This window comes from Drosophila suzukii, unplaced genomic scaffold (genome assembly GCF_043229965.1).
Source record: "Drosophila suzukii unplaced genomic scaffold, CBGP_Dsuzu_IsoJpt1.0 scf_20, whole genome shotgun sequence".
NCBI lineage: Eukaryota > Metazoa > Arthropoda > Insecta > Diptera > Drosophilidae > Drosophila > Drosophila suzukii.
This window is the reverse complement of record NW_027255907.1, coordinates 196601-268689: the sequence shown is the minus strand read 5'-3', so window position 1 is coordinate 268689 and position 72089 is coordinate 196601. Positions and strand designations below refer to the sequence as shown.

At 42.3% G+C, this 72089-nt stretch overlaps 5 long non-coding RNA genes across 7 annotated transcripts; 4 read left to right on the top strand and 1 right to left on the bottom strand.

Annotated features, from left to right (window-relative positions):
- Nucleotides 1-16590: 16590 nt before the first annotated feature.
- LOC118879733 (uncharacterized) lies at nucleotides 16591-18586 on the bottom strand. The gene is made up of 3 exons (XR_005016077.3): nucleotides 17357-18586; nucleotides 17179-17253; nucleotides 16591-17122 (listed from the first exon to the last, which is right to left on the bottom strand). It is a non-coding gene; the product is annotated as an uncharacterized lncRNA (long non-coding RNA).
- Nucleotides 18587-19576: 990 nt separating this feature from the next.
- Nucleotides 19577-21452, top strand: LOC118879731 (uncharacterized). 3 transcript variants are annotated; one of them, XR_011605612.1, is made up of 4 exons: nucleotides 19577-19805; nucleotides 19868-19936; nucleotides 20032-20736; nucleotides 20921-21452. It is a non-coding gene; the product is annotated as an uncharacterized lncRNA (long non-coding RNA). The 3 variants fall into 3 exon arrangements; XR_010655219.2 differs by having other exon boundaries at nucleotides 19582-19805; nucleotides 20032-20505; nucleotides 20572-21452; XR_005016076.3 differs by having other exon boundaries at nucleotides 19584-19805; nucleotides 20032-21452.
- Nucleotides 21453-24693: 3241 nt separating this feature from the next.
- LOC118879739 (uncharacterized) lies at nucleotides 24694-26228 on the top strand. Its single transcript, XR_005016085.3, has 3 exons — nucleotides 24694-24847; nucleotides 24913-25057; nucleotides 25123-26228. It is a non-coding gene; the product is annotated as an uncharacterized lncRNA (long non-coding RNA).
- Nucleotides 26229-42480: 16252 nt separating this feature from the next.
- Nucleotides 42481-50286, top strand: LOC118879738 (uncharacterized). The gene is made up of 3 exons (XR_005016084.3): nucleotides 42481-47995; nucleotides 48061-48205; nucleotides 48272-50286. It is a non-coding gene; the product is annotated as an uncharacterized lncRNA (long non-coding RNA).
- An 11696-nt stretch (nucleotides 50287-61982) lies between these two features.
- LOC139354751 (uncharacterized) lies at nucleotides 61983-64587 on the top strand. Its single transcript, XR_011605615.1, has 2 exons — nucleotides 61983-64355; nucleotides 64417-64587. It is a non-coding gene; the product is annotated as an uncharacterized lncRNA (long non-coding RNA).
- Nucleotides 64588-72089: the final 7502 nt, after the last annotated feature.

The following is a 72089-nucleotide window of genomic DNA, read 5'->3' as shown; positions in this document are numbered from 1 at the left end:
AAACACATAATCTCCATCCACAACGAGATCTGGGAAACGTTCTTTATGTGCCAATACCTCCTTCCTAAACTCAGCGTACTCTGGAGACTCGAATTCTGTCGTCTCGAACCCCAGCAAGGGTTCTAAGTCAATTGACTCTATCATCCTGTAAAGAGTGTCAGCCACTACATTTTCTGAGCCCTTCCTATGTTCTATAACAAAGTCATGGATCTGCAACTTTAACGACCAACGAGCGAGCCGCCCATTCTTTGGATGGGATGACCTTATCCATCAACCGACACAGGCTTTGACCCGCGTTACAGAGCCCAAAGGGCATTACGACGAATTGGTACAAGGGCCTTCCAGGGACAGTAAATGCAGTGATCGGTCGACTCTCTTCCTCCAGCTCGATTTGCCAATAAGCATGTTTCAGGTCGACACTGCTGATAAATATGGTTGAGGCAATTCTGCTTAGGATTCCATCTATCATCTGCTCACCCTGCGCGCGTCCAAACAAAGCCTATTTTTCCCAGGTTTCATGACCAACGTCACAGGATTGTTCCAAGCACTTTCACTTTCCTCGATGACGCCTAGTCGCAACATCTCATCCACTTCAGCATAGACCGCCGCCTGTTTTGCCGGAGACATCGGATAGTGCCTTGACTTCACTGGTACCGCTCCTTCTTCCAGTTCTATCCTGTGCTTTAGAAGCTTAGTTCGTCCCAATCCAACCTTTTCGTAAGAAAGAAACACTCCTCGGACTTCAGCGAGTCGGGATTCGTGGGACGCCGATAGTTGATGACGCTCGCGTTCGACAGTTGTAACTTCCTGCGACTCTACCAATTCCTCGACGCCACCTCCAAATAGTTCCGGAGCAATACTGAACTCCTTCCAAAAGTCTACCCCCAAATACAACTGTTGCTTTAAAGCAGGACATAGATACAAACACATGCTGGCCTCTCGTCCCCAGAAAACCACTCTCACGAGGACCTTGCCTAGTATCCGTTGATCTTCGCCGTTCGCTGTCTTCACGTTTCCCCTGTATGGTAACCAATCCAATCCAAGTCGATCCACCAACTCCTGGCAGCCGGTACCTAAGACGCTAATAGAGGCTCCGGAATCCAGCAGTCCTTGGATCTCCTGATCTGCTATAGTCACTGTCGCGTAGGGCCTTGGATCGCCGTTAGTATACTTAAGGGATTCTATTTGTGATATCGTGCGCTGGACCTCCTGCCTTTCCATTTTTCTCTTTTTGAAGCGCTGCCTGGCCTTGTGAATCCGTCTGGTTACAGCTGTCATTCCCTCCAGTTGGTTGTTATTAAAAATGCGTTCCCGAGCCTCCTTGTATCGACGCCATCTCTCCTCCAGTGGTATAGCCAGTCTTCCTTGCCATTCCACCCTTGATCCTGCGTTTACTTCGCACGACTTTGGGTCATTGGGGTTACACCGACCGGCTCCCGTCCTGAACGCAACTCCACTGGGTTTATTACGTTCCCCTTCGAATTTCCCGGATTGCAGTTTGGGCATTTATGCGTCAACGTGTCGGCTCGCCCGCATTTGAAACAGAAGTAGGACTTTTGCGGTGTTTCACATTGCTTGTAGACGTGCCCGGCTTGTTTGCAGTTCCAACATACCACGGCTTTCCGCTGGCTGACAGATTGGATGGCCTCTACTAGTCCTCCCTCGCTTTCATCTTCGACTACTGTCCGGAAATTCTGGTCTGGAATGCTACTGTATTGGACTTCGTCTACCCTCTGCTCTCGAAATTCTAGTCGTCTGGGGGGTACCGCTCGTGGTGTCTGTCTGGCTCGTCCCACTTCCTCCGCGAAAGCTCTTTCGGCTTCTCGACTTTCGTCTCTGAGATGCTCCAAGGTGTATGCCCGAATCGGAAACACGTACTGCTTCAAGGGCTCGCACAGATTACGCTTGACGGTCTTGATCATCCATTCTTCCGTAATTGGTAACCGCACCGCAGCCCTTAGTCTTCGCATCGCGTGGAAGAAAGAATACAGAGACTCTCCTGGCATTTTCCTCCGCTCACTCAGGTCCTGGATCCTCTCATAGTCGCATCTAGTGTCGCTATACCGACGCTCAATAGCCGTCCGCAATTCCATCCAGGTTGCTATGTTGTTAGTACGGACTAGCAGCCAATACCATTCCGCCGCACCGTCGACCACCAAGCGGTGAAAGTTTCGGATAAGATCCGCCCAAGGCGTGCCATAATGCTGCCTTAAGTGCTCGACTCGGAATATAAATTCTTCCGCACTCATCCCATCGGAGGTTCCAGAGAACTGTATCCCCCATTTGTGCACTGGGACACAGTGTCCTCGTTGAGAATACCCGTAGACTTCATGATTCCGCCGAAGAGTCCCTTGACGCCCTTCCGTGTCTCTTGGTTGATGGCTTCCACTGGAAGAGGAACCTGGTCGGAAGTGCATACCTTCCTGTTGAAGATTCTGCTGATAACTCGACGGACCGATTTGCTGACGTTGTCCAGTAGGGCCAGGATTTACTTCCGGGTCATTCCTGAATCGGTTTTGTATTGTGAGGAGTTGAATAACTCCCCACAAATAGAAACAGCAGCAGACGGCCGGCCGCTTGCCAGATACGCGGCGAATTCGCGTAGTAACGGCGCGGCGAGGAGAGCGAGAGAGTTTGGAGACCAACGAAGGAGAGCGAGAGAGTTTGGAGACCAATGAAGGAGAGCGAGAGAGTTTGGAGACCAAGGATGGAGATCGAGAGAGAGTGGAGACTTCGCGGGCAAGGCAAGAGTGCCGTGTGCAATAGCGGGTAACGGGACTCCACCGGACTTTGGACTCTCCCGTGAACTTTGGACCGGGAGAGGAAGTGCCACATCTCGGCGGTGGAGCGGCACACAGGCGTGCCACAAGCATCACGGGAATCAGCGGGATGGCAGCAGTGGGCGGAGCATCGATTGGAAGCGGTACGGGAACGACAAGTGGGTCATCCAGGAGGCACGGACTTTGGACCCAGAGTGGAGAGATCCAGCGGGCCGTGCGCAAAAGGGAAATAACGGTTCCCGGAGGCCCTATATAAGGCCGCAGAGCGCTGGCAGCTGGATCAGTCGATCACAAGGAGTCAAACCGTCAAGATCACTCAGATACCAAAGTGAACAATCAAACAACCAGATAATCTACAAGGGAGCAGCAGCAAGTCGAGTCGCCAGAGAAGCAGCGCCGTGGGAGCCTACAAGGAGCGAGATTGCTACGTCGAGACGTTCGGGATTGGGATACCAGGAATCTCCGAATTGAGACGCAGGTAGCTGAGATCCAGAGGGCATCACACGGCTAGGTCAAGGCGGTCGATTAACCCTGTCCACAAAGTCCTGGCGTTACGCCTGGAAAGAGTATAACAAGCCAGAAGGGAGAGCGGTCGATCGGTAAGGTCTCGAGTGGAATTGTCCAGGAGAGCCCTACGGATTCGACTTGCGAGGTCCCGGAGCAGCGTGCCCGAACCACGAGTATAACAAGCCAGAAGGGAGAGCGGTCGATCGGTACGGTCTCGAGTGGAATTATCCAGGAGAGCCCTACGGATTCGACTTGCGAGGTCCCGGAGCGGCGTGCCCGAACCTCGAGTACCAAAAGCCACACGGAAACGTCCCGGACAAAAAGCAAAAGGGTGAGGCTAGGGTGGAACGTTCGTTAACACTAGGCGTGGAAGCGAAGTAAGGCGCGAGGCAGCTTCCTGGCGTTCCGCCTTGACTGTCCGCGCGGGCTGAGCAGAAACCCCAGTGGGACCATCCGGGACAGAGCAAGGGACAGGTGGCGGTGTGTCGAAAGGAGCGATCCTGGAGAGCGCAGCTTCTGTTCACCCTAGTCTGAGAGCGGTGACGCTACCCCTCGCGATTCCGAGTCGTTACCAGCAGTCACCAAGTCACGCGTGAGAAGTGAACAGCGAGCGAGCGTCTTCAGGGAGCTGCGAGGATCTTCAGGGAGCGGCGAGGATCTTCAGGGAGCTGCGAGTATCTTCAGGGAGCTACAGGACTGGAGCACCGAGTCATCAAGGCGAGAGGTCGTCGAGTCATACAGGACCGTCGGAAGCACCGAAGGTCACAAGCAACGAGTCAAGGCCAACCAAGCGACTAAGACACTTGTAATAATATACCCGCAATAAAACCCAATACGAACCCGTGAATTCTGTGCTTTCTCACTGGGCTACTGGGCGGTCACGTTAATATAAATTTGGTGGGACGAACACACAATATACTGAGCTAGCCGCACGAATCTCGTAGCGAGCAGACCATAAAAAACAGTTCGTTACATCTGGCGCCCAACGTGATTGTCCCAGCAGTGAAAGCAATTTAAACAGAATGGGGAAGAAGTGGATCTACCGGCTTAAAAAGGAGGATTTCGCCAATGTCGCACAGAGGCTTAATGTCACCCTGGACGGCAGATTAGAGGACATGAGAAAAGCATTATCCGAGTATTACTCAGAAACGGATAATGACCCACAACTCGTTGACATCTGGGCCGATTTGGGAGTCACATACCACGACAAAGCCGGCCCCAGCATCACGTTAACAACCGCCGAAGGGGCCAACTTAGTGGCAAGCCTGAGCGTTGACAACCTACAAAAGGAGGCAAACAGGAGAGAATCAAGCCAAGACAGGAAAACAACAGCGCTGATCTCGAGACCCAATCAATCAGACTATGCAAGGATCGCTAAACAGGTCCGCGAATGGTCGTTCAGGTTCGACGGGGCGGAAAAACCGTTCGAGTTCCTGGAGCAGGTGGAATGGTCCGCCAACACATACGGCTTGGAGTTAGACATGATTCCCCGAGCAATGCCTGAATTGCTGAAGGGAAGGGCTTTGAAGTGGTTCATCGCCAACAACAAACAATGGAAAACCTGGGCGGAGTTTATAGATAGTTTCCACACATACTTTCTACCGAGAGACTTCTTCACCAGGCTGGCGGATCAGGTCAGGCAACGGAAGCAGGGCTTCAGCGAGTCGTTCAAAGACTACATGATCGACATGCAGACGATGGTGAGGCCACTTAATTACTCCGCTATAGAGACCCTAAGGATCATCAAGGAAAACTGCACCCCCAGTCTAAGGATCTTCCTAAGGGCATACAAAGTGTCGGACCTGGACACGCTGATGATATTAGCAGACGAGTATGAAGAACTCGAAAAGGAGAGGGAAGCGTTCGCGCAGGAAAACAAATTCTCTAAGAACAAGTCGGCATCGCCAGCGCAGGTAACATGCAGAAGATGCGAAGAGACAGGAATCCAGGAGACACGGGGAAACGAGCAATGGTCGCCACCTAACCGAGTACCACGGCAGCAGGCAACAGGAGCACCACGCGGAGGCCAATGGACACCACCACAACAGCAACAGATGCAACCAGCAAACAATGTTTGGAGGCCACCAAGTACAACACAGAGGCCTCGTGAAACGACACACATCACAGACCCCCAGGAGGCCTGCCGAAAGTGCGGCGGCCATGGACACTGGGCGCGGGGATACGACGGCAAGTTAGGTTGGCAGACGGAAGATGTGGCAGAATCGATGAGCAGCTGGAGGTGGAAATCGCGTTCGGGAACAAGCGACTGAGCATGAGCCTGCTGATACTACCAGGGGTAGTGGATTCATTGGTGTTGGGATGGAATTTTCTAACACAAGTCGGTACCGAAATTAAGTGCGCTGGACACGAAGTGATAATACCGGCCAGGAATTGTCACAAGGGATGACTCGAGGAAAAGTTGTCGGTGGCAGTCGTACAACGGGCAAGCGAAGATGACGACACGACGAAATTCCTGGAGGCAGAGCTATCGACTTTCAGCAGCATGAAGGGAGCATCAAACATGGCAGAGCATCAGATCACGATGAAAGACAACAAACCAATAAAGCGGCGATACTATCCCAAGAATCCGAAAGTTCAAGGGGAGATCAAAGCGAAGGTGGACGAGCTTCTCCAAATGGAATACATAGAACACTCAACAAGCCCATACTGTTCTCCCATCGTGATGGTTAGGAAAAAGACGGGCAAATGGAGACTGTGCGTCGACTTTAGGCAAATAAACGCCAAATCTGTAAAGGATGCCTACCCGATGCCCCGAATAAATTATATTCTCGACCAACTGAGGGAAGCACGGTACATCAGCAGCTTGGACCTAAAGGATGGGTACTGGCAAATCCCACTGAAAGCGGGCAGCAGGCAGTTTACGGCGTTTGGGGGAAAGGTTTGTTCCAATGGAAAGTAATGCTATTCGGACTTCATTCGGCGTCTGCGACCTTTCAACGGGTGCTGGACCGGGTGATCGGCCCCGAAATGTCGCCGCACGCATTTGCTTACCAGGACGACATCATAGTGATCGGGCGCTCGCTGGAAGAACACAAGGCCAACCTAAAGGAAGTGTTCCGACGACTAAAAGAGGCAAATCTGAGATTAAACCCGGAGAAGTGCCAATTTTTCAAGAAAGAGCTGTTATATCTCGGTCATCGAGTGACTAGCGAAGGAATAGGCACGGATCCGGAAAAGGTAGCAGCCATCGCCGAACTAGAACCACCATCGACAGTAAGAGAGCTCCGACAGTACCTGGGCGTAGCATCATGGTACCGCCGGTTTGTACCTGACTTCGCAAAAATAGTCAAACCTCTCAACGATCTGCTACGCAAGGGCAATAAATGGGTGTGGACACAGGAACATCAGACGGCGTTCGAAGAGGTGAAGGCAAGACTCGTCGCAGACCCCGTACTGGCATGCCCGGACTTCAACAAACCATTCATCTTGCTAACTGACGCAATCGACTACGGCATCGGGGCAATCTTGACCCAGGAAACTGAACGAGGCGAAAAGGTAATCTCTTACTCAAGCCGAACGCTCAACGGCGCTGAGAAGAATTACTCAACGACCGAGAAGGAGTGCTTGGCAATCGTCTGGGCAATCCGAAAGCTCAAGCCGTATCTGGAAGGCTACCACTTTAAAGTAGTAACCGACCACATGGCACTGAAGTGGTTCAACAGCATAGAGAGCCCTTCAGGGAGGATCGCCAGATGGGCCCTGGAGTTGCAGCAGTACGACTTCGAAATAGCGTACAGGAAAGGGCAACTCAACGTGGTGGCAGACGCTTTGTCGGCAGGCACTGCCGGAAACGCTTCGAGGGATCAAGGAGACGTCGGCGGCGGAAGCTTCTGCAGCATGCAGCTGGATTCTGGAAATGCGCGAAAAGATAAGGACCCAGCCGCAAAAGTATCCGGACTACGTGATGAAGGGTAACACCCTGTACAGGAATATACCTCATAGAGCGGGCAGCGAAGATGTTGCAACATGGAAGATGTGCGTCCCGAAAGCTCTACGGGAAACGGTGCTGAAGGAGAACCACGACTCACCGGCGGCTGGCCATGTAGGAAGCCGAAAGACAATAGCACGTCTGGCAGCCCGGTACTACTGGCCAGGAATGCACAGAGACGCCCGAGCCCACGTGCGAGTATGCGAGACATGCATGAGATTCAAGCCGAATCAGATGCAAATGGCTGGGAAAATGCTTACGCAGGTGCCAGAGGAACCATGGGCTACGGTATGTGCGGACTTCGTCGGACCCCTGCCGCGTTCGAAGCACGGCAACCAAATGCTGCTGGTATGGATAGACCGGCTTTTAAAGAACGCATAATCGCGAGGTATGGGATCCCCAAAATAGTCATAACGGACAACGGAGTCCAGTTTACCAGCAAAACTTTCAAGAGTTTCCTGGCCGAAATGGGAGCCAGGCAACAGTTCACAGCTCCATACACCCCACAGGAGAACCCGACTGAGAGAGCCAATAGGACGGTGAAAACAATGATTGCGCAGTTCGCAGGGCAGAACCAAAGAGACTGGGACGAAAAATGGCCAGAAATCATGCTGGCAGTAAACACGAGCGTTTCAGAATCCACAGGTTACACACCGTCGTTCATTACCCAAGGCAGAGAACCAAGACTACCGAGCGCCCTATACGACAGAGAAACCGTAGGGACCGGACGACCGACAGAGACCCCGGAAGAGAATGCAAACAAACTCAGGGAAATCTTCGAGATTGTAAGGCGGAACCTGGAGAAAGCATCCCAGGACCAGGCTAGGCATTATAACCTAAGGAGGAGGCAATGGACGCCAAAGGTGGGTGACGTCGTGTGCAAAATACGACACATAAACACAAAGAAAGAGCGGACCATCCACGTAAGCGAGCTGAAACAGCAACAAACGAAAAACACAAGCGAGCGGCTACAGCAAGCAGACACAACAGATGCAAAACAACATTAAAAGTCCAAGGACACCTCCAAGGATGCCCAAAGGATACTACGAAAGGAGTCCAAGGATACCTCCAAGGATGACCAAAGGATACTACGAAAGGATCCCAAGGATACCTCCAAGGATGCCCAAAGGATACTACGAAAGGAGTCCAAGGATACCTCCAAGGATGACCAAAGGATACTACGAAAGGATCCCAAGGATACCTCCAAGGATGCCCAAAGGATACTATGAAAGGAGTCAAAGGATACCCCAAAGGATGCCCAAAGGATACTACGAAAGGAGTCCAAGGATACCTCCAAGGATGCCCAAAGGATACTACGAAAGGAGTCAAAGGATACGTCCAAAAGGTACTACGGAAAGAGTCCAAGGATACCTGCAAGGATTCCCAAAGGATACTACGAACAAATTCCAAGGATACCTCCAAGGATTCGAAAGGGATACTCCAAGGATACTACAGGGCATCTACAAAGGCGCAATGAAACACATAAAGGACATCAGGAGAACGTTAAGAACACAAAGGGAGCGAACCAGAGCGTCTAAGGGTCGATTGGGACTGATCGGAGGAAAGGAAAAATCACGCATCAAAAGTGTGCCGAAGGAAGGGGGAAGACGGCACAGAGCAGAGAGCTGTACCGTAGATCTGGGTAGTAAGAAGGAGAGGCCGATGGAAATAGCGGGATTGAGCAAAGAGGAAGGCTCGGAACCGAGGTGTCGTTAAAGGGAGCCCAGGCTCCAGCTGAACAATCAAAATCGACGAGCATCATGAGCACACGTGTGACGAGGAGCGAAACGCGCAAGATGATGGCTGCCCACCAGCCGTCCGGAGGATCTAGCCCGGGGCAAGGATGGTCGGCAGCCCGGCCTACCCGAACCTCGCGGCGGATCTCCGGGCGGGGCGTCCCCGAGCCGGTTATCAGCTCCGACAGCGACGTCGAGTTGGTGGAGGACCCGCGGGTGGAGCAACGGCGATGGCGGCTTCGCAGAGCGGTCAACCGGGCCGACGGACGCATCCCGACTGGCGCGGCGGAGGTGGAGTGGGCCAGCGAAGAGCCGTCCCAGGACCAGCTAACTCCCAGTAGCCATGCCGAGGCTGTGGTAGCGGCTACGTGGGAGTTTCGACGAAAGGGCGAGGCGCGAAGGCGGAGCGAGGAGCAGCGGTTAAAGGAGATGGAGGAGTCGCCGAAGTGGCAGGCCCAACTGCGGATGGCCGAGGAGGAGGAGCAGCAGCTGTGGGAAAACCCGGGGTACCCACCCACGCCGAGGTATGCGCCCGAGCCCTGCATCCCGCCGCAAGAAGTGGCAGTCGACTGGGCGTCCTCACCTCCGCGGTGGCTGCCCGAAATCCCGCCCACACCGCGGTACGAGGGGTCACCACAGTGGACGCCAGCACGACCGCCCACGCCGAGGTTCGAGCAGCCACCACCGCAGCAGCAGCCATCACCGCAGCAGCAGCCACCACCGCAGCAGCAGCCATCACCGCAGCAGCAGCCACCACCGCAGCAGCAGCCACCACCGCAGCAGCAACACATCCGGACGGACATACCGGCGGCCCATGTGAGCCACAGCACCCGGACGTTCGTGGCCGAAGGAGTAAGGTGCCGACAGCAGACGGTTGTCTGGACCTGGCCGGAGGGACCCGTAGAGGAGACGGCAGCGCCCCGAATCTGGGAGGAAAGTGGTCCCCGGGTGAGCCCGCTGGATCCCAGGACCCGTGGCAGACCGGAGCAGTGGGCGCCACCGACGCCGAGCACCGGACCCACAACGCCAAGGACAGGGCCATCGACGCCAATGTTTACCGGGAGCGCGACACTAACCGCGGAGCCTCTGGAGCGAGGACCCTGGGTGTGGCCTGAGCCCGTGGAAAACGGCCGTCCTCCGCTCAAGCGGCAGCACTCGGCGCCCGAAGTATCCGAGGTGGTGGCACGGCCGAAATTGTCGCGGACGGTGTCGGCGCCTGAGGGCCAGCGATGGCGAGAGATCGCGGAGCATGAGTGGCCCGAAGGGATCGCGGAGGCACCGGTGGTAGAGGAAACTCGCATCCTGGGCGGCAGGCGCAGCGTGCGCGTATGGCGAGAGGGGCGCGCGAATTTTGTTTAAGGAGTCGCGAAGTTTTAAAAAAAATAAATTATTTGTAAGTAAAAACACGTCAAGCGGGTTTGGTGGGCAAAAATCAACTGAATATTCTTTATTGATAATGTTTTAAAGAAAACTTAATTTAGGTTTACAGAAGTGCTTATTACGAATTATTCTGGTCGACATGTGTAAGATCGTTGGCCTCTAGTTAGCCTGAATTTAATAACGATCGATGAACTATGCACTTCCTGTTTACTGTGTTATATTGCTTATTTGGATTCTTAGAACTTATTTTGGTTGGCATGTGCCAGATCGTTAACCTGTGCATTTCCTGTTTGCTGTATTACTTTAATATATTGTTTATTTAGCATTTAATGAGTTAAGCAATTCATGTACTTTATTATTAAGAGGTGGTAAAGAAGAAATTGGGTTTTGGACATATGTGGGAAGTGAAGTGGGGTTATACGTAACTTCTCCCCCTTTTAGATAAGAATTCTCCTGAATTATATTGTTATTGAGCTGAATTTTAATTTTCTTGTGTTTAAAAACAATGTAAGCAATTAATACAATTATTGACAAAAGTATGGTTGCATTAAAAAAAATAATTTATGTCTTTATGTGTTTTTAATTTTCTTATGTTCGACCAGTTAATCTTATTATTTTCCAATATTTTCTCAAAAGTGATTTGTTTAGTAAAATTTTGAGTTTGATTTGATTTCTCATATAAAATTCTTTTCTTATCTAATTCGTATGAATTTGTAAAATAATTATTTTCTATACCTATTGTACAATTTGTAAAGTGTATTAGAATATTTTTTGTCGTTTTAATTTCATTGCTGTTACAATTTTGATAAATTGTTTCATTTTTAGCATTCTTAATTACTACGGTTTCTTCGTCTAGTTCTAATATTTGCATTTCATTTCTTTGTATCAGTTTGCAATTTTTTTTAAATACACAATGTTTACTTTTTCGCATTTCTCTTAATTTTTTATTTGTTTTATAGGTGTATGTTGAATTTTTATAGTTAAATATCAGTTCTGATTCCTGATCTATTTCAAAGTTTTCTTCATTAGGCATCGGTATTATCTGTTGTATTTTTACTGTTATAAAGTTTTTTGGTATTTCTATTGCGAATACTAAAAGATTATTTCTGAACATAGCCGTAGCTAACTTTATATGGTTTAGTTTGTTGAAATCGATATTGTATTGTGGTTTCCATATAGGGTATACAATTTGTTTTTTGTTTCAGTTAGTTCCGATTGTAATATGTGTTTGTTGTCATTGTTTATCATTTCTATGTTTTTTCCTATTTCGTTCAAAATATTGTCAATATCTTTTAAGTTTATTATATGTACTACTATATCTGTTGTGATAATTATATCTTGATTTTTCATCTCTATTTGCGCATACCCGTCCTGATCAGGTATTTCTTGAATCGTTAGTGTTCCCGCTGTTGTTGTTATGGCCATTGTCATTAGTATTGTCGTCAGCAACATAGTCGTCGTTAGTATTTTCTGTAAATTTATAAGGACGTTTAATATTTATTGGGTCAATATTACCGAGATTTGCTTTTTTGAATTTCGGAGCTTCTTTGTGTCTGACTGCCTTGTAGTTCTTTATAAAACCCTCTTCTCGTTTTTCATCATAATGCTCCCTGTTGCCGTTGTGCTTTTCTAACATTTTTTGTTTAGCGCTATCTATATTTTCTTTTATTTTTGTCCATTCTATCTTATTGTTGTGGGCTTCGCTGGGGGTACATTTGATTGTGGAGTGATATCTTTCATTGTAATTTCTCACTGCTCTCTGCATAATTTGTTTTACTGACATATTCGACTCTTCCGTTTTATATGTTATTCTAAACTTTTCTGCTAGTGAATTGTGTAGTCTTTCTACATCTGAATTGCCAGTGTGACTATTCGGTTTTGTCAAGTGTAATTCTATCCCTTCTTGTCTTAGTAGTTCTTTAATCCTGAATGAATCAAATTCGTTATCAGCTATTATTTTACCTGGTTTGCCTATTTTCGTAAAATGTTCCTCCAATTGTTCTACTATAGTGATATGATTTCTATCATTTAATGGGTATACTGCTGCGAACTTTGAAAATTTATCTATGGTCGTTAGAAAATGTGTATTTTTTATTACATATGTATCCAAGTGTATTATCTGATTTTTATCTGATGGGGTTTCCGTTTTACTGAATTTATTTTTAATAGGATTTCTATCATATTTTATTTCTTTGCAAAAATCGCATTGATTTATAACCATTTGCACCAACTCTAACAATTTTGGAAAGTAAATCTTGTTTTTCAATTGGTTATATGTTTCCTGAATTCCTGAGTGCATACTTTCTCTTACATGATAAAACGAAATTTGTCTTACTGCTTCTGTTTCATGTTCAATATCTTGAGCTCTGAGTGTGCATTTTATGAATTCTAATTGTTTGTTGTCTGAAAACATTTCTATTAGTTTTTCTTGTACTATGTTATACTCTTGATACGATAATTCTGAATAGATTCCGACTTTTCCTTTGTGTATATATCTCCTGAAAATATCTCCCATTGTTGGAAAGTCGTGTTTTGCTATAAATATTATTGATTTTCCATGTATTGTTTTATACTCGTCTGTTTTACTGTCTGTAATAACTATTTGTGTTTTATATTTGTTAACTATTTCCTCTTTTATATAAAAATGATTGTGTAAATTTTCTTCGGCTGAGTGTACTGTTGATGTTGAGAGATTATCTTCAATGTTTGCTATCATGTTTATGTCTGAAATATTATCTTTGTATTCATTGTCTCTTTCGTTTTCGGTTTTGTTCGTAAGGTCGCTGTCTTCCAGTCTGCTAAGAAAATCTGCCACTCTGTTCTCTTTTCCTTTCAAGTAATCTATCTCAAATTGATATTCTCCTAATTTTAATAACCATCTCTGGTGTCTTGGTGAAATATCTTTACCTTTATGTTTTGAGTGTAAGAATTTTATTGGCTGGTGGTCAGTTAATATTTTGAATTTATTCCCGTAAAGGTATGGTCTGAAATAATTGACGCTCCATAGTATTCCTAGGAATTCTTTGTCTGTTGCTGGGTAATTTTTTTCATGATTGTTTAGCGTTCTTGATGCAAAGCAGATTGGATGACCGTCTTGAGATAGGACAGATCCAATTGCATAATTTGATGCATCTGTAGTTAATGTAAATTTTTTTTCAAAATTGGGATATCTTAAAATTGGGTGAGAACTGATTAAATGTTTTAATTTTTCAAATGCTTCGACATAGGTGGGATCTTTTAGATTTATTTTAACATTTTTTTTCAAATACTTGGTTATTGGCTGTGCTACTTTAGCATAATCTTTTATAAATTTTCTGTAATAACCTGTTATACCTAAGAAGCTTTTTATTTGCTTCTCTGTTCGTGGTAACAGTAATTTTTCTATGATTGCGATCTTATTTGGATTTGGCTTAATGCCCTCTTTTGTAAGGATATGTCCTAGAAACTCAGTTTCCTTTTTCATGAAGTTACACTTGTCAATCTGTATTTTTAAATTTTTCTCTTCTAATATTTGGAATATTTCGTTAATAGCTTAAATATGTTCTTTTAATGAGGTGCTGAAAATAAGTATATCGTCTAGATACACGACGCATTTTTTATTAATGTGATACCTAAGTATTTCATTCATAAGTCTTTGGAATGTGGCAGGGTCATTTTTCAACCCAAATGGCATTCTTATAAACTCATATAGTCCATGTGGCGTTACGAATGCTGTTTTTTTTTCTGTCTGATTCTCGGACTAAGATCTGATGGTAGCCTTTGGCTAAATCTATTGTAGTGAAGTATTGAGCTCTTCCTAGTTTATCCAAAATAGAATTAATGTTCGGAATCGGAAATTTGTCGTCTATGGTTATTTCATTTTCTATCTATATTTCTATTACTATCCTAAACTTTTTCTTTCCTGAGTTGTCGATTTTCTTCGGGATTACTATCAGTGAATTGAATTACTCTTTCTAATTATACCCTGTTCTTCCATTTCTTTTATTTGTTTCCTAACTTCTTCCTCGTGTTGTGGTGGGTATCTATAAAGTTTTGAGTTTAACTGTTCCTCTGTATTGGTCCGTATTTCGTGTTCAATTTCTGTCGTACTAGTTAGTTGGTCTCCCTCCTTAAAAAAAAGTTTGCTAAATCGTTGTACAATGACTTTAATTTCTCTGACTTCTTCTTCATTTAAGTGATCGAGTTTCAAATTCTCTAAGTTTTTACTGCTACTTTCTAATACGGAAACTTCTTCGTATTGATATGGATTGTTTATAATTACGTTTTCTTTTTGATTTAAAGTTAAAACCTTCCTCTCAATGTTTATAAATGCATTCAAAAAATTTAGGAGGTCTATCCCTATGATAAAATTGTATTTTCTTCCCTTAAGCGGGGCTAATTTCCATCGTACTCTTGCGTTATTTGGTAAGTTAAATTCTTTTGGGGCTGTGGTATGAATTTCGTACGCTATTACGTCTTTGCTGTTAATTGTAGTGTATGGTATGGGCGTATTTAGTCTCACTTTTCTGTAACCGTTAATCTGGTCGCTAACTAAACTCAAGGTGGCTCCTGTGTCTATTAAGGCCACGTATTTCTGTTTGTCTATGTTAAGTTCTATTAGTGGTAACCCATCCGAGGCGGCTTCGTAAAAAAACCGTATTATTGAATTCTGCCTGTGGATAGTTTTCCATTTGATTATTGTCGTGTTTACTGTTCGAGTTATGGTCACTGTTGTAGTTGTCATTTTCGTATCTGCTTTGGTCGGTATTGTTTTGGTGTTGGTTGGCTTCTATGTTATCTACCTCCATAGGTACCACATTCGCTGGCCTATTTTGCCTAGACTGATGTGATCCTGCTTGTTGATTCCACTGATTATTTTGATATCGTCTACTTTGTCCGGAGTTATTGCCTCTAAAATTCTGAGGGGTATTGTTCTGTCTAACTTGTCCTGAATTGTTGCTCTGATAATTTTGATGTACATTTTGCATTGTATTGTTTTGCTGATTATATTGTTGATAGGTATTCTTATTTTGCTGTGCATTTTGCATTGTATTGTTTTGCTGACTATATTGTTGATTGGTATTCTGGTTGTTGTTCCTGTAATTGTTTTGATTAGGTCTTCCTTTCCTATACTGATACCTAATGCAAATATTCTCATATCTGCGTTGCATCATTATCTTTAATATAGTGCTTAAGTCTCTGACTTCGTAGATCTTGTCTAGTAAAGTGCCTTGTGTCATTTCTTTGGCTGTGTTAACTAATAAACTTTCGACATTACTTAAATCTATAAAATTATCATTCATATGATACACAATTAATTCATCATTTTTATATTTTATATTTTGAATTTCTACTGCAAGCTCGCTCACCGAATTCACTTTCAGGTCACATATCCTCTTGTAGATTTGGTGCGGCTCCGTGTCTGGTCTGTACCTTAACTTCAAGGTGGCTTTTATCAGGTCCCAGTTGTCCGGCTCCGGGATATTTATTACTGCATCCTTTGCTTGACCCTGAATTGTCCTGTAGAATATTGTCCTTGTGGCTTCTCTCTTGAGTTGTGGGTCCTCTACCGTCTGTAACAGGTACTCCACGCTACTGAAGAAGGAGTTGATGGAGATTTCCCCGGTTCCCGTAAAGGTTGCCAAACGATTGATGTTTTTGAACAACCGCTCTTGTTGGGCTGGGTTGTTTCCATTTCCTTGGAGCTGTACATACGCTTGTTGCAGTTGCTCCAGCTGTCTTTCCCTTATGGCCAATTGTTCCAAAAGATCCGCTTGGGGCTTCTGGCCGTTATCGTGAGCCATCCTGCTGTTGTCGTATGAAGCGATCCTTCGCTGCCTTCTTCTATCCAGGTTGAGTTGATTTCCTTCTTAGCGCTGTCTAAGTCGATTTTAGTTCGATCTTTACAGGCATTAATCCACTGATTTTTAGTTGGATTTAATGCTGTTGCGCTGCTTGGTCTGGTTTTGCTTTGATCAATGCACTTTTCTATGCACTGCACCACGTTCACTTAGCGGACTGATTTTTAGTTCGCTTCTGTTCGCTGACTTTTTGTATTTTTTTATTTATCACAAAAAATTTTTGTTATATTTTTTTTTCTTCGCGTTAAGTTCGATTTGAATAATCACTGGACCCTCTTTAATTAAAAAGGATCCTACCGACTGCGCCAATTTTGTTTAAGGAGTCGCGAAGTTTTAAAAAAAATAAATTATTTGTAAGTAAAAACACGTCAAGCGGGGTTGGTGGGCAAAAATCAACTGAATATTCTTTATTGATAATGTTTTAAAGAAAACTTAATTTAGGTTTACAGAAGTGCTTATTACGAATTATTCTGGTTGACATGTGTAAGATCGTTGGCCTCTAGTTAGCCTGAATTTAATAACGATCGATGAACTATGCATTTCCTGTTTACTGTGTTATATTGCTTTTTTGGATTCTTAGAACTTATTTTGGTTGGCATGTGCCAGATCGTTAACCTGTGCATTTCCTGTTTGCTGTATTACTTTAATATATTGTTTATTTAGCATTTAATGAGTTAAGCAATTCTTGTACTTTATTATTAAGAGGTGGTAAAGAAGAAATTGGGTTTTGGACATATGTGGGAAGTGAAGTGGGGTTATACGTAACTCGCGTTCCGCGTCCGGTTGGGGCTGGCGGGCACGAGAGTGTTCGAGGAGCGGCAATAAAATTTGAATAAAACGAAAAACAGAGTTTGAAAAACCGGCATAGAACGGGAAACGCGGCTGAAACAGGGGCCAGAAGTAAGGGGCATACATGGCAGCTCCAGCATCCTGAAATAAATATTGGATTAATACAGGAAGCAGCCAAGCGACACCAAAATACTTACCTGCAGCGAAGCAAATGAGAAGTCTTCTCCGCACCAGCTTTCGAGTGTTGCCAGCGTAAAGCCAGGCTCAGCCGGCTGAGGACGATTGAAGGGCGAGAGAGAGAGACGAGAGGCGAGAGAGGTCGTGTGGAGAGAGAAAGGATGAAATAGAAAGGAGTGAAGAAATGCGAAAACTTACCTAGAAAGTTGCAAAATCACCATGAGCCAGGGAAGGGGGCGCCTCGATAGGCGATCGATTGGCACTAGATGAAAGTGCGATCGATGGGTACACAAATGGTAATATCGGCCAAAGGTGGAAATATCGCAACGAGCAGGTGGCAACGCCGCACCGTCGATATCGATATCGCACATCGATCACACCCGAATGGTGTGACCAGGCGGAGGAAGCAAATAAAAGGAGTAGAACGCAGCGATGAGCAGCGAGGTGGGGATCGATAGCACACGAGTATCGATGTCCCAGTGGAGTCAGGAAAGATATCGGCGCGGGAGATTCAAGTTGCTACGAGGAGGATGACCAGCGCTGTAGAAACTCAACGGAGTTAAGAGCGTCGTGGGAGCATCGAGGGAGCAACGAGGGAGCGCCGCGGGAATCACAAGGACTCGAAGGCTAGGATAAACAAGAAAACGCCGGAGAGTAGGAACGAGTTTAAAATGTTTCCCGAAGTAAGGGGGGAATGTGAGGAGTTGAATAACTCCCCACAAATAGAAACAGCAGCAGATGGCCGGCCGCTTGCCAGATACGCGGCGAATTCGCGTAGTAACGGCGCGGCGAGGAGAGCGAGAGAGTTTGGAGACCAACGAAGGAGAGCGAAGGAGTTTGGAGACCAATGAAGGAGAGCGAGAGAGTTTGGAGACCAAGGATGGAGATCGAGAGAGAGTGGAGACTTCGCGGGCAAGGCAAGAGTGCCGTGTGCAATAGCGGGTAACGGGACTCCACCGGACTTTGGACTCTCCCGTGAACTTTGGACCGGGAGAGGAAGTGCCACATCTCGGCGGTGGAGCGGCACACAGGCGTGCCACAAGCATCACGGGAATCAGCGGGATGGCAGCAGTGGGCGGAGCATCGATTGGAAGCGGTACGGGAACGACAAGTGGGTCATCCAGGAGGCACGGACTTTGGACCCAGAGTGGAGAGATCCAGCGGGCCGTGCGCAAAAGGGAAATAACGGTTCCCGGAGGCCCTATATAAGGCCGCAGAGCGCTGGCAGCTGGATCAGTCGATCACAAGGAGTCAAACCGTCAAGATCACTCAGATACCAAAGTGAACAATCAAACAACCAGATAATCTACAAGGGAGCAGCAGCAAGTCGAGTCGCCAGAGAAGCAGCGCCGTGGGAGCCTACAAGGAGCGAGATTGCTACGTCGAGACGTTCGGGATTGGGATACCAGGAATCTCCGAATTGAGACGCAGGTAGCTGAGATCCAGAGGGCATCACACGGCTAGGTCAAGGCGGTCGATTAACCCTGTCCACAAAGTCCTGGCGTTACGCCTGGAAAGAGTATAACAAGCCAGAAGGGAGAGCGGTCGATCGGTACGGTCTCGAGTGGTATTATCCAGGAGAGCCCTACGGATTCGACTTGCGAGGTCCCGGAGCGGCGTGCCCGAACCCCGAGTACCAAAAGCCACACGGAAACGTCCCGGACAAAAAGCAAAAGGGTGAGGCTAGGGTGGAACGTTCGTTTACACTAGGCGTGGAAGCGAAGTAAGGCGCGAGGCAGCTTCCTGGCGTTCCGCCTTGACTGTCCGCGCGGGCTGAGCAGAAACCCCAGTGGGACCATCCGGGACAGAGCAAGGGACAGGTGGCGGTGTGTCGAAAGGAGCGATCCTGGAGAGCGCAGCTTCTGTTCACCCTAGTCTGAGAACGGTGACGCTTCCCTAAGCCCGTACGGCCGATACCCCTCGCGATTCCGAGTCGTTACCAGCAGTCACCAAGTCACGCGTGAGAAGTGAACAGCGAGCGAGCGTCTTCAGGGAGCTGCGCGGATCTTCAGGGAGCGGCGAGGATCTTCAGGGAGCTGCGAGTATCTTCAGGGAGCTACAGGACTGGAGCACCGAGTCATCAAGGCGAGAGGTCGTCGAGTCATACAGGACCGTCGGAAGCACCGAAGGTCACAAGCAACGAGTCAAGGCCAACCAAGCGACTAAGACACTTGTAATAATATACCCGCAATAAAACCCAATACGAACCCGTGAATTCTGTGCTTTCTCACTGGGCTACTGGGCGGTCACGTTAATATAAATTTGGTGGGACGAACACACAATATACTGAGCTAGCCGCACGAATCTCGTAGCGAGCAGACCATAAAAAACAGTTCGTTACAGTATTGTCGGCTGATTCCCAGGTTGACGACTTCCAAAATGACCACCCGCAGGGAGTCCCTGAGACCTAATTGATGTTTCTGACCCCCCCGATAGAGATGTCTTCCTTTCGACCTGCCTCATCAACTCAGCAAAGCCTTCTTTGATATTTTTGTCAATCTTGTCGCCGATAAACCGTTCCATTTCAGCTCGAAACTGGTTCTGGGATTCTACCACAAAGTTCCTCAAATCGCTACCATGGCCCTGGTTGTCGACTCCTTCGAGGCTATACTGTTCTTGGATCGGATCTAGCTGGATGTGTGAAAAAGTCGGTATTGGTGTGGAGTTGTCGCCAAGCTCTAATCTTTTTGGGTTTCCCACCCGGTTTAGAGTGTGAAACGGCATTGGTTGCAGTGGGGGACAAGTGAATGATCCTGCGTTCCCTACAGGGGTCTTAAGGTTCCCGCAATCTTCCATATTATTTCCATTCTTACCCATTTTAATTTGATAATTTATTTCTTCAAAAATTATTAATTCGTAATTTTGTCTTTCAGGAAACAGAAGGGGAAAGAACTACTATAAACTGTCCCATCCCCTACGGTGAACTGATCTGCGGCGCTATTTCTCTAATGGACTGTCCTCGACCTTGGAACATGATAACAACATTTAACGTTTAACACAAAACAATGACAGAGACGACTCTTTCCAACTTCGACTCAGTCGAAGTTTGGGAGCCAAGGGTGTCATTTTATTTAGTAATCAAAAATCCATGTTTCTTCACTCACCATCATCCCATCGACCTCTCGATACATCTTAACCGCCGTTCGTCAGTCAAGGACACCGAGGAATCATCCAGAAGCTTCTGAGACTCCTGTTCTTAAGAAACTCAGGACTCCGGATTTCGGTTGTATTGGCGACTGCCTGAAGAAAAAGGATCTTTTTACGTTCCCCCGACTGTTGCTCCTGTATCTCGATCGCAAATCTTCCAGTTCGCTTGGACCAGCTGATGTCGTCGAGAAAGGAACACAGTACAGAACGTTTTCTTTCTTTTCTTACTTTCCTAATCCAAACTTTATTTCTCGTCTTTCCCCCAGATCTTTCTGCTGTTCGCCTACCGGTCAGACGAGGACTTCATAAAGATCTATGGGATGGATCTATGGATCTATTTGAAAGTTGGGCGCCAATATTGTTATGTCCCAAAATAGGACTACGTGTGTCCGCAAGTGGGCAGCGCCGGCTAGCTCTAGAGCACTTGGGGTGTGGGTACTCCAACCCTGCCCACACACGCAACAATAAACAAACAGATGTTTGTACTTCACAACACTTCACGCTGCAACAGCTGTTTTATGGCTGGACCAAAACATTGACGAAATATGCGAAACTATAAAACTAACACAACACGTGATTATCACAAAACTAATTCCCCGACTTGTTCCTTTCTAGGTCACAGGACGCCATCAGATATATTGTGGGCTTTTGGGGGCAAACCGTAGCAGCCGTAGATGTCTCCGACTGCCCCTTGGACCGGTCACCGTAAGATACCTTGGAACCGTTTACATGTTCCCTCCCCTCTGAAAGATATGTCTACTCCATATTCATTCTAGTACCATTTATTCACTTAAATTATTTACAGGGCTTCAGCTTCCCGTAAGGAATCCCATCAACCACCGCCCGCTGGGTGCAACAGTCACACCAAGGGATTTACGTAGACGGGTTGACTGGTCTGTTTTCTTTATTTCGGTCCCTACCTAAAAGAGCTCTCTTAAGCGGATCCCAGACCCGAGGATAACACACGAACCTATTCTACGCGGTCGCTGGAGAGGATTCCCCGTGGGATTAACAAGTGCTTGGCTTTGACGGTTTAAATGTCAAGCCTCGCCCAGAAGGAGCGATAAATTGCAAAAACTATCAGATACAAATGTGAAAAAAAACACTCGCCGTGAATTATTCACATCCGGCAATAAACAGTTTAAAATTTGTGGAATATATATATAGGTTAATTTTTAAGTGTTATATAAGATCACCTCCCCCAACAAATTTTATATGAAAAGAATATAAATAATTAAATAAACAAATAACTGAATAAATTAGGGGACAACACAACATAAAGATAAAAGGGTTATTTCGCGTTTAAGCCGCCGATCTTTTCCAGGTCCCGTTGGTGACGTAATTCCACCACCGAATTCTGGGGAGGATTATGCCCCCTCCTGGAGTGAATTCTCCACGCGCGGGGATGACTTCTCGCAGGCACGACGGGTTCCTCCAGGTAGCTAGCGGCTGGAGGCGCCGGACTCGCCGATGACGTAACCTCCGGCCGAGAACCGGGGTAGCTCCAAGAAAGAACTTGGCCAGGCCCTAATTAATGGAACCTCGCTACTACCTTCCTCGTCTCTTCTCGCTGGCCTGAAATGGGATTCCTATTGGACTTTTCCCCCACTAACCGGAACGCACTCACCGTAGGGTCTTGACCAGTCCGGCTTTGCACGGGCGGGCTCACTCCTTTTTATTTATTGGTACTGTGTTCGAAATTTTTTGCTAAACTTGTCTAGGCGCTGATGGCCACTCGAACACCACGACCGCGTGAGGAGATTGCTAATTCACCGAACCCGCTGCGACTGCGCGCCGCCGACACCAAATCTGAACTGATCTAGTGTCGGCCATTTTCCTTCCGCTAACCCATGCAGATTACGGACCTCTGTTCCCTGCATTCTGGGTCAATGTCCCTATAACCTCCATTTGTCCGGTTTGAATTTGAATTCGCCCCCGAACTGACTCCAATTTCCACGTTGCCCATCACTGGAAACCCTAAACCCACTTTGCATCCCTGGTTTTCTCATTAGTCGATTACTGAGGGATGGCGACATAACAGTTTTTTGTACAGAAGTTTACAACGCAGTGAAGGAGACGTTTCAGACCCCATAAAGTATATATATTCTTTATGAGGATCACTAGACGAGTCGATCTAGCCACGTCCGTCTGGCCGTCCGTTTCTACGCAAACTAGTCTCTCAGTTTTAAAGATATCTGGCTGAAACTTTCCCAAAAGTCTTCTTTCTTTAGGTTGAATATAAGTCGGAGCCAGCCGGATCGGACAACCGGAAAAAAAATTTACAATAATTATATCTTTGGTGTTTTTTAACAACTAACCTCCGACGCTTGGAAATAACATATTTTAATTAGTTCTGAATTTCGTATTTAGTTTTATCAAAATCGGACGACTGCCATAGAAACGATCGAAAAATTGGAAAATAATATGACATATATGTCGAATTACGTTCGGGTTCCATTAGAGCGGAGTGCGTTTCGGTCTGAACACAGGCGTCGATTTACAGAGAGTGACTAATCGTTCTTGTAAATGCCTATACTGTTCCTGCGAACCACACACGGCGACAGCGCCACAACGCTGACGCCTCGCTAAAACGGTTCCTCTTTAAGCACAGTACTCAGATCGGCTAAGAGTTTCACTAGTCGAAAAATCGTATTTTTTGTAGTGTGACCGAAGTTTTCAAGGTTCACCCGCAATGCATGTAGCATGGTCTTACTGTCAAGCAGTTGGGTTTGAAATTGAAATTTAAAAAGGAGGAGTCTGCTGGTACACAATTAAATTAAAATTAAAATAAATGGAACGTTCAACGAATATTTTTATTTATCTAAATTAGTAGTTTAAAGCTTCCTTCTCGTCCCACGGATGCTGCGCCGTCTTTCCCGCTCCACCGCAGTTCAGCTCCGAGTCCCAATAGGCATATTGGACCTTAAGGAAGTGGGAGCCGGATTGGGAACGGGGTTGATCCGCTGATGCTGCAGGAAGTCGCCCAGCATCCTGGCAGTGGCTGGCTAAGGCTTCTCCAACTGTTGCTTAGCAGGCGCTACATTTTCCTCCTCCCTATAGAAGCCAGCGGGTCTTTCAGCTCCGCTTAAGCTGCCAAGTAGCTGGTGGTGGTGGTGTACGGAGTACTAATGGAGAGGTTGTCGGAGATCACTTTCTTTGCGAGGAGACGCCCGGCAGGATGTCCATGTAGAGAGCCAGGTCCCACTCGGCATATTCCTTCCCAATGGGATTCTCTGGTGGATCTCCTCCAGCACTTCAACAATTCTTCGAATTTGCCCCTGTTGTTTTGCTTCCTGCCGGTGAAATCCCACAATAAAGGGCAACAGCTTGGATTAGGCGTTCTATTTCATCTGCACTGACCTCCTGCATCCTATTTTGGGGTTTTCCTTTCATTTTTAATATTTAGTTTCAACATCGCCTTTGCACGAACACCGCCAAAGATTAAATTTCTTATTCTTTGGGCCGCTGCTAACGGCGTTCATCGAAAATTCACTCGCGAAATCTGGTATTTTGTCTGGTATTTCCTTAGCTCATACCGCGCTCAAAAACAGACCCGACGAAAACCTTTAGCCGCCTGTTTGCCTCTCGCTCACTCCTATGGTTAGCTCGCGGTTTTCGTCGATCTGAGTACTAGGCTTTAAAAAAAGAAAATGACAAAATCCACGAAGCCTGCAACGCAGACGTGTGTCGTGCTACACTTTTTGTAGCGCCGCACAGGCAACAGTTCTAACGGTACGTTGCAAGGCGAGCAGAGAGAAACAATGATATTGCAAATATGCAGGACATAAGATGACACAAGAGAAGACACAAGAAACTAGCATTCCTTATACACTGAGATATAGCAATCGCCGACATATATATACTATTGGGAATAAATTTTTTTGGTATTTTTTGTAATAATTATAACTGCAAATACAAATATACAAATTTCGGCTTGCCGAAGTAAACTTCCTTTCTTGTTTTAATTTGCTGTCCTACCAAATTTTTGGACTATCTTAACCGCCTCGAAATTACTTTGTTTTAAATTTCGCCTAAACACCTTCTGGCCTTCCTTATAGATGACTTCTTGAGCTCTCAAATTATATTGCTTTTCATTCGTCAGATGCTGCTTTGGCCTAATTTCATTTAACGGCGCCTGTAGCGACTGGCGAACCTAGGTTCAGCCTGAAAGCCTACTATACAGGGTCCGCTTAAACCAAAGCTTGACCTAGTGTGGCAACCTGTGTCGGCTATTCGATATTTCGATAGTTTTGAATAGCTGAGCCAGGGTGGTCTTGGAAAGTTCTAGTTTTGACACCTGTCGGTCGTCATATGATATATATTTCCGCCAAGAGCCTCGCTGGTATCCAGCCGATTCCGGTTAAGTTATTCTTATTTTAACCTGCGAGAGAAACGGACGTGCCAGCAGCTCAAAATTTTAATTTCACTTAAAAGACTAAAAGTGGCATCCAGTATTTTTGAGTGGCATCCAGTATTCTAAGTGGTGTTTAGCACTCAGTGTGGCTGCCAGCTATAAAAGCTAGCCAGCGAATAAAGCTTAAAGTAAGTGCAAGTGCATTTGTTTGGAAATTGGGGAGTATTTAACCTCCAACAAAATTTCACTACAGGTATTTTTTAAAAATTCCGGGTGGAAAACCCAGCCAGTGCTGCCACAAGTTGCCGCCAAAGGCGCATCTTATTGATTCGGCCAATTTACTGGAGGATTTACCACCTCAAGAAGGCCAAAATCAAATCTCGGGGCCCAATCGTCAGGTATGGTTTTTTTTGAGACACGCATGTCGCCATATCTGTAATTAATTTAAATGCCCAATCGTCAGGTTGGCCCGCGAGGAATGATTTGGAGAGATTAGTGCCCTGAAGTACCCCTATCTACTATCTACCTATCTACGGGCTATGTAGTGCCTTTCAAGAAGTGCAGTTTTACTTAGAGCGGATCCGATGGCAGTTTAATTCAATTACATAACCTGTCCCGATGCCCATCATGCCACGCATCCGTACACCAGCCGAGTTTTAAGGGGTGCGCGTAGCCGTCTGGGAGGCTTCCGAGTGAAATATCGCTGCCGCAGATTTAGGGATTTATACCCGATTATGTTGTAAAAGCGCCGCGTGTGTGAACGGCTTTAACCTAGCAGGGCACACTAGCCAACCGGGTTTAACCTTAATGGAGATAAAACTCGCTTTCATATTGGATCAGTCCTAACCTATTATATAACCAAGGCGCTTTGAAAAACCGAATTTAAGAATTAATGGGAAAAGGAAATCAATGAAATCAAAGATATGTAAGCCATGGGCAAACAATAACTTTTCGTAAAGCGTCAAGTGGCAACGCTATGTAAAGCGATAGTTATATTAACAAATTGAAAGAAAATAACCAGTCACTCGGGTTAAAAGAGATAATGCACGCCGAGAAGCTGTGATTTAATTTAAGAAGAGCTAGATTTTTTTTAGGTTTTAATGAGAAATTTGTTGTTGTAAGGTATTCAAGGAAGTACGATGAATTAGGTACGGGTTACAAGTTTAGTTTAAATCGTTCGCGCGTCTAAGAGAAATGAGAGAAATGTTTATTTGCCCTTTAAATTCTATATGGCGAGAAATATCGCTACCATTAACATTACAGCCAACCCATCCCGTCCGGAGATCGATCTTCAACGTTGGAGGAAATGCCGTGAGTCACACTAACTAATCACATATATATATTACTTTATTCACATTTCTCGCCGATCCGTAAAGTGAACGAAACTTATTTAAACATAAGCCCCGATCTAAAAACAATTAATTAATTAAAATACCTTGAGTTATTTGCATTCTCTATGAATTAATTTGCGATTTTCAAAAGAAATAAAGATCGCCTATTGTTAAATCCTAAAGTCTCTAATTGCCTAAAAACATGAATTGATAAAATTTAGAGAAAGTCCCTTTAATAAGATTTTTTTTGTGCAAAAATAATACAAGAAAACTAGAACTATCGAAAACTATTTCTTTAAGCTAAAATTTATATTTAGTAAAATACATTGTTATATCATGAATATTATCTTCCTATGCATTATTTTTTTTAAATACCCTATGTTCTTTTTATAATTATTTAATATGACTTGTATCGCTATCCACGGAAAATTAATTAGCTTTTCGAACAGAAATAAAACCATGGATCTGTAAATAACATTGAACTGAACTAAGCTGATGATTTCTCGATCGTAGGGTATCGAAGGGGTCACCGAAGCCATGCTATAAGGTGGTGATCATAGGTTGGGAGGGCCATCCGTGGATTCGCATAGCTAACTTTCTCCAAAACTTTTCTGTCCCTATAATACTTATTCCCGAATTTATTTATCGTTCTCTTCCGGTTTCAGTTTACTATCCTCTCTTGTCGCTAGCACGCTTATTTCTGATCTTAGTGATAATAATGTGTAGTCAGTACGCGAATCTGTAGGCGCAAGACCTCCACCCCCAAAGCCGACGAGCGAGTGCCGGACCCTAATAGCGTGCCCCGCAACTGCAGATTCCCGATTTCATCCAACCGTTACACGCTACAGATATAATTCATTATTATTAAAAAGAAAAGTGGCGCTCAACGTGTGGGGCTTTAGTGAGTACAGTAATCACTCATTAAGACTCACCGGTAATTAAATTCGAATTCTTTTCTATACTTCTTTAATTTCAACTTTTAATTTTTTCCCTTCTACAAAATACTTTTCTTTGATCTTTAATTCTTTTGGAAAACAGAGACAAAGAACATTAGTTTTCTTTCTGGCCAAAATTAATAATCAGAGTTAGGTTTTTTCTTTACTTAGTTAGTGGTGTTTAGAAAACTCAGTCCGAGGAAAATGCAGAAAGTATCAAACTACGGTAGATCTTCTGACCCTTTCTGATTTGCTACATCATTACCTTAACCACACTTTGCAAATTAAAAGGTTTCTATAGGCTCAAGCGTTTTGGAAAATAGGTACAACTTCAAGTGGTACACTATCCACGAAAGACCTGTAGAAATTTTAATTTCGTTTAGCCTAAGAGCGATTACATTTTCTTTATTAGTGAAGCAGGATTACAGCAGTATTAGTTCTCGAACTATACTCTGTCCGCAATACACTTTAGAAAATCTAACCGTCTCCCTATATCGATTTAGTTTTATTTGAGAAAACGAGAAGTCCGATTAATCTGTCTCTTATTATTTTTCCGAGAAAGTTTAGCAGTTAAAAAAATAATAATTTAGTTATCCTACGATACGGGAAACATCAAGCAAAAGTTCAGTTTTACTAATTTTTTTTGGTTTATATATCGAGAAGATTTTAGTTTTATATCTATTACGGTGGATTCTCTTTGGTTTTTGTATTTTTTAAAATTTAATTATTTCTAAACTATTATAAAAACAATCAGAGCAACAACAATAGCGTTACTGATCAAGCAACCGCAATAAACACGGTCACAATGGTGTCCAAGGAGCGAAGGCTGTTTTCTCTTCTTTCAGAGAAAATTACCGATTTAAACCGGAATTCAGTAGAAGAAAGTGTACAGAGACTGATCAGAACTCCGCCAAATTCCGCTATAAGTGGCGAGGAAAGATCAGCAACTCCTTCTCCAGTAGACGAGGAAAATAACGAGCCAGCTGTTGTCGAGCAAATTCAAAACAGACATCGGGTCCTGCCTAACATAGGTTCTCCTGGTTCTCACCGAAATGACATTTCCGATCTCCTAACTAGACCCGACAAGGTCCTTCATATTTTAAACGGATGGAAAATTAAATTTTCGTGATCAGGTGTTTCAGTAGATAACTTCATTTATAGAGTTGAGGCGCTGACGCATCAAACGTTAGATGGGAATTTCTCAGTCCTTTGTAGGAACGCCAGCGTTCTCTTTGAGGGCAAGGCCAACGAATTTTTTTGGCGTTACCATAAGTAACTGAAGTCCGCTGGGATAGGTTATGTTCTGCTTTACGATTGCAATTTCGTCAGAAAAGGGATGATATTGACATCGAGGAGTTGATCCGCAACAGGAAGCAGAAGCCTAGTGAAACCTTCGATAGCTTTTATGATAGCTTAAACATTTTAGTCGATCAACTAGAGATACCATGGAGCTCGAGAAAACTTGTCCGAGTTCTCAAGAATAATCTGAGGCCTGAAATACGACATGAGTTATTGAATGTCGATATTTCAACAGTCTCAGAGTTAAGAGAAACCTGTCGTCGACGCGAAGCTTTTCTCGACGACGTCAAACGCGCTCACGGTTATAGTAAAAGTAGCCCATTTAGACGCGAAATATCAGAACTGATTCTAGAATCTGAATCTCAGAAAGGTTCGGAGTCGGAAAACGAGTTAGAAGTAGACGCGTTTACCTTAAAATGCTGGAATTGTCGTAAAGATGGCCACATTTACCAGGATTGTTTAGCCGATAAAATACTTTTTTGTTACGGCTGTGGAGCAGATAACACTTACAAATCGAATTGTGCAAAGTGTGCAAAAAACTCCAAGTCCGGCGCTTCGAAGTTGCCGTACAAACCGAAAATTTCGAGTGCCTTTCGCAACCAGTCAACTATGACCGATTAAATGTGGATGTACCTTTCGTTACACCACCAATTATCCCTGACGTTCCGGAAAGCAATGCCAGCTCTTTGCTGCATTGTAAAGTTAAAAATTTACCTGACATTCCAAATCCAAAATTTTGTATTAACCCTTTATTGGAAAGGTTTAAATCTCGGAGTTCTAAAAGAATCAAATCTTTTTAGCAAAACATTAGAACCTGTCGGCTAGGATTGAAATATATTTGTTCTGTTCCGACAGAAACAAGAGATCCTCGACCGTTTTTGCCGGTTCGTTTATTAGATCGTACCGTGTACGGTTTACTTGACTCCGGGGCATCTATAAGTTGCTTTGGGGGTGATTTAGCCAGCGAACTCATGAAGAATAATAGTGCTTACAGGTCGTTAAACGTTAGTGCTACCACGGCAGATGGAAGCCCACAACGAATAGTAGGCAAGATGAAAGTTAACATAGAACACGGAAACATTCAAAAGATTTTAAACATTTATATTGTACCATCACTAAAGCAAGATCTATACTTGGGCATAGATTTTTGGAGGCTGTATGATCTTCTTCCCAAAAATCTGCATATATCCGAGCTAGAATCTAAAAAGTCTAGCAAAGTTAGCAGCGACGTCGAGGCAGATCAACACGACTTGTCTGAAGCAGAAAAGTTAAGATTAGTTCATGTTATCAATTCTTTTCCTTCATTCGCTCAGGAAGGTCTTGGGCAGACTAGTTTGATTACACATACAATTGACGTGGGCAGTGCTAAGCCAGTCAAACAGCGTAATTTCGTTTCACCTGCTGTTGAGAAGAGTATGTACGCAGAAATAGACAGAATGTTGCAATTAGGGGTTATTGAAGAGCCGGAAAGCGCTTGGTCCTCTCCCATCTTCATGGTTAATAAACCTGGCAAAGTGAGGATTTGTTTAGATTGCCGAAAGGTCAATAGTTTCACCGGTCAATAGTTTCATATCCACTTCCACAAATCAGTGGCATCTTAAGTCGGTTGCCAAGAGCCGAGTATATTACTAGTCTTGACTTGAAAGACGCCTATTGGCAAGTGCCATTGGAAGTTCAATCCCGAGATAAGACTGCATTTACAGTCCCCGGTAGGCCACTCTACCAATTATAGTAATGCCTTTTGGGCTTTGTAATGCCACCAGCACAATGTCTCGCTTGATGGACAAAGTCGTCCCACCGCATCTCAGGAACGAGGTATTCATATACTTGGATGACCTCCTGGTAGTATCGTCAAATTTTGAGAATCATCTTAACGTACTTAGGGAGATCGCCGTTCACATCAAGCGTGCAGGATTGACAATAAATATTGGCAAAAGTCATTTCTGCATGCGACGTGTACGTTATCTAGGTCATATCATTGGTGATGGCGGAATTCGTACAGATCCTGAAGAGGTGAAAGCAATCACCGAGTTTCCCGTCCCGAAAACCCTGCGAGGGTTGAGGAGTTTAATGGGCTTATGTGGCTGGTACCGCAAATTCGTTCCGAATTTTGCATCACTCGCTTCTCCTTTAACTGATTTAATGACAACCAAACGAAAGTTCAGTCTAACTCCAGAAGCACTAAAAGCCTTTGAAATCTTGAAGACTCGTCTTAGCGAAGCTCCGGTGTTATGTAGTCCGGACTTTTCTAAACCATTTGCTATCCATTGCGATGCTAGCAAGTCTGGTGTCGGTGCTGTGTTAGTACAGGTATCTCAGGAAGGAGACGAACGTCCTATAGCATTTATCTCGAAAAAACTAAATCGAGCTCAAAGAAATTATACCGTGACCGAGCAGGAGTGTCTTGCGGCAAAATTAGCCTTGAAGAACTTTAGAGCTTACGTGGAAGGACATGATTTCACGATCATAACTGACCACGCCTCGCTTAAATGGCTTATGTCTAACCATGATCTCAGTTCTCGTTTAGCTCGATGGGCGTTAGCCTTGCAAAGATATCGATTTAAAATGGAGCATCGTAAGGGTACTATGAACGTGGTACCTGATTCCTTGTCCCGCGTTAACGACGACGAAGTCGCGGCGATAGATTTGCGAGAAGGTTTGTTAGTCGATATGAATTCGGACCACTTTAAATCTCCTGCTTACAAAGATCTAGTAGCTAAGGTCGAAGAGAAGAAAGATAATTTCCCTGATCTTAAAACAGAGGAGGGGTATTTGTATAGAAAAGCAGAACATTTAACTGGAGAGCAAGTACACGATGAATACGCATGGAAACTTTGGTTACCATCAGAGCTGATCCCCGAAGTTCTTTTCCAAGCCCATAACAGTCCATTAGCTTCCCATGGCGGGATACATAAGACTGTCGAGCGCGTTAGGAGGTATTATTTTTGGCCTCGCCTCGTACCTGACGTGAAAGCATACGTTAATGCCTGTGAGACATGTAAGTCGACTAAACCACCGAATCATGTTCTCAGACCACCGCTAGGAAAAGCGCCAGAAACCGTGCGACTTTTTCAACGAATTTTCATCGATTTTCTCGGACCTTACCCACGTTCGAGAAGCGGGAATATCGGGATTTTCATAGTCCTAGATCATTTCTCTAAATTTGTATTTCTAAAACCTGTAAAGAAGATTAATGCTAGTGTTGTTATTAAGTACCTCGAAGGCGAGCTCTTCATGACTTTCGGTGTCCCGGAAACTGTCGTATCAGACAACGGATCCCAGTTCCGTTCTGAAGCGTTTCAGAAACTGATGAAGACGTATGAGATTTCACACATGCTGACGGCTGTTCATTCGCCTCAAGCTAACGCCTCTGAGCGAGTCAATCGTTCTGTTATTTCAGCGATTCGAGCTTACCTTCGTCCAGATCAGAAAGATTGGGATGAGTATTTGAATAGGATATGTTGTGCCTTGAGATCCTCGATCCATGCCAGTATCGGTACAACGCCGTACTATATGGCTTTCGGCCAGCATATGGTAGATGATCGATCCTTGATGTTTAATAGGCAAGATTCATTTAAAATAATCCGAGAGGAAGCGACTAAGCAAATGCAGAAGGCTCACGATCGTAACGAAAAGCGTTATAATTTGCGCTCGAGAGCTGTTTCCTACGCTGAAGGGCAAGAGGTATTTCGACGCAATTTCAAGCAAAGCTGCTTTCAGACCGGCTATAACGCCAAGTTCGGTCCATCATTCGTAAAAGCCCGAGTTCGAAGAAAATTGGGAAGATCTTATTACGAACTAGAGGACTTGCAAGGTCGACTCTTGGGTAACTATCACTCGAAAGATATTCGCCAGTGATGCGACTCCAAGCGGTAATCTGTCTAGGGTATCTAGAGCCAAATACCCTAGCCTGATTCTAGCGGGGGTGCTTTTGTAACGGCGCCTGTAGCGACTGGCGAACCTAGGTTCATCCTGAAAACCTACTATACAGGGTCCGCTTAAACCAAAGCTTGACCTAGTGTGGCCACCTGTGTCGGCTATTCGATATTTCGATAGTTTTGAACAGCTGAGCCAGGGTGGTCTTGGAAAGTTCTAGTTTTGACACCTGTCGGTCGTCATATGATATATATTTCCGCCAAGAGCCTCGCTGGTATCCAGCCGATTCCGGTTAAGTTCCTCTTATTTTAACCTGCGAGAGAAACGGACGTGCCAGCAGCTCAAAATTTTAATTTCACTTAAAAGACTAAAAGTCCGAAATATATATTTTTTGAGTGGCATCCAGTATTTTTGAGTGGCATCCTGTATTCTAAGTGGTGTTTAGCACTCAGTGTGGCTGCCAGCTATAAAAGCTAGCCAGCGAATAAAGCTTAAAGTAAGTGCAAGAGCATTTGTTAAGAAATTGCGGCGTATTTAAACTCCAACAAAATTTCACTACAGGTATTTTTTAAAAATTCCGGGTGGAAAACCCAGCCAGTGCTGCCACAAGTTGCCGCCAAAGGCGCATCTTATTGATTCGGCCAATTTACTGGAGGATTTACCACCTCAAGAAGGCCAAAATCAAATCTCGGGGCCCAATCGTCAGGTATGGTTTTTTTTGAGACACGCATGTCGCCATATCTGTAATTAATTTAAATGCCCAATCGTCAGGTTGGCCCGCGAGGAATGATTTGGAGAGATTAGTGCCCTGAAGTACCCCTATCTACTATCTACCTATCTACGGGCTATGTAGTGCCTTTCAAGAAGTGCAGTTTTACTTAGAGCGGATCCGATGGCAGTTTAATTCAATTACATAACCTGTCCCGATGCCCATCATGCCACGCATCCGTACACCAGCCGAGTTTTAAGGGGTGCGCGTAGCCGTCTGGGAGGCTTCCGAGTGAAATATCGCTGCCGCAGATTTAGGGATTTATACCCGATTATGTTGTAAAAGCGCCGCGTGTGTGAACGGCCTTAACCTAGCCAACCGGGTTTAACCTTAATGGAGATAAAAACCCTCTTTGGATCTGGATCAGTCCTAACCCTGTTATATAACCAACGCGCTTTGAGAAACCGAATTTAAGAATTAATGTGAAAAGAAAATCAATGAAATCAAAGATATGTAAGCCATAAAACAAACAGCAACTTTTTTCTAAAGCCTCAAGTGGCAACACCATGTAAAGCAATAGTTATATTTAACAAATTAAAAGAAATTAACAAGTCGATCGGGTCAAAAGAGATAATGCACGCCGAGAAGCATTAATTTAATTTAAGAAGAGCTAGATTTTTTTTTAGGTTTAAATGAAAAATTTGTTATTGTAAAGTATTCAAGGAAGTACGATGAATTAGTTACGGGTTACAAGTTTAGTTTAAATCGTTCGCGCGTCTAAAAGAAATGAGAGAAATGTTTATTTGCCCTTTAAATTCTACATGGCGAGAAATATCGCTACCCTTTAGATTACAGCCAGATTTAGGAAATGCCGTGAGTCACACTAACTAATCACATATATATATTACTTTATTCACATTTCTCGCCGATCCGTAAAGTGAACGAACCTTATTTAAACGTAAGCCCCGATCTAAAAATAATGAGTTAATTAAAATACCTCGAGTTATTTGCATTCTCTATGAATTAATTTGCGATTTTCAAAAGAAATAAAGATCGCCTATTGTTAAATCCTAAAGTCTCTAATTGCCTAAAAACATGAATTGATAAAATTTAGAGAAAGTCCCTTTAATAAGATTTTTTTTGTGCAAAAATAATACAAGAAAACTAGAACTATCGAAAACTATTTCTTTAAGCTAAAATTTATATTTAGTAAAATACATTGTTGTATCATGAATATTATCTTCCTATGCAATTTTTTTTTTAAATACCCTATGTTCTTTTTATAAATATTTAATATGACTTGTATCGCTATCCACGGAAAATTAATTAGCTTTTCGAACAGAAATAAAACCATGGATCTGTAAATAACATTGAACTGAACTAAGCTGATGATTTCTCGATCGTAGGGTATCGAAGGGGTCACCGAAGCCATGCTTTAAGGTGGTGATCATAGGTTGAGAGGGCCATCCGTGGATTCGCATAGCTAACTTTCTCCAAAACTTTTCTGTCCCTATAATACTTATTCCCGAATTTATTTATCGTTCTCTTCCGGTTTCAGTTTACTATCCTCTCTTGTCGCTAGCACGCTTATTTCTGATCTTAGTGATAATAATGTGTAGTCAGTACGCGAATCTGTAGGCGCAAGACCTCCACCCCCAAAGCCGACGAGTGAGTGCCGGACCCTAATAGCGTGCCCCGCAACTGCAGATTCCCGATTTCATCCAACCGTTACACGCTACAGATATAATTCATTATTATTAAAAAGAAAAGTGGCGCTCAACGTGTGGGGCTTTAGTGAGTACAGTAATCACTCATTAAGACTCACCGGTAATTAAATTCGAATTCTTTTCTATACTTCTTTAATTTCAACTTTTATTTTTTCCCTTCTACAAAATACCTTTCTTTGATCTTTAATTCTTTTGGAAAACAGAGACAAAGAACATTAGTTTTCTTTCTGGCCAAAATTAATAATCAGAGTTAGGTTTTTTCTTTACTTAGTTAGTGGTGTTTAGAAAACTCAGTCCGAGGAAAATGCAGAAAGTATCAAACTACGGTAGATCTTCTGACCCTTTCTGATTTGCTACATCATTACCTTAACCACACTTTGCAAATTAAAAGGTTTCTATAGGCTCAAGCGTTTTGGAAAATAGGTACAACTTCAAGTGGTACACTATCCACGAAAGACCTGTAGAAATTTTAATTTCGTTTAGCCTAAGAGCGATTACATTTTCTTTATTAGTGAAGCAGGATTACAGCAGTATTAGTTCTCGAACTATACTCTGTCCGCAATACACTTTAGAAAATCTAACCGTCTCCCTATATGGATTTAGTTTTTTTTGAGAAAACGAGAAGTCCGATTAATCTGTCTCTTATTATTTTTCCGAGAAAGTTTAGCAGTTAAAAAAATAATAATTTAGTTATCCTACGATACGAGAAACATCAAGCAAAAGTTCAGTTTTACTAATTTTTTTTGGTTTATATATCGAGAAGATTTTAGTTTTATATCTATTACGGTGGATTCTCTTTGGTTTTTGTATTTTTTAAAATTTAATTATTTCTAAACTATTATAAAAACAATCAGAGCAACAACAATAGCGTTACTGATCAAGCAACCGCAATAAACACGGTCACAATGATGTCCATTGAGCGAAGGCAGTTTTCTCTTCTTTCAGAGAAAATTACCGATTTAAACCGGAATTCAGTAGAAGAAAGTGTACAGAGACTGATCAGAACTCCGCCAAATTCCGCTATAAGTGGCGAGGAAAGATCAGCAACTCCTTCTCCAGTAGACGAGGAAAATAACGAGCCAGCTGTTGTCGAGCAAATTCAAAACAGACATCGGTTCTCACCGAAATGACATTTCCGATCTCCTAACTAGACCCGACAAGGTCGTTCATATTTTAAACGGATGGAAAATTAAATTTTCGTGATCAGGTGTTTCAGTAGATAACTTCATTTATAGAGTTGAGGCGCTGACGCATCAAACGTTAGATGGGAATTTCTCAGTCCTTTGTAGGAACGCCAGCATTCTCTTTGAGGGTAAAGCCAACGAATTTTTTTGGCGTTACCATAAGTAACTGAAGTCCGCTGGGATAGGTTATGTTCTGCTTTACGATTGCAATTTCGTCAGAAAAGGGATGATATTGACATCGAGGAGTTGATCCGCAACAGGAAGCAGAAGCCTAGTGAAACCTTCGATAGCTTTTATGATAGCTTAAACATTTTAGTCGATCAACTAGAGATACCATGGAGCTCGAGAAAACTTGTCCGAGTTCTCAAGAATAATCTGAGGCCTGAAATACGACATGAGTTATTGAATGTCGATATTTCAACAGTCTCAGAGTTAAGAGAAACCTGTCGTCGACGCGAAGCTTTTCTCGACGACGTCAAACGCGCTCACGGTTATAGTAAAAGTAGCCCATTTAGACGCGAAATATCAGAACTGATTCTAGAATCTGAATCTTAGAAATGTTCGGAGTCGGAAAACGAGTTAGAAGTAGACGCGTTTACCTTAAAATGCTGGAATTGTCGCAAAGATGGCCACATTTACCAGGATTGTTTAGCCGATAAAATACTTTTTTGTTACGGCTGTGGAGCAGATAACACTTACAAATCGAATTGTGCAAAGTGTGCAAAAAACTCCAAGTCCGGCGCTTCGAAGTTGCCGTACAAACCGAAAATTTCGAGTGCCTTTCGCAACCAGTCAACGATGACCGATTAAATGTGGATGTACCTTTCGTTACACCACCAATTATCCCTGACGTTCCGGAAAGCAATGCCAGCTCTTTACTGCATTGTAAAGTTAAAAATTTACCTGACATTCCAAATCCAAAATTTTGTATTAACCCTTTATTGGAAAGGTTTAAATCTCGGAGTTCTAAAAGAATCAAATCTTTTTAGCAAAACATTAGAACCTGTCGGCTAGGATTGAAATATATTTGTTCTGTTCCGACAGAAACAAGAGATCCTCGACCGTTTTTGCCGGTTCGTTTATTAGATCGTACCGTGTACGGTTTACTTGACTCCGGGGCATCTATAAGTTGCTTTGGGGGTGATTTAGCCAGCGAACTCATGAAGAATAATAGTGCTTACAGGTCGTTAAACGTTAGTGCTACCACGGCAGATGGAAGCCCACAACGAATAGTAGGCAAGATGAAAGTTAACATAGAACACGGAAACATTCAAAAGATTTTAAACATTTATATTGTACCATCACTAAAGCAAGATCTATACTTGGGCATAGATTTTTGGAGGCTGTATGATCTTCTTCCCAAAAATCTGCATATATCCGAGCTAGAATCTAAAAAGTCTAGCAAAGTTAGCAGCGACGTCGAGGCAGATCAACACGACTTGTCTGAAGCAGAAAAGTTAAGATTAGTTCATGTTATCAATTCTTTTCCTTCATTCGCTCAGGAAGGTTTTGGGCAGACTAGTTTGATTACACATACAATTAACGTGGGCAGTGCTAAGCCAGTCAAACAGCGTAATTTCCCCGTTTCACCTGCTGTTGAGAAGAGTATGTACGCAGAAATAGACAGAATGTTGCAATTAGGGGTTATTGAAGAGCTGGAAAGCGCTTGGTCCTCTCCCATCTTCATGGTTAATAAACCTGGCAAAGTGAGGACTTGTTTAGATTGCCGAAAGGTCAATAGTTTCACCGGTCAATAGTTTCATATCCACTTCCACAAATCAGTGGCATCTTAAGTCGGTTGCCAAGAGCCGAGTATATTACTAGTCTTGACTTGAAAGACGCCTATTGGCAAGTGCCATTGGAAGTTCAATCCCGAGATAAGACTGCATTTACAGTCCCCGGTAGGCCACTCTACCAATTATAGTAATGCCTTTTGGGCTTTGTAATGCCACCAGCACAATGTCTCGCTTGATGGACAAAGTCGTCCCACCGCATCTCAGGAACGAGGTATTCATATACTTGGATGACCTCCTGGTAGTATCGTCAAATTTTGAGAATCATCTTAACGTACTTAGGGAGATCGCCGTTCACATCAAGCGTGCAGGATTGACAATAAATATTGGCAAAAGTCATTTCTGCATGCGACGTGTACCTTATCTAGGTCATATCATTGGTGATGGCGGAATTCGTACAGATCCTGAAAAGGTGAAAGCAATCACCGAGTTTCCCGTCCCGAAAACCCTGCGAGGGTTGAGGAGTTTAATGGGCTTATGTGGCTGGTACCGCAAATTCGTTCCGAATTTTGCATCACTCGCTTCTCCTTTAACTGATTTAATGACAACCAAACGAAAGTTCAGTCTAACTCCAGAAGCACTAAAAGCCTTTGAAATCTTGAAGACTCGTCTTAGCGAAGCTCCGGTGTTATGTAGTCCGGACTTTTCTAAACCATTTGCTATCCATTGCGATGCTAGCAAGTCTGGTGTCGGTGCTGTGTTAGTACAGGTATCTCAGGAAGGAGACGAACGTCCTATAGCATTTATCTCGAAAAAACTAAATCGAGCTCAAAGAAATTATACCGTGACCGAGCAGGAGTGTCTTGCGGCAAAATTAGCCTTGAAGAACTTTAGAGCTTACGTGGAAGGACATGATTTCACGATCATAACTGACCACGCCTCGCTTAAATGGCTTATGTCTAACCATGATCTCAGTTCTCGTTTAGCTCGATGGGCGTTAGCCTTGCAAAGATATCGATTTAAAATGGAGCATCGTAAGGGTACTATGAACGTGGTACCTGATTCCTTGTCCCGCGTTAACGACGACGAAGTCGCGGCGATAGATTTGCGAGAAGGTTTGTTAGTCGATATGAATTCGGACCACTTTAAATCTCCTGCTTACAAAGATCTAGTAGCTAAGGTCGAAGAGAAGAAAGATAATTTCCCTGATCTTAAAACAGAGGAGGGGTATTTGTATAGAAAAGCAGAACATTTAACTGGAGAGCAAGTACACGATGAATACGCATGGAAACTTTGGTTACCATCAGAGCCGATCCCCGAAGTTCTTTTCCAAGCCCATAACAGTCCATTAGCTTCCCATGGCGGGATACATAAGACTGTCGAGCGCGTTAGGAGGTATTATTTTTGGCCTCGCCTCGTACCTGACGTGAAAGCATACGTTAATGCCTGTGAGACATGTAAGTCGACTAAACCACCGAATCATGTTCTCAGACCACCGCTAGGAAAAGCGCCAGAAACCGTGCGACTTTTTCAACGAATTTTCATCGATTTTCTCGGACCTTACCCACGTTCGAGAAGCGGGAATATCGGGATTTTCATAGTCCTAGATCATTTCTCTAAATTTGTATTTAGATTAAGTTATTAAGTACCTCGAAGGCGAGCTCTTCATGACTTTCGGTGTCCCGGAAACTGTCGTATCAGACAACGGATCCTAGTTCCGTTCTGAAGCGTTTCAGAAACTGATGAAGACGTATGAGATTTCACACATGCTGACGGCTGTTCATTCGCCTCAAGCTAACGCCTCTGAGCGAGTCAATCGTTCTGTTATTTCAGCGATTCGAGCTTACCTTCGTCCAGATCAGAAAGATTGGGATGAGTATTTGAATAGGATATGTTGTGCCTTGAGATCCTCGATCCATGCCAGTATCGGTACAACGCCGTACTATATGGCTTTCGGCCAGCATATGGTAACTTCCGGTTCTACTTATTCCTTGCTAAGGAGACTGAACATGCTAGATGATCGATCCTTGATGTTTAATAGGCAAGATTCATTTAAAATAATCCGAGAGGAAGCGACTAAGCAAATGCAGAAGGCTCACGATCGTAACGAAAAGCGTTATAATTTGCGCTCGAGAGCTGTTTCCTACGCTGAAGGGCAAGAGGTATTTCGACGCAATTTCAAGCAAAGCTGCTTTCAGACCGGCTATAACGCCAAGTTCGGTCCATCATTCGTAAAAGCCCGAGTTCGAAGAAAATTGGGAAGATCTTATTACGAACTAGAGGACTTGCAAGGTTGACTCTTGGGTAACTATCACGCGAAAGATATTCGCCAGTGATGCGACTCCAAGCGGTAATCTGTATAGGGTATCTAGAGCCAAATACCCTAGCCTGATTCTAGCGGGGGTGCTTTTGTAACGGCGCCTGTAGCGACTGGCGAACCTAGGTTCATCCTGAAAACCTACTATACAGGGTCCGCTTAAACCAAAGCTTGACCTAGTGTGGCCACCTGTGTCGGCTATTCGATATTTCGATAGTTTTGAACAGCTGAGCCAGGGTGGTCTTGGAAAGTTCTAGTTTTGACACCTGTCGGTCGTCATATGATATATATTTCCGCCAAGAGCCTCGCTGGTATCCAGCCGATTCCGGTTAAGTTCTTCTTATTTTAACCTGCGAGAGAAACGGACGTGCCAGCAGCTCAAAATTTTAATTTCACTTAAAAGACTAAAAGTCGGAAATATATATTTTTTGAGTGGCATCCAGTATTTTTGAGTGGCATCCAGTATTCTAAGTGGTGTTTAGCACTCAGTGTGGCTGCCAGCTATAAAAGCTAGCCAGCGAATAAAGCTTAAAGTAAGTGCAAGTGCATTTGTTAAGAAATTGCGGCGTATTTAACCTCCAACAAAATTTCACTACAGGTATTTTTTAAAAATTCCGGGTGGAAAACCCAGCCAGTGCTGCCACAAGTTGCCGCCAAAGGCGCATCTTATTGGTTCGGCCAATTTACTGGAGGATTTACCACCTCAAGAAGGCCAAAATCAAATCTCGGGGCCCAATCGTCAGGTATGGTTTTTTTTGAGACACGCATGTCGCCATATCTGTAATTAATTTAAATGCCCAATCGTCAGGTTGGCCCGCGAGGAATGATTTGGAGAGATTAGTGCCCTGAAGTACCCCTATCTACTATCTACCTATCTACGGGCTATGTAGTGCCTTTCAAGAAGTGCAGTTTTACTTAGAGCGGATCCGATGGCAGTTTAATTCAATTACATAACCTGTCCCGATGCCCATCATGCCACGCATCCGTACACCAGCCGAGTTTTAAGGGGTGCGCGTAGCCGTCTGGGAGGCTTCCGAGTGAAATATCGCTGCCGCAGATTTAGGGATTTATACCCGATTATGTTGTAAAAGCGCCGCGTGTGTGAACGGCCTTAACCTAGCCAACCGGGTTTAACCTTAATGGAGATAAAAACCCTCTTTGGATCTGGATCAGTCCTAACCCTGTTATATAACCAACGCGCTTTGAGAAACCGAATTTAAGAATTAATGTGAAAAGAAAATCAATGAAATCAAAGATATGTAAGCCATAAAACAAACAGCAACTTTTTTCTAAAGCCTCAAGTGGCAACACCATGTAAAGCAATAGTTATATTTAACAAATTAAAAGAAATTAACAAGTCGATCGGGTCAAAAGAGGAATTGCACGCCGAGAAGCATTAATTTAATTTAAGAAGAGCTAGATTTTTTTTTAGGTTTAAATGTAAAATTTGTTATTGTAAAGTATTCAAGGAAGTACGATGAATTAGTTACGGGTTACAAGTTTAGTTTAAATCGTTCGCGCGTCTAAAAGAAATGAGAGAAATGTTTATTTGCCCTTTAAATTCTACATGGCGAGAAATATCGCTACCCTTTAGATTACAGCCAGATTTAGGAAATGCCGTGAGTCACACTAACTAATCACATATATATATTACTTTATTCACATTTCTCGCCGATCCGTAAAGTGAACGAACCTTATTTAAACGTAAGCCCCGATCTAAAAATAATGAGTTAATTAAAATACCTCGAGTTATTTGCATTCTCTATGAATTAATTTGCGATTTTCAAAAGAAATAAAGATCGCCTATTGTTAAATCCTAAAGTCTCTAATTGCCTAAAAACATGAATTGATAAAATTTAGAGAAAGTCCCTTTAATAAGATTTTTTTTGTGCAAAAATAATACAAGAAAACTAGAACTATCGAAAACTATTTCTTTAAGCTAAAATTTATATTTAGTAAAATACATTGTTATATCATGAATATTATCTTCCTATGCATTATTTTTTTTAAATACCCTATGTTCTTTTTATAAATATTTAATATGACTTGTATCGCTATCCACGGAAAATTAATTAGCTTTTCGAACAGAAATAAAACCATGGATCTGTAAATAACATTGAACTGAACTAAGCTGATGATTTCTCGATCGTAGGGTATCGAAGGGGTCACCGAAGCCATGCTTTAAGGTGGTGATCATAGGTTGGGAGGGCCATCCGTGGATTCGCATAGCTAACTTTCTCCAAAACTTTTCTGTCCCTATAATACTTGTTCCCGAATTTATTTATCGTTCTCTTCCGGTTTCAGTTTACTATCCTCTCTTGTCGCTAGCACGCTTATTTCTGATCTTAGTGATAATAATGTGTAGTCAGTACGCGAATCTGTAGGCGCAAGACCTCTACCCCCAAAGCCGACGAGCGAGTGCCGAACCCTAATAGCGTGCCCCGCAACTGCAGATTCCCGATTTCATCCAACCGTTACACGCTACAGATATAATTCATTATTATTAAAAAGAAAAGTGGCGCTCAACGTGTGGGGCTTTAGTGAGTACAGTAATCACTCATTAAGACTCACCGGTAATTAAATTCGAATTCTTTTCTATACTTCTTTAATTTCAACTTTTAATTTTTTCCCTTCTACAAAATATCTTTCTTTGATCTTTAATTCTTTTGGAAAACAGAGACAAAGAACATTAGTTTTCTTTCTGGCCAAAATTAATAATCAGAGTTAGGTTTTTTCTTTACTTAGTTAGTGGTGTTTAGAAAACTCAGTCCGAGGAAAATGCAGAAAGTATCAAACTACGGTAGATCTTCTGACCCTTTCTGATTTGCTACATCATTACCTTAACCACACTTTGCAAATTAAAAGGTTTCTATAGGCTCAAGCGTTTTGGAAAATAGGTACAACTTCAAGTGGTACACTATCCACGAAAGACCTGTAGAAATTTTAATTTCGTTTAGCCTAAGAGCGATTACATTTTCTTTATTAGTGAAGCAGGATTACAGCAGTATTAGTTCTCGAACTATACTCTGTCCGCAATACACTTTAGAAAATCTAACCGTCTCCCTATATCGATTTAGTTTTATTTGAGAAAACGAGAAGTCCGATTAATCTGTCTCTTATTATTTTTCCGAGAAAGTTTAGCAGTTAAAAAAATAATAATTTAGTTATCCTACGATACGGGAAACATCAAGCAAAAGTTCAGTTTTACTAATTTTTTTTGGTTTATATATCGAGAAGATTTTAGTTTTATATCTATTACGGTGGATTCTCTTTGGTTTTTGTATTTTTTAAAATTTAATTATTTCTAAACTATTATAAAAACAATCAGAGCAACAACAATAGCGTTACTGATCAAGCAACCGCAATAAACACGGTCACAATGATGTCCATTGAGCGAAGGCTGTTTTCTCTTCTTTCAGAGAAAATTACCGATTTAAACCGGAATTCAGTAGAAGAAAGTGTACAGAGACTGATCAGAACTCCGCCAAATTCCGCTATAAGTGGCGAGGAAAGATCAGCAACTCCTTCTCCAGTAGACGAGGAAAATAACGAGCCAGCTGTTGTCGAGGAAATTCAAAACAGACATCGGGTCCTGCCTAACATAGGTTCTCCTGGTTCTCACCGAAATGACATTTCCGATCTTCTAACTAGACCCGACAAGGTCGTTTATATTTTAAACGGATGGAAAATTAAATTTTCGTGATCAGGTGTTTCAGTAGATAACTTCATTTATAGAGTTGAGGCGCTGACGCATCAAACGTTAGATGGGAATTTCTCAGTCCTTTGTAGGAACGCCAGCATTCTCTTTGAGGGCAAAGCCAACGAATTTTTTTGGCGTTACCATAAGTAACTGAAGTCCGCTGGGATAGGTTATGTTCTGCTTTACGATTGCAATTTCGTCAGAAAAGGGATGATATTGACATCGAGGAGTTGATCCGCAACAGGAAGCAGAAGCCTAGTAAAACCTTCGATAGCTTTTATGATAGCTTAAACATTTTAGTCGATCAACTAGAGATACCATGGAGCTCGAGAAAACTTGTCCGAGTTCTCAAGAATAATCTGAGGCCTGAAATACGACATGAGTTATTGAATGTCGATATTTCAACAGTCTCAGAGTTAAGAGAAACCTGTCGTCGACGCGAAGCTTTTCTCGACGACGTCAAACGCGCTCACGGTTATAGTAAAAGTAGCCCATTTAGACGCGAAATATCAGAACTGATTCTAGAATCTGAATCTCAGAAATGTTCGGAGTCGGAAAACGAGTTAGAAGTAGACGCGATTACCTTAAAATGCTGGAATTGTCGCAAAGATGGCCACATTTACCAGGATTGTTTAGCGGATAAAATACTTTTTTGTTACGGCTGTGGAGCAGATAACACTTACAAATCGAATTGTGCAAAGTGTGCAAAAAACTCCAAGTCCGGCGCTTCGAAGTTGCCGTACAAACCGAAAATTTCGAGTGCCTTTCGCAACCAGTCAACGATGACCGATTAAATGTGGATGTACCTTTCGTTACACCACCAATTATCCCTGACGTTCCGGAAAGCAATGCCAGCTCTTTACTGCATTGTAAAGTTAAAAATTTACCTGACATTTCAAATCCAAAATTTTGTATTAACCCTTTATTGGAAAGGTTTAAATCTCTGAGTTCTAAAAGAATCAAATCTTTTTAGCAAAACATTAGAACCTGTCGGCTAGGATTGAAATATATTTGTTCTGTTCCGACAGAAACAAGAGATCCTCGACCGTTTTTGCCGGTTCGTTTATTAGATCGTACCGTGTACGGTTTACTTGACTCCGGGGCATCTATAAGTTGCTTTGGGGGTGATTTAGCCAGCGAACTCATGAAGAATAATAGTGCTTACAGGTCGTTAAACGTTAGTGCTACCACGGCAGATGGAAGCCCACAACGAATAGTAGGCAAGATGAAAGTTAACATAGAACACGGAAACATTCAAAAGATTTTAAACATTTATATTGTACCATCACTAAAGCAAGATCTATACTTGGGCATAGATTTTTGGAGGCTGTATGATCTTCTTCCCAAAAATCTGCATATATCCGAGCTAGAATCTAAAAGGTCTAGCAAAGTTAGCAGCGACGTCGAGGCAGATCAACACGACTTGTCTGAAGCAGAAAAGTTAAGATTAGTTCATGTTATCAATTCTTTTCCTTCATTCGCTCAGGAAGGTTTTGGGCAGACTAGTTTGATTACACATACAATTGACGTGGGCAGTGCTAAGCCAGTCAAACAGCGTAATTTCCCCGTTTCACCTGCTGTTGAGAAGAGTATGTACGCAGAAATAGACAGAATGTTGCAATTAGGGGTTATTGAAGAGCCGGAAAGCGCTTGGTCCTCTCCCATCTTCATGGTTAATAAACCTGGCAAAGTGAGGATTTGTTTAGATTGCCGAAAGGTCAATAGTTTCACCGGTCAATAGTTTCATATCCACTTCCACAAATCAGTGGCATCTTAAGTCGGTTGCCAAGAGCCGAGTATATTACTAGTCTTGACTTGAAAGACGCCTATTGGCAAGTGCCATTGGAAGTTCAATCCCGAGATAAGACCGCATTTACAGTCCCCGGTAGGCCACTCTACCAATTATAGTAATGCCTTTTGGGCTTTGTAATGCCACCAGCACAATGTCTCGCTTGATGGACAAAGTCGTCCCACCGCATCTCAGGAACGAGGTATTCATATACTTGGATGACCTCCTGGTAGTATCGTCAAATTTTGAGAATCATCTTAACGTACTTAGGGAGATCGCCGTTCACATCAAGCGTGCAGGATTGACAATAAATATTGGCAAAAGTCATTTCTGCATGCGACGTGTACCTGATCTAGGTCATATCATTGGTGATGGCGGAATTCGTACAGATCCTGAAAAGGTGAAAGCAATCACCGAGTTTCCCGTCCCGAAAACCCTGCGAGGGTTGAGGAGTTTAATGGGCTTATGTGGCTGGTACCGCAAATTCGTTCCGAATTTTGCATCACTCGCTTCTCCTTTAACTGATTTAATGACAACCAAACGAAAGTCAGTCTAACTCCAGAAGCACTAAAAGCCTTTGAAATCTTGAAGACTCGTCTTAGCGAAGCTCCGGTGTTATGTAGTCCGGACTTTTCTAAACCATTTGCTATCCATTGCGATGCTAGCAAGTCTGGTGTCGGTGCTGTGTTAGTACAGGTATCTCAGGAAGGAGACGAACGTCCTATAGCATTTATCTCGAAAAAACTAAATCGAGCTCAAAGAAATTATACCGTGACCGAACAGGAGTGTCTTGCGGCAAAATTAGCCTTGAAGAACTTTAGAGCTTACGTGGAAGGACATGATTTCACGATCATAACTGACCACGCCTCGCTTAAATGGCTTATGTCTAACCATGATCTCAGTTCTCGTTTAGCTCGATGGGCGTTAGCCTTGCAAAGATATCGATTTAAAATGGAGCATCGTAAGGGTACTATGAACGTGGTACCTGATTCCTTGTCCCGCGTTAACGACGACGAAGTCGCGGCGATAGATTTGCGAGAAGGTTTGTTAGTCGATATGAATTCGGACCACTTTAAATCTCCTGCTTACAAAGATCTAGTAGCTAAGGTCGAAGAGAAGAAAGATAATTTCCCTGATCTTAAAACAGAGGAGGGGTATTTGTATAGAAAAGCAGAACATTTAACTGGAGAGCAAGTACACGATGAATACGCATGGAAACTTTGGTTACCATCAGAGCTGATCCCCGAAGTTCTTTTCCAAGCCCATAACAGTCCATTAGCTTCCCATGGCGGGATACATAAGACTGTCGAGCGCGTTAGGAGGTATTATTTTTGGCCTCGCCTCGTACCTGACGTGAAAGCATACGTTAATGCCTGTGAGACATGTAAGTTCTCAGACCACCGCTAGGAAAAGCGCCAGAAACCGTGCGACTTTTTCAACGAATTTTCATCGATTTTCTCGGACCTTACCCACGTTCGAGAAGCGGGAATATCGGGATTTTCATAGTCCTAGATCATTTCTCTAAATTTGTATTTCTAAAACCTGTAAAGAAGATTAATGCTAGTGTTGTTATTAAGTACCTCGAAGGCGAGCTCTTCATGACTTTCGGTGTCCCGGAAACTGTCGTATCAGACAACGGATCCCAGTTCCGTTCTGAAGCGTTTCAGAAACTGATGAAGACGTATGAGATTTCACACATGCTGACGGCTGTTCATTCGCCTCAAGCTAACGCCTCTGAGCGAGTCAATCGTTCTGTTATTTCAGCGATTCGAGCTTACCTTCGTCCAGATCAGAAAGATTGGGATGAGTATTTGAATAGGATATGTTGTGCCTTGAGATCCTCGATCCATGCCAGTATCGGTACAACGCCGTACTATATGGCTTTCGGCCAGCATATGGTAGATGATCGATCCTTGATGTTTAATAGGCAAGATTCATTTAAAATAATCCGAGAGGAAGCGACTAAGCAAATGCAGAAGGCTCACGATCGTAACGAAAAGCGTTATAATTTGCGCTCGAGAGCTGTTTCCTACGCTGAAGGGCAAGAGGTATTTCGACGCAATTTCAAGCAAAGCTGCTTTCAGACCGGCTATAACGCCAAGTTCGGTCCATCATTCGTAAAAGCCCGAGTTCGAAGAAAATTGGGAAGATCTTATTACGAACTAGAGGACTTGCAAGGTCGACTCTTGGGTAACTATCACTCGAAAGATATTCGCCAGTGATGCGACTCCAAGCGGTAATCTGTCTAGGGTATCTAGAGCCAAATACCCTAGCCTGATTCTAGCGGGGGTGCTTTTGTAACGGCGCCTGTAGCGACTGGCGAACCTAGGTTCATCCTGAAAACCTACTATACAGGGTCCGCTTAAACCAAAGCTTGACCTAGTGTGGCCACCTGTGTCGGCTATTCGATATTTCGATAGTTTTGAACAGCTGAGCCAGGGTGGTCTTGGAAAGTTCTAGTTTTGACACCTGTCGGTCGTCATATGATATATATTTCCGCCAAGAGCCTCGCTGGTATCCAGCCGCTTCCGGTTAAGTTCTTCTTATTTTAACCTGCGAGAGAAACGGACGTGCCAGCAGCTCAAAATTTTAATTTCACTTAAAAGACTAAAAGTCCGAAATATATATTTTTTGAGTGGCATCCAGTATTTTTGAGTGGCATCCAGTATTCTAAGTGGTGTTTAGCACTCAGTGTGGCTGCCAGCTATAAAAGCTAGCCAGCGAATAAAGCTTAAAGTAAGTGCAAGTGCATTTGTTAAGAAATTGCGGCGTATTTAACCTCCAACAAAATTTCACTACAGGTATTTTTTAAAAATTCCGGGTGGAAAACCCAGCCAGTGCTGCCACAAGTTGCCGCCAAAGGCGCATCTTATTGATTCGGCCAATTTACTGGAGGATTTACCACCTCAAGAAGGCCAAAATCAAATCTCGGGGCCCAATCGTCAGGTATGGTTTTTTTTTGAGACACGCATGTCGCCATATCTGTAATTAATTTAAATGCCCAATCGTCAGGTTGGCCCGCGAGGAATGATTTGGAGAGATTAGTGCCCTGAAGTACCCCTATCTAATATCTACCTATCTACGGGCTATGTAGTGCCTTTCAAGAAGTGCAGTTTTACTTAGAGCGGATCCGATGGCAGTTTAATTCAATTATATAACCTGTCCCGATGCCCATCATGCCACGCATCCGTACACCAGCCGAGTTTTAAGGGGTGCGCGTAGCCGTCTGGGAGGCTTCCGAGTGAAATATCGCTGCCGCAGATTTAGGGATTTATACCCGATTATGTTGTAAAAGCGCCGCGTGTGTGAACGGCCTTAGCCTATCCAACCGGGTTTAACCTTAATGGAGATAAAAACCCTCTTTGGATCTGGATCAGTCCTAACCCTGTTATATAACCAACGCGCTTTTAGAAACCGAATTTAAGAATTAATGTGAAAAGAAAATCAATGAAATCAAAGATATGTAAGCCATAAAACAAACAGCAACTTTTTTCTAAAGCCTCAAGTGGCAACACCATGTAAAGCAATAGTTATATTTAACAAATTAAAAGAAATTAACAAGTCGATCGGGTCAAAAGAGATAATGCACGCCGAGAAGCATTAATTTAATTTAAGAAGAGCTAGATTTTTTTTTAGGTTTAAAAGAAAAATTTGTTATTGTAAAGTATTCAAGGAGGTACGATGAATTAGTTACGGGTTACAAGTTTAGTTTAAATCGTTCGCGCGTCTAAAAGAAATGAGAGAAATGTTTATTTGCCCTTTAAATTCTACATGGCGAGAAATATCGCTACCCTTTAGATTACAGCCAGATTTAGGAAATGCCGTGAGTCACACTAACTAATCACATATATATATTACTTTATTCACATTTCTCGCCGATCCGTAAAGTGAACGAACCTTATTTAAACGTAAGCCCCGATCTAAAAATAATGAGTTAATTAAAATACCTCGAGTTATTTGCATTCTCTATGAATTAATTTGCGATTTTCAAAAGAAATAAAGATCGCCTATTGTTAAATCCTAAAGTCTCTAATTGCCTAAAAACATGAATTGATAAAATTTAGAGAAAGTCCCTTTAATAAGATTTTTTTTGTGCAAAAATAATACAAGAAAACTAGAACTATCGAAAACTATTTCTTTAAGCTAAAATTTATATTTAGTAAAATACATTGTTATATCATGAATATTATCTTCCTATGCATTATTTTTTTTAAATACCCTATGTTCTTTTTATAAATATTTAATATGACTTGTATCGCTATCCACGGAAAATTAATTAGCTTTTCGAACAGAAATAAAACCATGGATCTGTAAATAACATTGAACTGAACTAAGCTGATGATTTCTCGATCGTAGGGTATCGAAGGGGTCACCGAAGCCATGCTTTAAGGTGGTGATCATAGGTTGGGAGGGCCATCCGTGGATTCGCATAGCTAACTTTCTCCAAAACTTTTCTGTCCCTATAATACTTATTCCCGAATTTATTTATCGTTCTCTTCCGGTTTCAGTTTACTATCCTCTCTTGTCGCTAGCACGCTTATTTCTGATCTTAGTGATAATAATGTGTAGTCAGTACGCGAATCTGTAGGCGCAAAACCTCCACCCCCAAAGCCGACGAGCGAGTGCCGGACCCTAATAGCGTGCCCCGCAACTGCAGATTCCCGATTTCATCCAACCGTTACACGCTACAGATATAATTCTTTATTATTAAAAAGAAAAGTGGCGCTCAACGTGTGGGGCTTTAGTGAGTACAGTAATCACTCATTAAGACTCACCGGTAATTAAATTCGAATTCTTTTCTATACTTCTTTAATTTCAACTTTTAATTTTTTCCCTTCTACAAAATACCTTTCTTTGATCTTTAATTCTTTTGGAAAACAGAGACAAAGAACATTAGTTTTCTTTCTGGCCAAAATTAATAATCAGAGTTAGGTTTTTTCTTTACTTAGTTAGTGGTGTTTAGAAAACTCAGTCCGAGGAAAATGCAGAAAGTATCAAACTACGGTAGATCTTCTGACCCTTTCTGATTTGCTACATCATTACCTTAACCACACTTTGCAAAATAAAAGGTTTCTATAGGCTCAAGCGTTTTGGAAAATAGGTACAACTTCAAGTGGTACACTATCCACGAAAGACCTGTAGAAATTTTAATTTCGTTTAGCCTAAGAGCGATTACATTTTCTTTATTAGTGAAGCAGGATTACAGCAGTATTAGTTCTCGAACTATACTTTGTCCGCAATACACTTTAGAAAATCTAACCGTCTCCCTATATGGATTTAGTTTTTTTTGAGAAAACGAGAAGTCCGATTAATCTGTCTCTTATTATTTTTCCGAGAAAGTTTAGCAGTTAAAAAAATAATAATTTAGTTATCCTACGATACGGGAAACATCAAGCAAAAGTTCAGTTTTACTAATTTTTTTTGGTTTATATATCGAGAAGATTTTAGTTTTATATCTATTACGGTGGATTCTCTTTGGTTTTTGTATTTTTTAAAATTTAATTATTTCTAAACTATTATAAAAACAATCAGAGCAACAACAATAGCGTTACTGATCAAGCAACCGCAATAAACACGGTCACAATGATGTCCATTGAGCGAAGGCTGTTTTCTCTTCTTTCAGAGAAAATTACCGATTTAAACCGGAATTCAGTAGAAGAAAGTGTACAGAGACTGATCAGAACTCCGCCAAATTCCGCTATAAGTGGCGAGGAAAGATCAGCAACTCCTTCTCCAGTAGACGAGGAAAATAACGAGCCAGCTGTTGTCGAGCAAATTCAAAACAGACATCGGGTCCTGCCTAACATAGGTTCTCCTGGTTCTCACCGAAATGACATTTCCGATCTCCTAACTAGACCCGACAAGGTCGTTTATATTTTAAACGGATGGAAAATTAAATTTTCGTGATCAGGTGTTTCAGTAGATAACTTCATTTATAGAGTTGAGGCGCTGACGCATCAAACGTTAGATGGGAATTTCTTAGTCCTTTGTAGGAACGCCAGCATTCTCTTTGAGGGCAAAGCCAACGAATTTTTTTGGCGTTACCGTAAGTAACTGAAGTCCGCTGGGATAGGTTATGTTCTGCTTTACGATTGCAATTTCGTCAGAAAAGGGATGATATTGACATCGAGGAGTTGATCCGCAACAGGAAGCAGAAGCCTAGTAAAACCTTCGATAGCTTTTATGATAGCTTAAACATTTTAGTCGATCAACTAGAGATACCATGGAGCTCGAGAAAACTTGTCCGAGTTCTCAAGAATAATCTGAGGCCTGAAATACGACATGAGTTATTGAATGTCGATATTTCAACAGTCTCAGAGTTAAGAGAAACCTGTCGTCGACGCGAAGCTTTTCTCGACGACGTCAAACGCGCTCACGGTTATAGTAAAAGTAGCCCATTTAGACGCGAAATATCAGAACTGATTCTAGAATCTGAATCTCAGAAATGTTCGGAGTCGGAAAACGAGTTAGAAGTAGACGCGTTTACCTTAAAATGCTGGAATTGTCGCAAAGATGGCCACATTTACCAGGATTGTTTAGCGGATAAAATACTTTTTTGTTACGGCTGTGGAGCAGATAACACTTACAAATCGAATTGTGCAAAGTGTGCAAAAAACTCCAAGTCCGGCGCTTCGAAGTTGCCGTACAAACCGAAAATTTCGAGTGCCTTTCGCAACCAGTCAACGATGACCGATTAAATGTGGATGTACCTTTCGTTACACCACCAATTATCCCTGACGTTCCGGAAAGCAATGCCAGCTCTTTACTGCATTGTAAAGTTAAAAATTTACCTGACATTCCAAATCCAAAATTTTGTATTAACCCTTTATTGGAAAGGTTTAAATCTCGGAGTTCTAAAAGAATCAAATCTTTTTAGCAAAACATTAGAACCTGTCGGCTAGGATTGAAATATATTTGTTCTGTTCCGACAGAAACAAGAGATCCTCGACCGTTTTTGCCGGTTCGTTTATTAGATCGTACCGTGTACGGTTTACTTGACTCCGGGGCATCTATAAGTTGCTTTGGGGGTGATTTAGCCAGCGAACTCATGAAGAATAATAGTGCTTACAGGTCGTTAAACGTTAGTGCTACCACGGCAGATGGAAGCCCACAACGAATAGTAGGCAAGATGAAAGTTAACATAGAACACGGAAACATTCAAAAGATTTTAAACATTTATATTGTACCATCACTAAAGCAAGATCTATACTTGGGCATAGATTTTTGGAGGCTGTATGATCTTCTTCCCAAAAATCTGCATATATCCGAGCTAGAATCTAAAATCTAAACACGACTTGTCTGAAGCAGAAAAGTTAAGATTAGTTCATGTTATCAATTCTTTTCCTTCATTCGCTCAGGAAGGTCTTGGGCAGACTAGTTTGATTACACATACAATTGACGTGGGCAGTGCTAAGCCAGTCAAACAGCGTAATTTCCCCGTTTCACCTGCTGTTGAGAAGAGTATGTACGCAGAAATAGACAGAATGTTGCAATTAGGGGTTATTGAAGAGCCGGAAAGCGCTTGGTCCTCTCCCATCTTCATGGTTAATAAACCTGGCAAAGTGAGGATTTGTTTAGATTGCCGAAAGGTCAATAGTTTCACCGGTCAATAGTTTCATATCCACTTCCACAAATCAGTGGCATCTTAAGTCGGTTGCCAAGGGCCGAGTATATTACTAGTCTTGACTTGAAAGACGCCTATTGGCAAGTGCCATTGGAAGTTCAATCCCGAGATAAGACTGCATTTACAGTCCCCGGTAGGCCACTCTACCAATTATAGTAATGCCTTTTGGGCTTTGTAATGCCACCAGCACAATGTCTCGCTTGATGGACAAAGTCGTCCCACCGCATCTCAGGAACGAGGTATTCATATACTTGGATGACCTCCTGGTAGTATCGTCAAATTTTGAGAATCATCTTAACGTACTTAGGGAGATCGCCGTTCACATCAAGCGTGCAGGATTGACAATAAATATTGGCAAAAGTCATTTCTGCATGCGACGTGTACGTTATCTAGGTCATATCATTGGTGATGGCGGAATTCGTACAGATCCTGAAAAGGTGAAAGCAATCACCGAGTTTCCCGTCCCGAAAACCCTGCGAGGGTTGAGGAGTTTAATGGGCTTATGTGGCTGGTACCGCAAATTCGTTCCGAATTTTGCATCACTCGCTTCTCCTTTAACTGATTTAATGACAACCAAACGAAAGTTCAGTCTAACTCCAGAAGCACTAAAAGCCTTTGAAATCTTGAAGACTCGTCTTAGCGAAGCTCCGGTGTTATTTAGTCCGGACTTTTCTAAACCATTTGCTATCCATTGCGATGCTAGCAAGTCTGGTGTCGGTGCTGTGTTAGTACAGGTATCTCAGGAAGGAGACGAACGTCCTATAGCATTTATCTCGAAAAAACTAAATCGAGCTCAAAGAAATTATAATTAGCCTTGAAGAACTTTAGAGCTTACGTGGAAGGACATGATTTCACGATCATGACTGACCACGCCTCGCTTAAATGGCTTATGTCTAACCATGATCTCAGTTCTCGTTTAGCTCGATGGGCGTAAGCCTTGCAAAGATATCGATTTAAAATTGAGCATCGTAAGGGTACTATGAACGTGGTACCTGATTCCTTGTCCCGCGTTAACGACGACGAAGTCGCGGCGATAGATTTGCGAGAAGGTTTGTTAGTCGATATGAATTCGGACCACTTTAAATCTCCTGCTTACAAAGATCTAGTAGCTAAGGTCGAAGAGAAGAAAGATAATTTCCCTGATCTTAAAACAGAGGAGGGGTATTTGTATAGAAAAGCAGAACATTTAACTGGAGAGCAAGTACACGATGAATACGCATGGAAACTTTGGTTACCATCAGAGCTGATCCCCGAAGTTCTTTTCCAAGCCCATAACAGTCCATTAGCTTCCCATGGCGGGATACATAAGACTGTCGAGCGCGTTAGGAGGTATTATTTTTGGCCTCGCCTCGTACCTGACGTGAAAGCATACGTTAATGCCTGTGAGACATGTAAGTTCTCAGACCACCGCTAGGAAAAGCGCCAGAAACCGTGCGACTTTTTCAACGAATTTTCATCGATTTTCTCGGACCTTACCCACGTTCGAGAAGCGGGAATATCGGGATTTTCATAGTCCTAGATCATTTCTCTAAATTTGTATTTCTAAAACCTGTAAAGAAGATTAATGCTAGTGTTGTTATTAAGTACCTCGAAGGCGAGCTCTTCATGACTTTCGGTGTCCCGGAAACTGTCGTATCAGACAACGGATCCCAGTTCCGTTCTGAAGCGTTTCAGAAACTGATGAAGACGTATGAGATTTCACACATGCTGACGGCTGTTCATTCGCCTCAAGCTAACGCCTCTGAGCGAGTCAATCGTTCTGTTATTTCAGCGATTCGAGCTTACCTTCGTCCAGATCAGAAAGATTGGGATGAGTATTTGAATAGGATATGTTGTGCCTTGAGATCCTCGATCCATGCCAGTATCGGTACAACGCCGTACTATATGGCTTTCGGCCAGCATATGGTAACTTCCGGTTCTACTTATTCCTTGCTAAGGAGACTGAACATGCTAGATGATCGATCCTTGATGTTTAATAGGCAAGATTCATTTAAAATAATCCGAGAGGAAGCGACTAAGCAAATGCAGAAGGCTCACGATCGTAACGAAAAGCGTTATAATTTGCGCTCGAGAGCTGTTTCCTACGCTGAAGGGCAAGAGGTATTTCGACGCAATTTCAAGCAAAGCTGCTTTCAGACCGGCTATAACGCCAAGTTCGGTCCATCATTCGTAAAAGCCCGAGTTCGAAGAAAATTGGGAAGATCTTATTACGAACTAGAGGACTTGCAAGGTCGACTCTTGGGTAACTATCACTCGAAAGATATTCGCCAGTGATGCGACTCCAAGCGGTAATCTGTCTAGGGTATCTAGAGCCAAATACCCTAGCCTGATTCTAGCGGGGGGGGCTTTTGTAACGGCGCCTGTTACAAAAGCCCTATACAGGGTCCGCTTAAACCAAAGCTTGACCTAGTGTGGCCACCTGTGTCGGCTATTCGATATTTCGATAGTTTTGAACAGCTGAGCAAGGGTGGTCTTGGAAAGTTCTAGTTTTGACACCTGTCGGTCGTCATATGAAATATATTTCCGCCAAGAGCCTCGCTGGTATCCAGCCGATTCCGGTTAAGTTCTTCTTATTTTAACCTGCGAGAGAAACGGACGTGCCAGCAGCTCAAAATTTTAATTTCACTTAAAAGACTAAAAGTCCGAAATATATATTTTTTGAGTGGCATCCAGTATTTCTGAGTGGCATCCAGTATTCTAAGTGGTGTTTAGCACTCAGTGTGGCTGCCAGCTATAAAAGCTAGCCAGCGAATAAAGCTTAAAGTAAGTGCAAGTGCATTTGCGGCGTATTTAACCTCCAACAAAATTTCACTACAGGTATTTTTTAAAAATTCCGGGTGGAAAACCCAGCCAGTGCTGCCACAAGTTGCCGCCAAAGGCGCATCTTATTGATTCGGCCAACTTACTGGAGGATTTACCACCTCAAGAAGGCCAAAATCAAATCTCGGGGCCCAATCGTCAGGTATGGTTTTTTTTGAGACACGCATGTCGCCATATCTGTAATTAATTTAAATGCCCAATCGTCAGGTTGGCCCGCGAGGAATGATTTGGAGAGATTAGTGCCCTGAAGTACCCCTATCTACTATCTACCTATCTACGGGCTATGTAGTGCCTTTCAAGAAGTGCAGTTTTACTTAGAGCGGATCCGATGGCAGTTTAATTCATTTATATAACCTGTCCCGATGCCCATCATGCCACGCATCCGTACACCAGCCGAGTTTTAAGGGGTGCGCGTAGCCGTCTGGGAGGCTTCCGAGTGAAATATCGCTGCCGCAGATTTAGGGATTTATACCCGATTATGTTGTAAAAGCGCCGCGTGTGTGAACGGCCTTAACCTAGCCAACCGGGTTTAACCTTAATGGAGATAAAACTCGCTTTCGTATTGGATCAGTCCTAACCCTATTATATAACCAACGCGCTTTGAAAACCCGAATTTAAGAATTAATGTGAAAAGAAAATCAATGAAATCAAAGATATGTAAGCCATAAAGCAAACAATAACTTTTCGTAAAGCGTCAAGTGGCAACGCCATGTAAAGCGATAGTTATATTAACAAATTGAAAGAAAATAACCAGTCACTCGGGTTAAAAGAGATAATGCACGCCGAGAAGCTGTGATTTAATTTAAGAAGAGCTAGATTTTTTTTAGGTTTTAATGAATTATGTACGATGAATTAGGTACGGGTTACAAGTTTAGTTTAAATCGTTCGCGCGTCTAAGAGAAATGAGAGAAATGTTTATTTGCCCTTTGAATTCTATATGGCGAGAAATATCGCTACCCTTTAGATTACAGCCAACCCATCCCGTCCGGAGATCGATCTTCAACGTTGGAGGAAATGCCGTGAGTCACACTAACTAATCACATATATATATTACTTCACATTTCTCGCCTATCCGTAAAGTGAACGAAACTTATTTAAACATAAGCCCCGATCTAAAAACAATTAATTAATTAAAATACCTTGAGTTATTTGCATTCTCTATGAATTAATTTGCGATTTTCAAAAGAAGTTGAATATAAATTAAGATCGCCTATTGTTAAATCCTAAAGTCTCTAATTGCCTAAAAACATGAATTGATAAAATTTAGAGGAAGTCCCTTTAATAAGATTTTCTTGTGCAAAAATAATACAAGAAAACTAGAACTATCGAAAACTATTTCTTTAAGCTAAAATTTATATTTAGTAAAATACATTGTTATATCATGAATATTATATTCCAATACCTTATTTTTTTGAAATACCTTATGTTCTTTTTATAAATATTGAATATGACTTGTATCGCTTTCCACGGAAAATTAATTAGCTTTTCGAACAGGAATAAAACCATGGACCTGTAAATAACATTGAACTGAACTAAGCTGATATGTATGGTTCGATCCTCCAATAAACTTAGTTTCCTTATCAGAGAGTAGGTCGAGCCGGAAATTATCATCTGCTGTCAAAATACCATATAATAAGAACTGGTTCCTAAACTCGAGTGAATAGCTGACCGCAACGAGCAACATATATGTGAAAGGAACTCGTCCCAATCTTTTTTATCACTTGTGACATATGACCTAATAGCAGCGATTACCGACTTGTTAACCCGTTCTGACAAATTTCCCTGTGGGGCTTGGACTAAAGTTAAAGCAGCTTCTGAACGAAATTGATCTCCGTTCTCTGAGATAATCGTCTCGGAGACATCAAAGGTGTGAAATACATGGGACTCCAGATACTTTACTACCACATTAGAGATCATCTTCTTCACAGCATGCAAAAGAACAAACTTCGTGAAGTGATCCAGAACAATAAGAATGCCTTTATTGCCGCTTCGTGAGCGAGGGTATGGTCCTAGAAAATCAATATAAAGCTTTTGGAAGAATCTCCGCGACCCTGAAGGTTTTGCTAAGTGTAGCCTTAACTCTCAACCAAATCAAAATATTTCAACGACTTAAAATGCTCCGATCCCAAATCCACAAATAAACCATTTTGAAAATCTAAAGCCGCTAATTCGTCTTCATGTACCATGGACAATACATCCGGAACCACATTTAGCTTTCCCCGTCTGTGCTCAATTTTAAAGTTGTATGCCTGAAATTTTAGAGCCCATCTGGCCAAGCGGGAACTCAGGTCAAACTGCGACATAAGCCATTTTAAGGAGGCATGGTCCGTTATTATAGTGAAATTCTGGCCCTCTACATATGCCCTAAAACTTTTCAAACATACAATGGCTGCTAAGCATTCCTTCTCGGTAACAGAATAGTTTTGCTGGGCCCTGCAGAGTTTTTAGAAACAAATGCTATTGGACACTTACCTCCATCAGGTGAATGTTGTACTAGCACTCCTCCAACCCCGGTCTTGCTGGCATCGCGGTGTATGTAGAGCGGCCTCGAAAAATCGGCACTTCTAAGGACAGGAGCTTGGCTTAATTTTTCTTTGAGCTCTTCAAAGGCCTCTAATGCTGCTTTAGTAAATACAAACTTCCGCTTCTGAGTGAGCAAGTTCTTTATTGGAGATGTAATGGCAGCAAAGTTGCTTATGAATTTTCTATACCACCCGTATAAACCCAAGAAACTTCGCAACGCTTTGAGGGACTTGGAAGTAGGAAAAGCGAAGATAGCCGAAATTTTTTTCGGATCCATTCGTACCCCACCGTCTCACACATTATGACCCAAATATTTTACCCTCTTAGCACAAAATTTACTCAGACCAGCTCTTTACCTAAGATCACTGGCTCCAGATTCGCGTGATCCCTTTAGATACCCTTACGACCGCATAATCACCTGCAGAGTTTAAGCAAAGTAATTACTGCATGTTTTCGTTTAAATCCATTTTTAATAATCTAAATTAAATTCTATACCTATGTTGCCGGAGCGGGTTACTCCCCTTTTGACACTGGGAAAAGACTTAAGTGGAATACAACTGCAAATGTCAATAGCAGAAGGGAATAAGAACGCTAGAGGCTATGTAAACTATCGATGTCTAATAACCAAAAAAAACAATAGTTTTATCTCTATAAGGATAAACAGATATTATCACTAGGTACGCAAAGTATGAGGTAATCTTAAATTTTAATAAAGGGTCTAAATATATATAAAATATAGAGAAATTTGATTGTTGGTTCCATAGACAAGATATGCTTAAAGTTTTAAAGGGCTCTTATTCTTCAAAAGAAATATTTTCCATTATTTGGTTCTAAATGTTGTTCTTATCTTTTCTCAGTGTATTCACGGCTTAATTTTACTTCATTACTAACATTTTTATTTATTTATTTATCTTTTTTAACTGTTCTCCTACTAATGAATAACGTTCGGCCTTAGCACAACAAAAGTTTTCCTAATGATCATATAAATCTTCAATTTAATTTGCGTTTAGCTGGTGTACATGTTCTCTTTGACTTTTGTTTGACCATTTTAATAGTCATTAAATTCGAATGCCCAGAATTTATACTCTTAACCAAAGAATACAAATTTTTGTAGTAACTCACTTTGTGCACTCTGCACCACTAAAGATCGATCTCTCGAGCGGTGGCTGTAAAAGAATAGCGGCTCTCGTTCGCGAAGGGTTAAATCAGTGGTCGGCACACACATACCATCACAAGTTTGCCTTGCATTAGTGTGAGTGTAACAAACACGAAGTTTGCGCGCGGCGTGCTGAAGCGAGACGTTTCTCTGCTTTGCACTGAGATCCTCTGCCGCAGCAACAAAAAAGCGCGCCGAAGTTTAGAAAAAATGACCCGAAGACTTATGCCGAAGTCACACGAACATGTACGTTATACGTGAGCGAGCAGAGGATGGGCAGAACACTTCCCTATGCTCACTAGATAGGCCGCTGCCGACCACTGGGTTAAATAGAGTAGAGTAAAGGGGTATACTAGATTCGTCGGAAAGTATGTAACAGGCAGAAGGAAGCGTTTCCGACCCCATAAAGTGTATATATTCTTGATCAAGATCACTAGCCGAGTCGATCTAGCCATGCCCGTCTGTCCGTCTGTCCGTCTGTCCGTATGAGCGCTGAGATCTCGGAAACTATGAGAGTTAAAATACTGGGGTTAGGCACGCAGATTCCTGAGATTCCTGCGCAGCGCAAGTTTGTTTCAGTAGAGTGCCAAGCCCACTCTAAAGCCCACAAACCGCCCAAAAACGGTGGCTCCTACAGTTTTGATGCTAGAATAAAAATTTTAATTGAAATGTATTGTTCTCGTCAATACCTATCGATTGACCCAAAAAAATTTGCCACGCCCATTTTAACGCCCACAAACCGCGAAAACCTGTGACGCCCACAATTTTCATGCTAGATAATAAATTTTAACTGAAATGTTTTTGGTCTCGTGAATACCTATCGATTGATCCAAAAAAAAATTTGCCACGCCCACTCGAACGCCCATAACGCTTAATTCTGTATACCGCCGGTAGGTGGCGCATTTTAATCTCGCTTTGCTGCTTGCATATCTCTATTTAGCTGAGTAACGGGTATCTGATAGTCGAGGTACTCGACTATAGCTTTCTTCCTTGTTATTCTTTCATTCGGTTCTACCTAAGCATATATTTTCTACTTTTAAAACATTTTATTTTTTTTAATATTTAATTTAATTTAATTTTAAAACTTTTCTCTCAGTGTGTATTCTGTGCATATTTAGTGACTATGACCGATCTAGCACTCATCCGGAGTAAGTTAAATCCCTTCAGTTCTGCAGTAGGGACGCGGTGACATGGCTCAATGCAAAAAGCTTTTTGGTTTTTTTTGTGCGTAGAAGACTGCCTACGAAAACGATCGTGCAACAAAGAGAGGCAGATATTTGGAGCTTCCCTCTCTTTCTTTGTCTTATTATCTCCCTGCACTCGGCGCTCTCAGAGACAAATTTCGGCCGGTCCGTTATTTCTTTTGCGTCTCTCCGTTATGTTCGGCTAGCGACTAATGTTTCGGCGGAAAAATTTTCGTGGCGCAGACATGTGAATGCCCTAATATTTTAGGAGTATATCGAAAAAAAAAACAACTAATATTGTTTTATAAATTATTATTTGATTATAGTTAAATTAAGCAAATTGAATTTACTTTTAATGTTATGCTTACGAATTATACATTAATATTACAATATAATTTTTTAGTTAAGTTATAGAAATTAAGTCCGTTGAAATTGATTTAAATATTTAAAACATTTTTATGTCACCATTTTTAGAAAATTCGTATTGTATATTTTACTTAAGAAGTAAACATTATACAGTCGGATATTTTTCGCTTTAGAAAGGGTATAGGTGCAGTGGCACGTGCCAACAGCAAAGAGAAAACAAAAGAAATCAAGTAAAGGGGTAAGAGGAAGACTTGGTTCATTCTGTTTGAGTTATTGAAAGGAAAGCAAGCCATTTAAATTGTGCACCTCAGATTTTTATACCCGTTACTCGTAGAGTAAAAGGGTATACTAGATTCGTCGGAAAGTATGTAACAGGCAGAAGGAAGCGTTTCCGACCCCACAAAGTATATATATTCTTGATCAGGAGCACTAGCCGAGTCGATCTACCCATGTCCGTCTGTCCGTCTGTCCGTCTGTCCGGATGAACGCTGAGATCTCGGAAACTATGGGAGCTAGGCTATTGAGATTTGGCGTGCAGATTCCTGAGATTCCTGCGCAGCGCAAGTTTGTTTCAGTAGAGTGCCAAGCCCACTCTAAAGCCCACAAACCGCCCAAAAACGGTGGCTCCTACAGTTTTGATGCTAGAATAAAAATTTTAATTGAAATGTATTGTACTCGTCAATACCTATCGATTGACCCAAAAAAATTTGCCACGCCCATTTTAACGCCCACAAACCGCGAAAACCTGTGACGCCCACAATTTTCATGCTAGATAATAAATTTTAACTGAAATGTTTTTGGTCTCGTGAATACCTATCGATTGATCCAAAAAAAATTTGCCACGCCCACTCGAACGCCCATAACGCTTAATTCTGTATACCGCCGGTAGGTGGCGCATTTTAATCTCGCTTTGCTGCTTGCATATCTCTATTTAGCTGAGTAACGGGTATCTGATAGTCGAGGTACTCGACTATAGCTTTCTTCCTTGTTATTCTTTCATTCGGTTCTACCTAAGCATATATTTTCTACTTTTAAAACATTTTATTTTTTTTAATATTTAATTTAATTTAATTTTACAACTTTTCTCTCAGTGTGTATTCTGTGCATATTTAGTGACTATGGCCGATCTAGCACTCATCCGGAGTAAGTTAAATCCCTTCAGTTCTGCAGTAGGGACGCGGTGACATGGCTCAATGCAAAAAGCTTTTTGGTTTTTTTTTGTGCGTAGAAGACTGCCTACGAAAACGATCGTGCAACAAAGAGAGGCAGATATTTGGAGCTTCCCTCTCTTTCTTTGTCTTATTATCTCCCTGCACTCGGCGCTCTCAGAGACAAATTTCGGCCGGTCCGTTATTTCTTTTGCGTCTCTCCGTTATGTTCGGCTAGCGACTAATGTTTCGGCGGAAAAATTTTCGTGGCGCAGACATGTGAATGCCCTAATATTTTAGGAGTATATCGAAAAAATAAACAACTAATATTGTTTTATAAATTATTATTTGATTATAGTTAAATTAAGCAAATTGAATTTACTTTTAATGTTATGCTTACGAATTATACATTAATATTACAATATAATTTTTTAGTTAAGTTATAGAAATTAAGTCCGTTGAAATTGATTTAAATATTTAAAACATTTTTATGTCACCATTTTTAGAAAATTCGTATTGTATATTTTACTTAAGAAGTAAACATTATACAGTCGGATATTTTTCGCTTTAGAAAGGGTATAGGTGCAGTGGCACGTGCCAACAGCAAAGAGAAAACAAAAGAAATCAAGTAAAGGGGTAAGAGGAAGACTGTTTGAGTTATTGAAAGGAAAGCAAGCCATTTAAATTGTGCACCTCAGATTTTTATACCCGTTACTCGTAGAGTAAAAGGGTATACTAGATTCGTCGGAAAGTATGTAACAGGCAGAAGGAAGCGTTTCCGACCCCACAAAGTATATATATTCTTGATCAGGAGCACTAGCCGAGTCGATCTAGCCATGTCCGTCTGTCCGTCTGTCCGGATGAACGCTGAGATCTCGGAAACTATGGGAGCTAGGCTATTGAGATTTGGCGTGCAGATTCCTGAGCTTCCTACGCAGCGCAAGTTTGTTTCAGTAGACTGCCACGCCCACTCTAACGCCCACAAACCGCCCAAAACTGTGGCTCCTACAGTTTTGATGCTAGATAGAAAATTTTAACTGAAATGTAATGTTCTCATCAATACCTATCGATTGACCCAAAAAAAAGTTTGCCACGCCTACTTTAACGCCCACAAACCGCAAAACCCTGTGACGCCCACAATTTTCATGCTAGATAAAAAATTTTAACTGAAATGTTTTGGTCTCGTCAATACCTATCGATTGATCCAAAAAAAATTTGCCAAACCCACTCTAACGCCCATAACGCTTAAATCTGTATACCGCCGGTAGGTGGCGCATTTTAATCTCGCTTTGCTGCTTGCATATTTCCATTTAGCTGAGTAACGGGTATCTGATAGTCGAGGTACTCGACTATAGCGTTCTTCCTTGTTTTTTTTTCCATTTTTTAAAGTGAAAATAATAAAGTCAGGTAAGTGTTACACTAAGTTTAAGATGTTTTGAATTGATCTTAGTTTAAAGTATTAAGGTATTCAATGGGTTCCGTTAGCCGAAAGTGGATGATGAAATGTTTTGCGTCTATAAAAATCCTGCAAAGGGTAAAACAGAGCTCTAAAAGGTGAATATGAAATTAAACAAATAAAACGCATTTTTTAAACATATGCCCAAAAATTTTTCAGGAGCGTTGGCCAAGGATTTGGAGGACCCGGACAAAGGTTTAAGGAATACCAATAATTGTTCTTTAACAGAAAACCTAAATAACACTACTAAATTAAAATAAATTTAAAAGTAAAGAAAAATTTATGTATTTTAAATTCTATATTTTCATAAGTGAAAACTCATGGGAAAAATTCTGATTTTCACAAGTGATTTCACTTGGGACGTGTCACTTGCAAGTAATTTCATAAGTAAAAACTCATGGAAAAATTCTGATTTTTACAAGTGATTTCACTTGGGACGTGTCACCGGCACTTGGCAGACCATACGAAAAATAAGTATAAGGAACAACTATATCTTAAAGCTCCCATAGGAATAATCGTATAAAAAATTTAAGAAAATTATTTATTTTATGTTTTTTAACATACAAACTCAAACACTTGGAAATAACATTTTTTTATTAGTTTTGAATTTCGAATTTATTTTTATCAAAATCGGACAACTATATAATAGGAACGATCGAAAAATTAGTGGGAAAATAATATAAAGGCTTCGGTGTTTTTTAACATGTAACCTCCTTCGCTTGAAAATGACATTTTTTAATTAGCCCATAGCCGAAAGTGGATCATGAAATGTTTGGTGCCAATAAAAATCCTGCCTAGGGCTAAACACAGCTCTAAAAGGTAAGTATACAAATAAACAAGTAAAACGCTTTTTTAAACATATGCCCATACATTTTTTCAGGAGCGTTGGCCAAGGATGCGGGGGACCCGGACAAAGTTTTAAGGAAGGGGATGACCAATGTAATAAGCAAATTAACGTATCATAAAACTAGGCTTACTAACAATAATTGTCCTTTAACAGAAAACCTAAATAACACTTTTTAATTAAAATTAATTTAAAAGCAAATATAAATGTATGTATGTATTTTAAATTCTATATTTTCATAAGTGAAAACTCATTGAAAATATTCTGAATTTCACAAGGGATTTCTTAAGTGAAAAATATTCTGAGTTTAAGAAGGTAATTCACGTCGGACGTGTCACCGGCAGGTGACAGGCCATACGACAAATGAGTATACGAAACAAGTGAAATCCCGTGGGACTTCAAAAATTTTTTTAGTATTTTCTATATGGAGTGTCACTTGTTCTTCACTTGTACAAGAGGACATGTCCCACGAATTTCGAAAGATGATTCACAAGTGAAACTTTTTTTTTTGGAACTGAAGGGATGTTAAAGAAATCCTAACACATCAGTCGTCATCTAGCTTTCTTTGTGTTCAGACGTGCTTAAAATTCTCGCTATGTTACTTCCCCGCTGTCCCGAGTGCAATACCGATGTTACATTGGCCCAACTTCGCGCTTCGGATGCTGTTCGCTGTTCTTTGTGCCGTCGCGCCTATTATACTTCTTGCGTAGCCCTAACGTATTGTGGCAATGTGATAGCTGTGTCGTTGCGAATGATACGCATTCTAAAATTGATGAATTCGATGATAAATTATAAGCCCTGGAGCGCTTATATCAGGGCCTTCATAATAAATTCTTAGAGGCGTTCCCCCCTAAAGATGATGCATTGACTCAGAATTTAAATGTAAATCCCAAACCTCGTCTACCGAGGCCTACCAACGTAGCTGCAGCTCCCCAGCCATATGCGGATGCTGCTGCTACGTCTTCCGCGGTCGTTGACCCTTCTAATCATGCTCTGGATATTGAGAGAGGAAGTTTCATACAGGTTCGAAATAAGAAGAGAAGGAACAACAACAAGCCCAATATACATGTTGTTTGAGTGGCTCCTATTGCCGAAGATCTTCATGTTTTGCCGACCAAGAAATTTTTGCATGTCGGAAAGTTTGCAACTGATACAGAGTCGAATGCTGTTTTAAAATATGTGTCCACCAAGCTTAAGGTGGATGCTAGTTCTCTCACTGTTGTAAAACTTGTAAAAAAAAGATGTTGACGTTTAATTAAATTTCAAGCTTGGTATCCCCGATCACCTTTATGATTTAGTCTTCAAAACCGATTTCTGGCCGAACCCAGTTAAGGTCAAAAGATGTATTCATAGAGAACGGGCCATTGTGGTAGGGGATGAAATCTTATCTAATTTGCCGGAGCCTGGACAAACTTCAACATCAAGTCATCCATCAAAAAACCCCTAGTGTTCGACGCCACTTGCGTCGATACTTTTGCGGGACATCTTCTGCAAGCTTTTCCTCATTTGTCGAAGTCGTTTTCGCAACAACATCGGCAGCTGCTTGCCTTTCTCACTGCGCTCTCATCATCTTCTGTGTCTCTCCTAACGCACCATCAACAACATCAGCCGGAGCTTTTGTTGTCCGCTTTGCGCGACATTCGCTGTACGCCTGGCTCTTATATCGGTGCGCTCCTCAGAGTTGCGCTCTCATCATCTTGCGCCTCTCTCCCGTTGCACCATCAACAACATCAGCTGGAGCTTTTGTTTTCCGCTTTTCGCGACATTCGCCTTGCGCCTGGCTCTAATACCGGAGCGCTCCTCGGAGTTGCGCTTACATCATTTTCCGTTGCTCTCCTGACGCTTCATCAACAACATCAGCCGGAGCTTTTGTTGTCCGCTTTGCGCGACATTCGCTGTCCGCCTGGTTCTAGTATCGGTGCGCTCCTCGGAGTTGCGCTCTCGTCATCTTGCGCCTCTCTCCCGCTGCACTATTAACAACATCAGCTGGAGCTTTTGTTGTCCGCTTTGTGCGACATTCACCGTCCGCCTGGCTCTAATATCGGCGCGCTCCTCGGAGTTGCGCTCTGATACTAATGAGCTCAGCGCGTCTCTTGGGATAGCGCTCTCTTATATGAGTAGACGGATACACTCTTCACTGCGCTCTTCACCATCTCTCTCTATTGATGCAATTTCTTCTGCGCTTTTTGGATGGCCGTCACAGAACAGGCAAATCATTTACATATTCCCCATTCGACTGCACTATTATTCCTTGGAACGACGATCTCAACCAGCCTATAAAAATACGTACGGATACGTTGCGCAAGGTACTTAATAGTACTTATGAGCATGCGAAGCCGACATCTAATTTTAATGTAGAGAATTCCTCTTCAACAATATGCACTGACTGGCAACCTGCCTAAATTCTAACTTTAGTTCCTAAATTATTCCAAGTTTTTCGTAAAGATAGAGACTTCGGCAGAATGCAATGCGAGAGAGGAGGTGGTGTCATCGTGGCTGTTAGCCGTAAATTCTGTTGCAATGTAATCCGACTCCTTAATGATGGCAGTGATTCTGGGCTTTAGCAGGCTCACTTAGACAACATCTCTAACATCCATGCCAGATTGGAGGACTATGATGGCGTATGTGACTTCAACGACAGCTCTGTTTTCTGGACGTGGGACCCAGAAGCACCTGCTATGGTGCCCGGAAATGTTCATCATTCACATGAAATAATTGTCATTGATGACTGTTTTAGTATATGGGCCCGACCCAAATTAATAATATTTTCAATGATTTTCATAAACTTCTTGATTTAATCTTCATTAATTCTATTGTTCACTCTAACGTAACTCTGGCTGAATTTACGATTTCAAATTGTGTTGTACATCACAAACCCTTGTGCTTAAATATCGAATTTTACAGCTGCCATTCAATGATTTTAATCCTAGATATATATTTGATCACTCTAGTTCAAGTTCCCTAAGGGATTGCCTGCTATCCTTAAATTGGGGTGCCTTGCTATCGAACCCTTGCATTGAAACTAATTATAAAACCTTTCTTTCAACGATTAGAAATACTCTTGACAGCATAGTCCGTTCCAAGGTACGGGGTTCCTACAGGCTTCCTTGGTATACTTACCTTAGGAACAAATACTACAAAAAAATTTTCTAAAACACATAACCCGGCCGATGGTGTAAGACATAGGCAGCACAAACGTGAGTTTCTTAATACATTTCTATATAACTAATAGATTTGTGAAGTTAAGCATAGTTTGAAGGCCAAACTCTAAGGCGTTTTGGCGCTTTGTTAACTCAAAAAAATCACATTCGTCTATACCTTCTTCCTTAAGAATTCCAGTCTTTACCTACCCCTGCAAATTATGTTCTCTTCTTCTTTGTCTCAAGGAAGGTTCCCAATTGGGTGGAAAATTTCTAGAGTCATGCCGGTCCATAAAAGATGAAGTAAATTTGATATTTCTAACTATAGGCCAATTGCAAAATTCAGCAACATAGCTAAATTGTACGAAAGAATAATTTTCAAAAAATTATCTTTCTTAATAATCAACATGGCTTTATGCCCAGTCGATCTACGACGACCAACTTAGCTGTATTTACCAATCACTGTATTCTTGCGTTTGAGGATCTTTTTCAGATGGACACGATTTGCACAGATTTTGCCAAAGCTTTTGACAAAGTTTGATTATCATGTTGAAGTAGGTGGTGCATTATCCCATCCTTATAAAGCGATATCTGGACTTTCTCAAGGCAGCTCTCTTGGCCCTTTACTTTTCATTATTTTTATAAATGACATTTGTGACTGTATCCATTTTTCTAGCTTCCTTCTTTATGTAGATGACGTAAAGATCTATAGGACTGTCAGTACGGTAAGTGATTCGATATTGCTTCAATCTGACCTAGATAGTATCGGTAGTTGGTGTTCCAACAATTTTTTGGCTTTAAACCTTAACAAATGCCACATCGTTCGTTATGCGAAACGTTCTGTAATTATTCCGCCCACTTATCACATCAATAACAACCCTCTCTCTGTTTTGAATGAAATAGTTGATCTGGGGGTATTATTTGATGACAAATTTCTGTTTAATGAGCACCTGAATTTTATATAACCTAAGGCTCATACAATGTTCGTCTGTTTGTTAAGCGAATCACTTTATTATTCAAAGATCCGTATTCCAGATTGTCTGTATACTCTGCCTTTATCCGTTCTAGGGTTGAATATGCTTCCTTTATTTGGAATCCCTCGGGAAGTGTCCAGATCAATAGAATTGAGAGGTTGCAGAAAATGTTTATGAAGTTTGCATTGCATTCCTTGCATTTTACTAAACCGGCTTCGCCCTGTGATAGTCAGTGTTCCCTGCTTCACACTTGTTCCTTGAAGGATCGCCGTGCAAATGCTGGCCTTCTCTTTCTGAATGATCTGCTAGTAGGAAATATTGAATATCCTTGCCTGTTGGGATGCATCAATTTTAATGTTCCTGCCAGGAATCTCCCTACCATGGTTCCATTCCTGGACCGTGCTGTCAGGACTAATTATGCTCGCAATGAGCCACTACTAAGGGCTCTTAGATTGCTTAATTCTTTGCCTTCTAGCATTAGATTCAGCTGGGGGGCCAAGAAAGATATGCTAAGGCAAACCCTTAGGGAATATTTTAAAATTAATTTTCAATACTAGACTTAAGGTAATCATATGTAGCCAGATAAGGACTTAGCCATTGGCGATAAGTAAATAAATAAATAGATAAATAAAACATTTATGTCTTTTAAAAAATTTAAAAAACTGCAAATCAATGAGTTAATCGCTGTAGCGCTGCTGTTCACTATTTACTAGTGTTCCGGATTCTTTTTCTGGCTCTCCCTAAGACCGTTGGATAATTTTCCATATGCACGTGATGGAGCCCTGAAGTTGCGTTTTTGGCCAATTTAAACACTGGCCGACTGAATTGGAATCCTGGTGGACTACATATTCACTCTGTACAAACTATCGAGCTACTGCTGCTCTTGATTGTTTCAGCAATTAAATGCTGCTGCTCAGTTAACTACAGAGGGTGATCCGCTGATGCGGTTACAAAATGCGCTTTTCTGTCCGCTAAGATTAGATGAACGCTGTGAGATCTCTAGGCCTTAGTTCGCGGTGGGAAACTGCTGGTGCTTGGTTGACTACTGAAGGTGCTCCTGTGGACGCGGTGGTCGACTGCGTGACTACAAGCTCGGCTGCCGGAGGGTGCTCCTGTGACGCAGTGGGCGACCGCGTGACTTCAAACACGGCTGCCAGGCGGTGCTCCTGTGGACGCGGTGGGCGACCGCGTGACTCCAAGCACGGCTGCCAGGAGGTGCTCCCGTGGACACTGTGGGGATCCGTCGATCTTCCAGCGTTTGTTGGGCGCGTCCATGCCCGTGCTAACCAGCACTTGCTGCAGCTGCGGGAGGCCAATGCGGCTCGCTATTCCAATAGGATTAAAGAAAATCTGTAAGACGAACGTCGTCAGAAACCCGCTTAAGCCCGGTTATCATTTCAGCTTACCTAGGCAACTGCCAATATAAATAAATATCCAACTCGGTTTTCAGAACACTAGTTCGTATATTTCTTTCGCACTTAGCTTTGGCTGAAAGAAAAGAACGTGTCCGGAATTCGCATGCAGATCTGTGAAGTTGGCCGAGGTGCAGAAGCCGAGCTTTGGATTGCGACTCTGTTGCAGCTGATTTATTCCAGCTGATCTAATGCAGCTGCAGCTGAGGTCCAAAACCGCTTCAGACGCTGTTACAAACATCATATCGCTTTTTATTTTCATCATGCATCTTCTGCTTCAGTATGAACAATCTCGAAAGAGTCCGAACGGTTAAGCAATACGGAACGGTCGTCGAGCAAGATAAGCTTTCTAAGATAACCATAGACCATGTAGTAAGGTGACGGTCCGATACTAGAATGCACCGAGGAACGCAAAGCGTAACTAATCCTACTCAAATTCTCGTCCCAGTCCTTTTGGTCAGAACGTACATAAGCGCTTATTCCTGAGATGACTAAGCGATTAACGAGTTCCGAAGCGTTATCTTGAGGGGCATGCACAGCTGTTAACACGTGCGTTCTCCGTACTGTTGCATTAGCTTTTTAAAACCTTCAGCACGAAACTGGTAGCCGTTATCTGAAACAATGGACTCTGGCACCCTGCATGACACTAAAAGTTCAATTTCAAGATACTTTACCACTACAGCGGTATTTATCTTATAGGGGTCCGAGGAAATCAATGAAAAGTCGCCGGAAAACCCGTTGTGTTTCCGGAGCTTTTCTCAACGGCGGACGCAGAGAACAATTTGGCGACTTGGTGGATTTGCACACTTCGCAAGCATTGACATACGCTTTCATATATTTTACTAATCCGAGCCAATAGTAGTATCGCCTAAGTCTCTCAATAGTTTTGTGTATCCCGCCGTGCGAGCATAAAGGACTGTCATGAGCGCGAGCAAGGACATTTGGGATAATTTCTTTCGGAACCCATAGCTTCCATGCATACTCATCATGAAGGGTTTCTCCCGTCAGATGTTCTGCTTTTCTATATAAAAATCCACTATCGACTTTAAAATCAGGGAAATTAGCCTCGTTAGCGCTAACACTATCGACTAATCTTTTGTAACCAGCAGACTTGAAATGACTGGAGTTTAAATCGACAAGAAGACCATCTTGTAGATCTATAGAAGCAAGCTCGTCTTCGTTGACTTGAGAAAGTGAATCGGGAACTACGTTCAATCAAACCTTGCGGTGATCGATATGAAACTTGAAAGGTTGTAAAGCAATCGCCCATCGTTCCAGTCGAGAATTTAAGTCGCGATTGGCCACAAGCCACTTAAGAGAAGCGTGATCGGTGATAATTATACCCGTTACTTGTAGAGTAAAAGGGTATACTAGATTCGTCGGAAAGTATGTAACAGGTAGAAGGAAGCGTTTCCGACGCATAAAGTGTATATATTCTTGATCAGGATAACTAGCCGTGTCGATCTAGCCATGTCCGTCTGTCCGTCTGTCTGTCCGTCCGGATGAACGTTGAAATCTCGGAAACTATTAGAGCTAGGCTATTGGCATTTGGCATGCAGATTCCTGAGCTTTTGAAGTTACGCAAGTTTGTTTTGGCGCCTACAGTTTTAATGCTAGAATAACAATTTTAACTGAAATGTATTGTTCTCATCAATACCTATCGACTGACCCAAAAAAAGTTCGACACTCCCACTTTGACGCCCACAAACCGCCCACAAACTTCAAAAAATCGCACATATGAACGCGGATATTTCGGAAACTATCAAAGATAGAGAATTGGGATTTCAGATTAAGATTTCGTAGCCTTGTACGCAGCGCAAGTTTGTTATGCGAATATGCCACGCCCACTCTAACGCCCACAAGCCGCGTAAGCCTGTGGCGCCCACAATTGTATGCTTGATAAAAAATTTAACTGAAATGTATTAGTCTCGTCAATACCTAAATACCTATAAGTTTGTCACGCCCATTCTAACGCCCATAACGCCTAAATCTGTCTACCGCCCACATAACCATATATTGAGATCACGGGTAGGTGGCGCATTTCAATCTCGCTTTGCTGTTGCATATCTCCATTTCCATTTCCAGTAGACCATCTTGTAGATCTATAGAAGCAAGCTCGTCTTCGTTGACTTGAGAAAGTGAATCGGGAACTACGTTCAATGAAACCTTGCGGTGATCGATAT